Genomic DNA, 71,762 nt, shown 5'->3' with positions numbered 1-71,762 from the left:
GGCACGCTGCTATTTCAATGATGTCATGTGCGAGCTGCTGTATCGTCTGGAGCTGCCTGAAGAGTTTATTTTCCTTACGTTGGGCAACCTGTCATCCGCCTATGGTACGGTCCCTTCCCTCTTTTCTTTCAAGGTTATTGTTTTTCATTTAAGGACAGGGGATTATCTCTCTACCTAAAAATGTTACCGCTAAACAGAGCTCTGTTTGAGTGTGTGTGTGTGTGTGTGTGTGTGTGTGTGTGTGTGTGTGTGTAGAAACACAAGATTAACCGCTGTTGCTAGTTCTGGCCTCCAGACCATGAGCCATCCAGCCGGAGGTGCAAGCTCTAACTTATGCCCCTGAGTGAAGTACCTTAAGGATGGGAATGAGTGGAAGATCAGGTCTAGTGGAGCTCTTCTCCACCCCACTTCCCATCCCGCCCCAGTGCTCTCTCCCCTTACTCTGGGAGTGAGTTGGGCATGGGGCCCAGCTGTACACTTGTGGAGGATTCCCCTCTTCAGGGTGAACCCCCCACTGGCTTTCAATGGCTGCTTTAAAGCCATTCTGCTCTGCTTACGCAGTGCCAATGGCCTCAGAACCCATAGCATCCTGCCCCACGGTGTTTCTAAGTGTGTTGTCAGAAGGCAGAGAGCCGCTGATTGTCTGTCTTCCTTCTCTTCTGGCCTTTCTCTGCAGCTCTTGAGTGTATCCCTTTTGTGGGAATGATCCTGAACATCATGATCTCCATGCTGGAGTTAGTCAAGGACAGCAGGATGAGACAAGCATTTTGTGGTGGTAAGTGCCAGCACTTCCTGTAGGTGCCCCAACTGGATATTTAGGGGGTCTTGGTACAGATTTAAGTGACTGACCAAGTTTGCAAACAGGCCCTGAACTGTGCTTCCTTCCCTGGATTGCACCAGGTGCTGCGTTCCTTGGCCCCCGTGGCACTCAGTGAAGTTGAGAGTGCTCCTTACTTTGCAGGAGGTGCTGAGCATTTGTAAGTTCCGGCCCTTTATGACTCACGCATATCGTTTAAAATAAACACACACAAAGGCTGAAGCTGCCCCTCTGCCAGGAGGCTTCTGGGGGAGGAGGTGAAGGGAGCAGATTTCATTACTGTACATTTAAAAATCCCCTGTTTCCCACTCCTCCACCCATTCTCTCTCCTTAGTTTCTTCATTATCATCATCTCCTTTCACCCTTTTTCTCTGTCTTCTCTTCTTCTCCACTTCTCTCTTCCTTTGCTTTTCAGGTGATGCTCAGTAAGGGGTTAATCCTATGCCCTTGTGGGAAATGGAAATTTTGCCATCCACTTCATGGAGAAAAGGATTTGACCCTAATTCGTCTTAGCAAGGACACTAGATACACCTACTTTTAGGGCAAAGTGCTCCCCACTACCTTCAAATCCCAGGAAAGACAATGGCAGTTAGGGACACTGAACATCTTTCTTGTAGTGAGATTTGAGATGTCACCTTGCGAACCCGCCACCACAGGGAAGATGGTGCCTCTGTGTGTGTGTGCGAGTTTCACCTCTTCTTACCTTCAGGCCATGGCTCCACCACACATTGAAGCCGACCTAACTTTAATGGGCAGACAGCCGCCACAGCGATTCTATCCCTGGTGTGTGTCCGCACTTTGCTGCTCGTGTCGGCAGTGCCCGTCCTCACCAGAAGGGCTTGTCTTGATTGTAGGGTCAGGGTGGGGCATTGTGGGAAGGCTCCTGAAAGCCAGTTGAGGAAAGCGACGTGGTGTCTGCACGGACGCTGCATCGACCTGACTGCATCGACCTGGACTCTCTGCCACGTGTGGAAGTGGAGTGACGAATTTGGCACCGAGGGGCAGTTCTGACGACGGGAAGGAAATTCCATCCTTAGGGGGATGCAGAGTGAGTGGCCTTGCGTTGACCTCACTCTGGAGTGTAGACCAGGCCTTAGTGTGTCCTCGCCACTTCCAATCAAAGCAAAGAGGGGTCAGTAAAGTTTCCCCCAGGTCAAAGTTACACATCTGAGGTGGTTTATCTGCTGGTACCCTGGCTCAGTTGTCTTCTGCTCCAGATGGCCCTTTAGTGAGCAGGTGCAGTTCAGGTGTCTCTTGGAAGTCTCCAGCTTTCTGGCTCTGTAAACTGTGGCTAGAAATCTTCCCAACATGGCATCCTGAGAAGTCCAGTACTTTTGACTGGGCCAGAAACACTGGGCCTAGGAGAACGGATCTCCTCAGGATGGTTTCAGCCCTTCCAGTCATGGCTGGAAAGCCAAAGCACAGGCTCTGCACCAGAAAGAGAAATAATGGGGAATAACGTCATCCAGACTCTTCTCATCTTTCCATCCTGCTTCCGTTCCAGGAATGGGGGAAGGTTCAGGAGCCTCCAAATGTCCCCACCCCTCTCAGAAGCCAATACTGTTTTGTAATACGCTGGAGAGGAAAGGAGACATGACAAAGGGACAATAGCGAATGGCAATGGGGGCAGGTGGCAGATTAGGAGAGCTGAGTGAAATTCTTTCCCCCCTCCAGGCAATGAAGACCATTTATGAGCTCCTTTTCCTACGGGGATACCGAGAAGCCATCCTGCAAATGTATCCCCAGCTGCTCATTCTCTGCGTCAGGCAAGTGCAGTACGTGATGGATCTGCACTTGCCAGGGACCTACATGGCCAGGCAGACATCCAGCCCCGAGGAGGGATGCAGCTGCCTCAGTCTCCTAAGGTAATGACTGAAAGGAAAAGGAAGAACAGATTTGTTGGGCTAAACACATTGGGGCTGTTCACGGCCATCAGTTGTTCGGGTGCTGTTGTTAGCCCAGGCTCAGTTGGGAGCAGGTCTCTCTTGAGGGAAAAGGGTTGAGAGCCGTGCATTCTTGTGAGTCACACTCGCTCATCTGACGCCGTCCACAGGCCAGCTGCTTTCCCGACACACTCAGGCAGCAGCCATGTTTGTGCATCCATCCACGTCTGCCACCCGCCAAAGGGTCAGTGCTTTCATCAGTGCCTGCTGAGCAAATCCGTGGGCCTCTCTCCCCGAACGCGGACAGAGCCACACCGGCAGCACATGGGGACAGGCACCGCAGGACGTCAGCCTCACAGGCAGACAGGAGGAAGAGGGACCAGTTCATCTGGTTCTGTGGGCACAGTTAGGGGCTTCCATCTGCACGGGAAAGAGAGAGCGCCAGAAGACACCTCAGGTGGCGTAAACTGATGGAGCTTTGCTCGATTCCACCAACAAAGGATCTGCACCCACATGCCCGCTTGAGTCCTGTTACTTGTCACAGTAAAGAATCAAGTATTCAACCATTGTGAGTGATGACACCAACCATCTGAAGAAGCTACAGTGTCCCTAACTGGTTCCAAAGTCAGTGAAACTGCAGTGTAGACAGGGTATCACACTGGATCGATCCTTGGGGAGGCTAGCTACTTCTGAGCATGCTGGGTGTCTCAGGACTTGTGCAGATTTGCCATGCTCGGGGCTGATCTCATTGCTTGACACTCTTTTTTGTTTGTCTGTTTTTGTCTTTAGCACCTCAGTGGAGGCTGTGAAGACGCTTTTCTCCATGCCCGGCTACTGGAAGGAATTTGCCAGCATCCAGTTTCATCGGGGTTGGGACATGATAGCCTCCCGATATCACTACTCACAGGGGGTTGGCCTGATTGCAAGGTAGGAGCTCAACGTTTCCTCTTCTTTGGGTCTCTCTTGGGAATGGGATTTCCGTGTAAAATAGTCCTCAGTTCCAGGCTGCCAGCTCAGCCCAGCAACTGGAGCTGAACGCTCTCTCCCCCTTGAGAATCAAAAGGGACTTTCTGTTCCATGTTCCAGAGCCATGATCGAGTTTGAGAACCCTCAGCTCCCTGCAGTTTTCAGAGAGGCAATCACCATTGTCCAGAGTGGGAAGGAGGAGGAGCAGAGAACTATCGCCTTGGCTTTCTGCACTGAGGTGAGATTCATGAGTTGACAGGCGTAATTGGGCTTTCTGGAGAGCAGCTCAGGACAGTAAGCTCTAGGCTACATTGTCAGCAGCTTAGCAGCCCGACCGCCAGCTAGCTCCTCTCCGCACATGGATGGATGCGGGGCATGGCAAAGAGAGGGAGGGAGAGACAGGGTGAGATTGCTCCTGGCTGGATGTGCCCAGATAGGGTTATGGGACAAGAAGCCATGTTTCTCCAGGGCCCCAAGGCCATGCTTCTCTCCTCACCTTTTCCTGGGCTTCTGCTTTTCTTCTGCCCCACGGCTCTCTCCATGGCACTCAATGAGGTCTGGAGATTCCCCTTTCCCTGGGGGCTTATGTGTGACTTCTGCATTAGTCTAAATTTGGGGAAGGAACCAACTGAAACAGCAACAATTGGCTCCCTACTCACCAGAGACTTTGCATAGGAGGAAGTGGCCCTTTGGTAAAGACGACTGTCCAGGGAACAGACCCCACAATAAGACCTCTGCTCCTCAACCTGATCTTCATTTGGCTCTTGCCAGTTTCTCCAGAGTCCTTCCATTGACACCATCCTGACAAGATCAGCCCTCCAGGCACAGCTCATGGACTGGACCAAAGATGCAAATTCCATCATACGGAGGCTCAGTCTGCGAGGCCTTGGCAGTATTGTGTTCCAGCCAGAAAAGGTGAGAGCCGGGGATTGCCCAGGGGACCCAGGAAGCCAATGTCCATCAAATAGCTCAGAAATGAGAGGGAGAGCCACACACAAGCCTTCTTGTTTAAAACACAGCCCTCAAATGGTGGAGGTGCTTTTGGAACAAATCAAGGCATGCCATGCTCCCTGCTCCCGTGAGCTGAGCCCTGATTGCAGATGGGATGCAATGGGGGAGGCGGGGTGAGCAAAGACAAAGGTGACAGTGAGCAACTGGCACAGAGTGACAGGAGAATGACTTTCTGCCCCGTTGGGGGGCTGTGCCCTCCGTGGTTTATCGTCGGTGGCAGTGGTCCATCATGTGCTCCAGGTTGTCATCTGGGATAGTAATGAGCTGCCTTCTTCATTCCGGCAGGTGCAATTCTTACGGGCCCAGCTGCCAGCAATCCTGGCCATGTTTTGTGACAGGGATGGAAGGCGTGTCATGGAGGCCATGCATAAAGCTGCAGACATCATCTACCTCCTCAACAGGGAAGGGCTTGGCTCCATCTCCCAGGACATTGCTGTCAGCCTTCGCCCCTTCATTGATGACGTAAGTCGGCTTGGAACCCCCAGAAGAAGCCCATTCCCCCGCTCCAGCTGTCTGTGATGCCCTTGTCTCTCTCTCCCCATCCCCTTCCTCCCGCCCCTCAGGCCTGCCACGGAGCCTCCAAGGAGTGCCCCCGCCATGGGTGGGGAATCTCCTGCTGAGCCACCTCCCTGTCAGAGCTCTTCTCTCCAAAGCTCAGCCTCAGTGCCATGCTCCAAGCCCCTACTGCAGCCTGGCCTGGGGGAGAGGGGGCCTGGCACTGGGCAGATGACCAGCTGTCTGGAGAACAAAGGCCCCCAAAGAGGTGGAGATTCTCAGCAGGAAAGAGGTGGGTTGGGAATGGCCCGGCTCTCAGGGGCACCCAAGAGTCAAAGAAATGCTGTCTTTTGGAGCAGCCAGTCCCTGCCAGGCTCCAGCAGCTGCTTCTCCCCTTCCCCACACCAGTCTCCAGCAGCCTGCCTGCCCTCTCCCCTCATCTTCTCGGGTTCTAGGATTCTGTGCTCTCCAGACAGAAACTGCCTCTGGGACACCCTGGGCTGCACTGTCCCACACAGGGTCTCAGGCCCTGCACAAGATGTCGATGGCGCTGGCCTGGTGGCCTCCCTGCTCCCGCCAGCCCAGGTAGTTCACACAGGGGAACTGGAGCAGCGTGCGCATCACCACCCATGAAGGGAAAGCAGTGGATGTATTGTTTCTTGACTTTAGCAAAGCTTTTGACACGGTCTCCCATAGTATTCTTGTCAGCAAGTTAAGGAAGTATGGGCTGGATGAATGCACTATAAGGTGGGTAGAAAGCTGGCTAGATTGTCGGGCTCAACGGGTAGTGATCAATGGCTCCATGTCTAGTTGGCAGCCGGTATCAAGTGGAGTGCCCCAAGGGTCGGTCCTGGGGCCGGTTTTATTCAATATCTTCATAAATGATCTGGAGGATGGTGTGGATTGCACTCTCAGCAAATTTGCGGATGATACTAAACTGGGAGGAGTGGTAGATACACTGGAGGGGAGGGATAGGATACAGAAGGACCTAGACCAATTGGAAGATTGGGCCAAAAGGAATCTGATGAGGTTCAATAAGGATAAGTGCAGGGTCCTGCACTTAGGACGGAAGAACCCAATGCACAGCTACAGACTAGGGACCGAATGGCTAGGCAGCAGTTCTGCGGAAAAGGACCTAGGGGTGACAGTGGACGAGAAGCTGGATATGAGTCAGCAGTGTGCCCTTGTTGCCAAGAAGGCCAATGGCATTTTGGGATGGATAAGTAGGGGCATAGCGAGCAGATCGAGGGACGTGATCGTTCCCCTCTATTCGACATTGGTGAGGCCTCATCTGGAGTACTGTGTCCAGTTTTGGGCCCCACACTTCAAGAAGGATGTGGATAAATTGGAGAGAGTCCAGCGAAGGGCAACAAAAATGATTAGGGGACTGGAACACATGAGTTATGAGGAGAGGCTGAGGGAGCTGGGATTGTTTACTCTGCAGAAGAGAAGAATGAGGGGGGATTTGATAGCTGCTTTCAACTACCTGAAAGGGGGTTCCAAAGAGGATGGCTCTAGACTGTTCTCAATGGTAGCAGATGACAGAACGAGGAGTAATGGTCTCAAGTTGCAGTGGGGGAGGTTTAGATTGGATATTAGGAAAAACTTTTTCACTAAGATGGTGGTGAAACACTGGAATGCGTTACCTAGGGAGGTGGTAGAATCTCCTTCCTTAGAGGTTTTTAAGGTCAGGCTTGACAAAGCCCTGGCTGGGATGATTTAACTGGGAATTGGTCCTGCTTTGAGCAGGGGGTTGGACTAAATGACCTTCTGGGGTCCCTTCCAACCCTGATATTCTATGATTCTATGATTCCTGGGGCCCCCACTCCAGTCATCGCCAGAGCCCCTTGCCCAAGCAGAGTCTTCTCCTCCCTGCTTCACTCCATGCTGGAGCCAAGTGCCTCATCCATCCTCACAGCACACAGCACAATCGGGAAGAAAAGCCTTCTTCTGGGAAAGAGGTGGGGCATAGCGTAGCGGATCCGGGAGTACTGCTGCTGGCCACGGCACAGCCCAGGGCCTGCGTCCCCCTGAAGTGCAGGGCCCCCCAAAGCAAGGGGCCCTGGGCAACCACCCCAAGCCATCCAAAGGACAGGACGACTCTGGCTCTCTCCAGCCAACTCTCCCTTTCCTCTCCTTAGCACACTCCTGTGGAGAACAAATGACAGGAATCTCCACTGGCAGGAAAAGCAGGAGAACAAGGGACTGGGAAGGTTCCATGTCCCCCAGACTATCCCTCTCTCAGGGAGAACCCTCTTGGTCTCCTCTTCTCTTGCAGTCATGTAAACTGACGCTCTTCTGCTGCGCAGTGTTCCTCAGGTGGGCTCCTTTGAAGACACTCTCCCACAGCTTGGCCTGGGATGGCTCCTCACAGCTCTGGAAGTGTGCCTGGATCTGCTTGGTAGGTGAATTCCTTGCGCCTTGAGAGTGGTGAATGGGGACTTGAGGAAGACCTTTCTAACTCCACACCCTGAGTACCCATCCGCTTCGGTCGGGCTGTAGGACTCCGTTCCAGGCTCTCTGCTGGCTCATTTCAGCAGGAGTTACAATCCGTTCACATTGTTGACATTTTTCTCCACAATTCTCAAACCTTCAAACTTTGTCTTTTCAAAGGAAAGCTGAGGTTCTGGAGAACACAATAGGAACTTCAGAGAGGTGCTGCTCTGGTGTATGGGTTCATATTGGCGGTTGCCAGGGCCTGGCTATATGCATTGGCTTTCCTGGACTATTTGCTGTGGGAAGAACATGTCATTTGTATATTGTGCATTTCTTCCTTCTTTCTTCCTAGATGCAGAACAACGAGAGCCACATCCCCAAATTCCTGTTCCAGGCCTTACAGTACCTGGAAAGCTCACAGACAACAATAAGACATTCAGCAGCCCAATTCATTGGTAAGCAGAGCAAATCCACTTGATCTTTTCTCAATGCTTCCTTCAGAGCCCTTTTCTGGATGGCTGCTCTGTACCCTCCAACAGCACCAGAATCCTAAAACGGGGTGTGTGTGTGAGTGTGTGTGTGTGTGTATGTGTCTGAATGAACATGTATTCCAAGATGAAGGGAGCAACTTAGCTGAATCGACTGCACCAACTTCCCCCGCCCACAACAATTCTTTGGCTGCACCTAGGGGAAACCAGCAGGATGTGAATTCAGTCTCCTTTGGAAATCAGCCTCTCAGTAACTTCTGGGCACCTGATGCTTTCTCGAACATGCTTGAAAATATGCATGAGAGCCATTGTATTCATTGTTTGTCTAGGAAATACTATCCACCATTACTGTGATTTGTTGTCTGAAACAGTGAATGAAGATGGCATCTCCCGCCTGTATGAAGGTAAGGAAATACCTCTGTGTGTTTGGGCCTCTGTGGGAAGCACAGGGGTGCAGCACAGGGCCTGAACACAGCTTTGAATGTGTCCCTCTCAGTCTAAGGACAGCGTTGAAGGAAGAAGGATGGTCACGTGAGCTTTCATCGTGGTCCCACAATCTGTGCACGGGAGCAGGGGAATTCCATCCCGAGTTCCTAGTGTAGACATAGCCTTAGAGCTGTGTGGGGAGACTGTCTTCATGAAGGTCAGAAAGTCTCTAAAGGAAGGCCTGACCGAATTGAAAAGGGCTGTTGGTATTAAGGATGATGATGATGATGATGACGATTCCCCTCTGTAGGGAAAGATTCATCACCTGCCCTCCCTGGAATGGAGTGATTGCAGGCCAGGGACCTTCACTCCGAGATTGGTTATCAGCTCCTAGGAAATCCCATGGGGGCACATGGGTAACACTTTTCCCTGTTATTCTCTGTGTATATATAAAGCGTGCTGCAGTTTCCACGATATGCATCTGAGGAAGTGAGCTGTAGCTCACAAAAGCTTATGCTCTAATAAATTGGTTAGTCTCTAAGGTGCCACAAGTACTCCTTTACTTTTCCCTGTGTGCTCTTCAGGAATGAAGGCACAGGGCCAAAAAGGATTTCAGGAGACGTTAGGAGCCTAAATCCCTTTGTGGATCTCGGCCTAAATGTTGTATGGTTTCAGATTTGCTGAAACCATACAACATGCTTTCCTGTTCCATCCAAAGAACAAGTGCCCCCAGCCGTCTGTGTGTGCGGGTGTGTGGAGGAGTGTCTTGCAGCAGAGGGGGAAGTTATGCAGGAATGGGGTCTCCTCTCTGTCCAGGGCTATTTTGGGAGGAGCGGAGTTGTTGTTCTTGTGCCCTTAGACTCTTGGAGAGCTAATAGCAGGGGGCAATGGCCATCGGAAGTGGAGGTTTCCTAGGTACCAGTCACATCAGCATCACGGGGTTTTCAACCCATTTCCTCTTGGTTTCAGCTTTTCACGAAGTGCCTTTGAAATCAGACAGGACCACGTGGTACATCCTCAACAGATATTATAAATGGTTGCAGAAGCTTGGAAATCTCGTGTCGGGTTCTGCATTTGACTAGGGAACCGGGACCGACACAGACGAGCTCTTTGTCCTGCTATGGTAAATACAACAGACGCTTCTCAACTTTTTGGTGTCCCTGGCCTCTGTTTGCCAGAAGCTGGGAATGGGGGACAGGGTTCTGATCACTAGATGATTGCCTGTCCCTTCATTCCCTCTGGGGCACCTGGCATTGGCCACTGTTGGAAGACAGGGTACTGGGCTAGATGGACCTTTGTTGTGGCCTTTCTTATGTCCTTATGTTTGAAACCGGGGCTGAACAACGAGGTGGATATCAGCAGATGACCCAAAATTTTGTCGATTAGTCGGGACTAGAGAAGACTTGGAAGAAGCTCAAAGGGATCTAAGAAAGCCATGTCACTGGGCAGCACCATGGCAGATGAAAACCAGCGCTGACCAAGGCAGGGCCATCCACATGGAAAGCAGTGAGGTGAACGACTCCTCCATATCGCTGGTGACAGAGGCCAAAGCACGGCTGGTTGGGCCCAGTGGTTGGAGCAGTGGCTCTGGGGCCTCGTGCTCAGAGTGGTGGAGGCCGAGCCGAGGGGAGCCAAGGGTTGGAGCCGGAGTCAGGAGTCAAGAGCAGGATTGGAACAGGCTGGGGAATAGGGCAAGGGCCGGATTAACAATCCCCGGCCAATGGGAGCTGCGGGGAGGCAGAGCCTACAGGCAGGATCAGCCCCCGGGACAGAGGTTCCCGGTGTGGTGCTCGTTGTGGTGACGTGGCTGGCGGGGATGAGGAACGGCAGCGTGCGGAGCCTTCTCACCCCCACCCCAGCCAGGCAGAGCCGGCCCGGCCGCAACGCAGCACGCAGGGGTTTAGTGGCTGCAGCCTGGGCCCCCCTTAGCCCTACTCCTTTCCTGAGTGCACCATTGCCCCACTTCTGCCCCATTCCTACACACTGGTACAGGGCAGAACCCTGGAGCTGATCTCTGAAATCTCTCTCACTAGAAGGAAGTCACTGCAAAGGCAGGACAACCCCACCTTTGGGCACCATGGAGGACATCTCATCCCACTGCACAGAGCCCTACATTCACACAGCTTCTCGCATGTGGTTCCCTCACTCATCAGAGCCAGGTGGAGAGAGGAGAAATTCTCCCAGACTCCCTTTTACCATTGCCAGCCCACAGGGTAGCAGAGGTTGCAGGGGGTTGGGTGCTCTCTTTAAGAAATGCCAGCTCTCATGGAAGTTGCCAATGAGCATCAGCAAAGTGGGGTGGGGTTGTGCTGTGGAAAACTACCCTGCTTGAAGGTTTTGTTCTTCTCATTTGGGTTCCTGCCCTTTCTCCCTCTTCCAGACATCGAGAGGCCAAGAGGAGCCAATTGAGCCCACCACTGATCCCATCTCTTGTGAGATGGCAAAGCAGCTTTGCATGGGAAGGAGGAGACAGAAGAGGCCGAGCAGCATGTGCCGGGTTGAACCAGACACACAGAACCCCATAGTCTAGGTGGAGAAAGCCAAGCCCCTCCCCAGGCCTGCCGGACATGCTCCAACTGGAGGACCAGAGTGTAAGGGAGCAGCTCAGCTCACGCTAGGCAGACCGCTGAAAATGGAGGATGCACACTGTAGGCTCCAGACCAGAAAGAGCTCAAGCCCCTGACTGCAGAGCTCTGAAGCGCCGAGACCCAGCCACGTCCCTGGGGGCCTGCAGACATGCAAGGGAGATCGGAGACTCTGGGAGTTTCCCACGCCGGGAACCCAGAGACCCCCAGCACATGGCCTAGAGACATCTCCAAGGAAGTAACCTGGGTGAACTAACCATTGTCATCCGCAGTGCTGGATCCCCACTGACTCAATGGCAAACCCATTGGCCACGGACGAGGCCCTGGGCGAGGAGCTGGTGGAGTAACGAGGGCCTGGGTCCACCTGCCCTGGCTGCCATCCATCCTTTGGTGGCTGCCCACGTCCCCATTGACCCACTAGACTGCACAGCCCCAAGAGGAGGGGCAACCATCTTGCCTCTGAACTCTCAGCCAAACAGCCCTGCAGTGAAGGGCAGCTACACTGACTCCGGCCATTGGGCCACACAGCATTGAGGGAGAGAGTAGCCATATTGTCCGTTGCTATCGGGCCACACGGGCGTAAGAGACAGGATAGACATATGGACTCTAAGCGTTGAGCCACACAGCCCCGACGGAGAGGGCAGCTGCACGGACCCTGGTCGCTGGGCCACACAGCCCCTACGGAGAGGGCGGCCGCACGGACTCTGGTCGCTGGGCCACACAGACCCGACGGAGAGGGCGGCCGCACAGACTCTGGTCGCTGGGCCACACAGCCCTGGACAGAGAGGGCGACCGCATGGTCTCTGGTTGCTGGGCCACACAGCCCCGATGGAGCGGGCGGCCGCACGGACTCTGGTCGCTGGGCCACGCAGCCCTGACGGAGAGGAAGGCCGCACGGACTCTGGTCGCTGGGCCACACAGCCACGACGGAGAGGAAGGCCGCACGGACTCTGGGTGTTGGGACACACAGCCCCGACGGAGCGGGCGGCTGCACGGACTCTGGTCGCTGGGCCACACAGCCCCAACGGAGAGGGCGGCCGCACGGACTCTGGGTGTTGGGACACACACACTGCGTGGGAGGGCAGCCATTTTGACACTGGGCATTTGGCCAAACTACCCTGAGGCTTAGGGAAGTTATTTGATGTCAGCCATGGGACCTCGCCCCTTCACTCCTCAGACATCGCTCATCTGTCACCATGAGACCGACCCCATGACAGAAGACTTTTGGGGGCAAGATGCAAACGGGAGTCGAAACAAGGAGTGGCATGTGACCCCTCTAAGAGATCCTCCCACTCCTTTACCAATCTGGGGGTGTTTTATCTCCATGCACCTGCCTCAGGAATGGATTTGAGCAATTGGGGAATGTTCTGGGGCAGAGTGACCCATCTGGAAGTGGGTCACGTGACCCTCCAAGAGCTCCTCCCACTTGGGGTGGCCTCAGCCCCTTAGGACCCACCAGAGAGGGGATTTCACCAAACAGGGTAAGTGCCATGGTGGGGTGACCTGCCCGCAAGAGGGGTCCATCACCCCTCCATGAAATCCCCGCACCGTCCTCTGCTAATCAGTCAGGGTTTCGCACACATGCTTTAGGCCATCCCAGAAGGGAAACGTAATGACCAGAATAGGCAGTGCCCGAAGGTCTAGGCCAGAAGCCGCCGATCTCTGGAGCTCCATGTTTGCGAGGCTGGCAGCATCGTGCTGGAAGTCGCAACACAACACTGCGAGGAAGAGCCCGTCTCGTTCCAAGGATGTCTTTTGAAGAAACCGTGGCCTAGACCTTCGGGCTATACCTGTTCTGGATTGGTACACGTTTCCCTTCTGAGATGGCCTAAGGTGGGAGTGAAACCCTCGCCAATTGCTAGAGGGTGGCGTGGGGACGTTTTAGAGGGACAACGGGATCCTGTTGCGGGCAGGTCACTCCACTGCAGCACTTCCCTTCTTTGGTCAAATCCCCTCTCGGGGTGGTCCTACGGGGCTGACGCCCACTTCACTTGGTAGAGGACACAGGGAGGAGTTCTCAGAGGGGATATACAACCCCCTTCTGCGTGGGTTACCCTGCCCCGCAACGTCCCCTGATTGGTCAAATCCAGTCTCCGGCTGTGTAAAATGCTGCTTGCCCCTGCCAAATTTTCCTAAAAGAAGGGAAGAAAGGCATGTACCTTTTGGGTTATCTGTCAGGTGGCCATCTTGGACTTGGGAAAAGAAGCTGGTGACCTTTAGCCATTTCCTCTATCAGTTTGGGTTGGGGAGCACACTCCCACGCACGGATTGAATCCGCTTAGACAGGGTCTAACATCCAGGCAGAGACGACGCAAAGAGGGATAGGGAGGGTTTTTAGTTAGGTCTACTCACCCGTTCCTGTGTCCATCATGGAGTCCCTCCCTGACGTCCAATGTCGAGAGCAGCAGCCGTCCATCGCTGTCTCTGTAAGAGAAGGGAGGGAGAACATCAACCTGACCTCCTGGGTGTAATTGTTTGGGAGACTGGAGCACTTCCAGAGTTCAAGTTTTGTTAATCCCCCCCTTCTCTAGCCTAGCCTAGTCCTTTTCCCTCTCGTAAATAAAGTCTTGTTTGTGTGCTTACCACTGCCTGGCATTATTTTCTTGTGCTAAGGCAAGCTCTGACAGACTGGCTTTACAAAGGGGACCATGTGGGAAGAATTTACTGTAAGATTCCCTGCATCTTCTGAATGGGGTTTGGGTTCTGCCCTTTAGAAAGGAAGGAAAAATCCTTCCAGGTGATCCTACGCGGCTGAAATCCACTGGGATTACTTAGTAATCTGTCCTCTTCACTACCATGTTTGTGACCCTCTGTGTCATAGGGAAGTAGCCCATGGCTCATTATGCATCTTTGGATTTCAAATGGACACGTGTGGTGTACAGATGAAGAAGGACAACTTTTCAAGTCCAGTGTGCACAGAAATGGGATGGACACTTCAAGGATTGAATACAATGCTTTGATCTTCCATCTGTTCATTAAAGAAAGACAAAGGTGCAGATTTGGGAGGCTCGGCACTGACTTCCGCAGGATCATTCCTCTCCGCGTAATTCCCATGATAAATCTCCTCTCAAGGAAGAGCCTGAGGAAGTGTGATCAGGGGAACTACCCAGAGCACCAGACAAATCAGGGCCCTGAGCTGAGAATAACCAAGCCTTGGAAAGAGGCCCAAGCAGCTCAGCCGTCTTGTCCTCTGCCGTCTTGTGTGTGTGTCGCGTGTTGGTGTCGCGTGTGATTTCGGTGTCGTGTTGTCTGCCATCTTGTGTGTCGTGTGACGTGTCCTATGTCGTGTCATGGGCGTGTGAGTCGTCGTGTGTCTCGGTGTCGGTGTCGTGGGCGTGTGAGACGTCGTGTGTCGTGTGTGTGGGGGAGTGTGTGTTGTGTTTCTTGGCGTGTGTGAGAGATGTCGTGTCCCGTGCGCGAACGCGTGGGTGTGTGTCGGCACGTATGAGAGCCTTCGTGTGTCGTGCCTGTGTGTGTCGGCGTGTGTGAGAGACGTGTTTCTGTGTGTGAGGCGTTGTGTGTCATGTGGTATTGTGTGTGTGTGAGACGTGGTTGTGTGTTTGCTTTCTTGAGGGTTTTGTTGGTGTGTGACGTGTTGTGTGTCAGTGTTGTGTGTGATTTTTGTGTGTGTGACGGGTTGTGTGTCGCGTTGTGCGTGTGCGACGTGCAGTGTATGCGTGACGTGCGGTTTACGTGCGACACACAATGCACAACGTGCCTGCAACACGCACTGTGTTGTGTGTGCGACGTGTGACGCACTGTCTACAATGTGCGACGTGCTGTGTGTGTGACGTGCTGTGTGTTCCACGTGCAACGTGTCAGTGTCGTGTGTGTGTGTCTCAATGTCATGTGTGCTATTTTGTGTCATGTGCCATTTTGTGTCATGTGTCATGTGGTGTGCGTCATGTGTGTCTGACATGTAGTGTGTGCGTGCGTGTGACGTGTTGTGCGTGTGCATGTGCGTAGTGTGACATCTGCGTGACATGATACGTGAGACATGCAACAAACTGTGTGTGCGACATTGTGTGTGTGTGACATACGTGCAACGTGCTGTCTGTCATTCGGTGTGTGTGAGACGTGTTGTGGGTCGTGTTGTGGGTCATGTTGAGTGTGTGAGTGTGACGTGTTGTGGGTCGTGTTGTGTTGAGTGTGACATGTTGCGGGTCGTGTTGTGTTGAGTGTGTATGACATGTTGTGCGTCGTGTGTGTGATGTTTTGTGTGTGATGCTTTCCATGTCGTCTTGTGTGTGTGTCTGTGTGGTGTGTTATTTTTGTGTGTCATGCTGTGTGCCGTTTTGTGTCATCGTGTGTGTGTGACGTGTGTGCGTCCGCGCGTTGGACGTATTGTGCGTGTCCGTGTGGGAAGTGCGAAGTGGGATGGGTCAACTTGCCACCCCCTTCCCCAACACTTTAGCCCCCTGTCGTAAACATGACCCTACCCCCTCCCCAGGGTGCTCCTGACACTAAAACGACCTAAAAGACCCCCGACTTATCACTATTGGCTGCACCCCATTGCCACCCGCACTTCTATGCTGCTGCTGGCCAAACCCTCCCCCGAAAATCTAAACCCCACCCCCTACCCGGAACCCAACTGGAACCCTGACCCCATAACCTGCCCCCCAACTCGAAACCCCTGAACCAAAACTGTAGCCCAACCCTCACCCCAACCCGAACCTCCAGCTCTGAACACAGCCCCTCGAAGCCTGACACCACTTTAAGCCAGAGCCCAGTTCCCCATTCCCACCCTGGGCAACAACAGTGCAAACCACCCTCCTGCCCCCCGCCCAGGGATCCTGCTTCTTACCACCCCTTCTTTGGAAATGAACCTTTTCTTCACTTGCATCCCACACACCTTCATTCTCCTTTGAGGGGTTATTTAGTGACAGGGGTCAACACAAGGCAACTCTTTGCTATCACAGCGTAACAGGACACAGAGACGTGAAAACAGTGCAAACAACATTCCACGAGTTTTCAGGAGGTTTAAACACCCAATACAGTTGAACATTTAACAGTCGCTTTGATCTCCGCTAACACACACATCCATTGGCCTGAATACACTCTGACACAAGCTGCTCTTTCACCGTCACACCTTGTACAAACATTACTGCAACAGCGTGTAGGGCAGCGTGACCCCCGGGGGTCTGTGAGCTGGTTTCAGGGCGTCCGCAGGACCCCGCAGCTTCGCCTCCCCGCCTGTTCCACCCACCGCCTGTGCTTCCCCGGAGGGATCTCCAGACTGTCAATGCTGCCCGGAGCTTCCCTTCCCTGCCAGGCCTGAGCAACCAGCGCTTGTAACCAGGCCACTCACAGCCTCCCCGCGGGGAGCGTATGGACACAAACCGGCTGGAGAGCAGTTAGGGCAGGAATCCCTGGAGACTCGGGGAGCATCTTCAGCGGATGAGGGTGACACACCCCACAGGAGCTGAATTTCCCACTCGGGTCTAAGTCGTGCAGCGTGGATGGGGCAGCACGGTTGGGAGGCTCTGTTTGCTGCGGTGGATCCACTGGGGGTTGATGTCCTGGGGGTCGAGTGAAGACCCACTAAATTGACAGCAGAGCGCTCTCCGGTCGCCGTTGGGACTGCGCCGGGAACGGCAGGAGGAAGGGAAGTCGACCGAAGAGCGTCTCCCGTCGACCCAGCCCAGTGTAGACACAGCAGGAAGTCGACCGAAGCGACGTCAAATCCAGCTCTGTTATTCACGCAGCGGGAGCAGCGTAACTTAGGACGACTTCCTGCGGTAGGAGAGAGTCATAAATAGAAAGGGAAGGCTAACCACCTTTAAATCTCTCCTGGCCAGAGGAAAAATCCTCTCACCTGTAAAGGGTTAAGAAGCTAGGAGAACCTCGCTGGCACCTGACCAAAATGACCAATGAGGAAACAAGATTCTTTCAAAAGCTGGGGGGAGGGAGAAACAAAGGGTCTGGGTCTGTCTGTGTGATGCTTTTGCCGGGGACAGAACAGGAATGGTGTCTTAGAACTTAGTAAGTAATCTAGCTAGATATGCGTTAGATTCTGATTCCTTTAAATGGGTGAGAAAATAAGCTGTGCTGAATGGAATGGATATTCCTGTTTTTGTGTCTTTTTGTAACTTAAGGTTTTGCCTAGAGGGATTCTCGATGTTTTGAATCTAATTACCCTGTAAGGTATCTACCATCCTGATTTTACAGAGGTGATTCTTTTTACTTTTTTCTTCTATTAAAATTCTTTTTTTAAGAAACTGAATGTTTTTTTATTGTTCTTAAGATCCAAGGGTGTGGGTCTGTGGTCACTTTTGCAAATTGGTGAGGATTTTTACCAAACCTTCCCCAGGACGGGGGGTGCAATGTTTTGGTGATAATTTTTTGGGGAAAGACGTTTCCAAACGGCTCTTTCCTAATAAAAAACCCGGTTAGAATTTTGGTGGTAGCAGCGAAAGTCCAAGGGCAAAAGGTAAAATAGTTTGTACCTTGGGGACGTTTTAACCTAAGCTGGTAAAAGTAAGCTGAGGAGGTTTTCATGCAGGTCCCCACATCTGTACCCTAGCGTTCAGAGTGGGGAAGGAACCTTGACACACAGACACAGTGTGAGGCCTGAGTTTCCCCTGCAGTCTGGATGCTCAAACACTGGCTTGGCAACACAAGTCAGCAAGCCCAGGCCACATAGAGACAGGCTCAGTGTGCAGTGTGGACAGACCCGCAGACAGCCCCAGTATTGTCAAATGAGGAAATCCTTCCTGTGTTTTGACTTGCTGGTAGAAGAGCCGAGTGACCTTGGAGCTCACCGAGCTTCACTGACTAACGCAGCGCTCCAGCACCTGAGCTCTCGGGCTCCCTGCTGAAAGAAAAGCTGAATGAGCGACCAAGGTCAAAGAGAGGTGCTCGTCTTTGGCCCAGGGCAGGGAGTCCCACCCTCAAAGCGAGAACATTTCTCTCTTTGTCCGTCTGAGTTGGGGCAGGAGTGATAACACGTCCTCCTGCATTGGCTGTTTCAGAGAGTAGTTTCTGACTCTTCTCAAAGACAGGGTGCGAAACAGGCCTCAAACCTGACTGAGTGGAAACAAGAACGATGCAGCTCGACTGAGCCAGCTGAGAATTGAGATGTACCCCTTTGCTCGAGTGAGGGAATGACCTGTGAGGGGACCGGAAACCTGACCGGCCAATCCTTAACTTGCATCTCTCCGCATCTTTCCTCTGAGTGCCGTCACGGTAGCTTCAATGCTCCAGCACCGGGCGCCCTGCCAGCTCTGGGCCCGACAAGCTTTCCTTGGGATTGGATTCTGGAGAGCAGCGGGCAGGGAAGCAACAGGTGCATGTGGCTCCGTGGTGAGGTTTTCCTTGCAAGATGTGTGTGTGAGTCTGTGTGTGTCGGAAGCACTGAGTGCGGCTCTCCCTGAACCCACAGAGGGCGAGGGTGGCGGGAGCGAGACAGTAGAAGTATAAAGGGGCAAGGACGGGCGTAACGATGATGACTGTGTTGTGTTTCATTCCTTAGATGTGGGGCCACCACCTTTCTCTTTAGCCTTGTCGTATCCTGGGGTAAAACTCGCCATCTGTCCAGCTACAAGGGCGTGTTTGTGTTCATTCCTGCGAGCCACACAGGGGTCTGATGTTGCTGCTTCCAATCCTCTGGCTCTGCCGGGAGAAGGGGCAATTCAGGCCATCACTGAGCTGAGGGAGGGAGATGATTTTCTGACAGGGAGGGACGCCTCCTCCTAAAGGTGCTTGGCAGGCAGCCCTCCTTCCCAGGTGCGTCCCGACAACACCCAGTTGAAAAGGGGCCCTCCCCAGCCCTCCTCAGCGCGGTGACAATGAGCGAGTGAGGGAGCGTGGGGGAGAGGGAGCGACGGAGGGGAGGGAGATGGCGTGAGCGGGCCGGGACATCGGCGAAGGGGGGCACAAGGGTGTTCAGTTTTGTTGGGTGCGGAAGTTGGCAACCCGAGATCCAGGGGCAACAACTCCAACCTCCAAAGAGGCTGGGCAGGGGCAGGACATCAGCTTGGAGGGGAGGGGTGGGTGGGGCAGTGACATCACCAAGGCCTTTTGCAGGAACTCAGCCCATTGGGCAAAGGTGGTGGGGAGGGGGTGACCTCACCGAGAGACCCCGACATCAGCCGGGCAGGGCCGAGGTGCAGGGCCAGGGCAGTCTCGGAGACCCCCCCCGGCTTTGCAGCCGCACGTCTCCTTCTCCAGGTCTCCCCTCGAGGACGGGGAGAGAATTAGGATTCCCGTCTGTGAGCGTGAGGCGGAGCCTCTGTGGAGTTTTCTCCTTTCCTACCCCTGGTTGTGCCAGAAAATGAACGTCCCTTGGACAAGGGCAGAGGCTCCGAGAGGTTTGGAACCTGTTGGGTCTGATGCACCTGCTGCAGGCAGAATTCTCGGCACAGAAAACACTGGCTTAAGGGGGCAGAATTTGATTTCCTACCTCGGACTGTGACCCTTGGAATCACTGGGGACCTGGGGGTTTATCCTTTTTGGTTTCCCTTTTCCTCTTTCCTCCCTCCTTTCTCCTCTTCTCTTGCTTCTTTTCCCCCTTTTCCCTGCTTCCCTCCCTCTACCAAGGAGGGGGGTGTGTGGAGTGTGGGTGAGGGAGGTTGTGGATCTGAGAGTGATCCCCTCTGGAGATGGTGATGGGGATGAGGGGTTTGGGGTGCAGGTTGCCCCAGGCAGAGAGGACTCCCCCCCCCACCCGAGCCCTCTCTTACCACAGCAGCTCAGGGCCAGGGGCGAGGCACCTCTCTCCTGGCCGCAGCACCTCCTGTGGGGCTGGTTTGGGGCGGCGTGAGGGGACAGGATTTATTTTTCCTAAGTCAGATGGGGGAAGGGAAGGAGTTACGCTTCATTTTTTACCGTGGAAACTGAGGTCCCGTCTAATCTACAAGACGCTATGGAAATAAGACACCACATCACGTGGGGACCTCCCAAGAGCAGAGGGTGCGAGAACTCCAGCAACTGAGAGGGCAAGGGATTTACCCTCAGATTGTTTCAAATGCTGCATTCGTCGGCTGACATTTAACAGCAACGCTCAGCTAACATCGTGGAGAAAGGAATTCTCTGCTAAGGATTCAAGGTGCCCCTTTGGCCAACTCCACCCCTTCCCTGAACGGAGTGTGCTCAGAACAACCCCCCCCCACACACACACACTCACACACAAAGCAAGGGAGGGGTTTGCTTGGCTTGTTTTACTTTATATTTGGCAGCAGGGTTTTCAAAAAGCATTTCCTGCCCCTGTTCCCCATGGGAAGGAAGCGCATGGTTGTGGGGAAGGGAGCCTCAGCATGGTAGAGCTGGGATTTGGGGAGAGGCAGAGGGAGGGGAGTGGGTGAGGGGGTGAAGGGGCAGTTGCAGGGGAGGGAGGCTAAAGGGGGTCAGGTGGGGCAGCTGGGCGACGGGTTCGGGGGGAAGGCTGAAGGAGGGCAGTTGGTTGTAGGGGGGAAAGACTGAAAGGGCAGCTAGGGAGGAGCCTGGGAAGGGGGGGAAGGTTGAGGGGATGATGAGGGGAGGGAGACTGGGGCAGTTAGGGGAGGCTGAAGGAAGTGATGGGGGGCTGAAGAGGTGATGGGAAGAAGGGGATATTTGGAGAGAGGCTGAAGGGGTGATGAGAGAAGGAGACCTGGGGCAGAGAGACAGTTGTGGGGGCTGCTCATCCCCATGGGTGGGGAGGAGGAAGAGGAGCTCCCCTGGTATCAGAAGCTGTGTCTTTATTAGAACTTGGTACTTCCCTGTTCCTGAGCAGGGTCCTGGGATCAAAAGGTTCGACAGGGAACTAGAGAGATTCCTGGTGGCTCGGTCCATCAATGGCGATTAGCCAGGATGGGCAGGGATGGTGTCCCTAACCTCTCTTTGTCAGAAGCTGGGAATGGGGCGACAAGGGATGGATCCCGGCATGATTCCTGTCTGTTCATTCCCTCTGGGGCACCTGGCACTGGCCACTGTCGGCAGATAGACACTGGGCTAGATGGACCTTTGGTCTGACCCCGTCTGGCCGTTCTTTGCTCTTCTGTTCTTATCACCTGCTCAGTGACATCAGCAAGTTGCTGCCCTCACTCACCACCAGCATCTGCTCCCTGCAACCAAAGGCAGGGAAAATCCCCCTGAAGGGGGGAAATTGGAGGGGAGGGATGGGCAGAGGGACAAAACTGGGAGCAGATCAGGCGTTCAGACAGGGGAGCTGCCCTGCCAGATAGGCGCAGAAGAGAAAACCCCGAGATAGAGGGTGGCAGAGGGGATAACAGTTCCCACAGATGGGGTGAGCCATCAGCAGCCGTTCCAAAAGGGGGTGTGGTGGATGGTCGAAGGACTTGTGTTCCTCACTGGATGGTCCCTCTCAGCACCCCCTCCCCAGGGCTGTGGTGTTAAAGACCCCAGGGGGCCCATTGCCCAGGGACCGCAGCTCTTCTCTCGCTGACATGGTGGACTGAGCTGCCAGTGGAAACTCGATTCAGGGAAACAGATACTTTGATAAGTGTTAACCCAGTTTCCAAGAATTCTTGGCCAGTTTCCGTCTCTATAACGTCTGCTTGGAGCCTCATAGGAGCTCAAAATGTGTCCTATCTGCTGTTCTGATTGCCTGAATTGGGCTTCCTGTCCTGAAACCCCCTGGATTTCTGTCATTCCGCATCTTTTCATGATTGATTTCTAACAATGTTATTTGGATGACACTGTCCAGTGGAGCAGGAACTCACCCGAGAGGTCAGAATTAGGAAACCCCGGTGATCCAATCCCCCTGGCCCGAGCTCTTTCCTTATTTAGCCACGGGGAACCAACTTCCACAGGAACGCGGGAGAGAGCCCCACCACAGCACCGTGCTTCACACACTGACCTGAAACATGGGGACCCTGGTTCAATCCTTCCTCCCCTGCAGACAGTGGGGGGTGATGCTGGCAGCACCAGGTCCTGCTCAGGCCTCCCTGAGCCACAGATCGAGCCCAAAGGCAGGCTTGCCTCGGTGGCAGGACAGAGCAGAGGGCCCAAGGGGAGTGTCTGGGACTCCCTCTTCAGGCTGTTGCCCTGCCTGGGGAGTTGGCTCTTGGTGGGGGAAATCAAACTATCGAGCCCCCAGTCCCCATGGGGTGTGTGCCCTGGTGTGTAACACTCTGCCCTGAGGTTGGTACTCACGCCCCGAGCTACGCGAGGCAGCTGGACGCAGCCCAGGTGAGTGCTGTGAGAGAAGGGTCGGGCTAGGACACCTCCCCCTCCTCAGTCTCTCCCATTCAAGGGCTTGGCTGGCTCCCTGCCCTGTGAGCTGGCTTTCGGGAGTTGTATTGTAAGGTCCCTGTGTGGCCCACGCGCTGTACGGGGAGTTTCGGCACCTAACTCCGCTGTGTGGATCCGTGTTGTTCCTGTGATTTTCTAACTGTCTAAACCCATGGCCTGTGATGCTCAGCATTGCCACACCTCCGTCCCGTCCTGGGCTGCGCCCTGTGTCACCAGTCAGCTCTCTGCAGAGCACAGCTGAGCGATTCCTGATTGACAGGGGTGTGTCCAGGAGAAGAGACAGAGCACAGACGGGAAAGTGACACCTCTCAGCAAAGCCCAAACGCTGCTCCTCGAGGCTCGCTATTGCCTGTGGGTGCTGTGATGGGATCCCCCTGAGGTGCAGCCTGGGACCAAGGGACCACTGTGCCCCCTGAACCCTCTCCAGCCTGGGCTGTCTCTCCCAATGCCCTGCTAGTGACCAGCAGCACCCCCACCAGGTGCTGTTATCACTCAGCTTGATCACATGAATGCTCCTGGAGCCACTCCTGAGTCACACAGGGAGGCAGCAGCCGGATCCCCCCAGCTCCCAGCCCTGTATCTCAGGAGTAGGCTCTCTATTCTATGAATTGCTTCCCCACTTCAGCAGTGGAAAGTGGCTCGACACCAGCCTTTGATGACTGAGGAATTTACCATCCACTTCAGGGAAACTCACTGCTCAAGTTGAACAGGTCAACACGTTTATTGGCGACAAAATAGAGATTTTAAGTGGTATGAAGTGAACAGCAAAAAATCCAAGTTAGTCACCAAAGGAAATAAACACCTAAGTGCACAGTCTGAACTCTCAACCATCCTAGACTGGGCAACAACGAGACGAAGCTGTTTTTCTCCCCCTCCTGGATTTTGCAGTCCCTAGCACCCAGATTTCTCCCTTGGAATCTGGGCCAGTCCCCTCAGTTGGAGTCTCAAGTCTTCAGTGTCCTTCTTGCTTGCAGTGTCGGTGGGGGAAGGAGAAAGGCCAAGCATGGGCCCCTGGGTTTGGGTTTGGTTTTTGTACCCTCAGCCCGTGTGCTTGGGAAGCCCCAGTCCAGGCATGTCTGGGGTGGGGGCGGGCATTGCTCAATCTCCCAGCAAGGTGGAGCAATTCCCTTTCTCTGGCCTCATGCAGGTGAATCATTGAATGGGAGCTTCCTTGCTGGGCAATGGCTCTTGATGGGTTGTATCACACCCCACCCAGGGATTGCTGACCTTCCTTGCTGGTACCTCTGGGGAAGCTCATTTGGGGCTGATTCCACAACTTACAGCATATTTCAGTGAAAACCATGCAATTCTTGTCATTTCAAAGGCATTGAGGAGACACAGATCTAGACAGAGAGAAGAGTGACTTTTGGCAGCTCCTCACCTTTCCCCTGATCCCCTGCATGGCATGGTTTACGTGTAACATCCCAATTCAATCCAAGATGAGGAATATGGGGGTTACAGGGCACCTAGAGGAGTAGGATTCGATGTTTGCATTTTGCATAATGAAAGAGAAGGGATAATCATGTATTAAATGGATTGATGTAGGATAGGATTTGACCATATTCTGCCCGCCACCCTTTCTGAGAGCAGGAAGGAACGGCCTCGTGTGCCATTGGTAAAGAGGCATCAGCCAGATTCTGATGTCTGAAGCTGATTTCAGGCGGGAATAGACCAGAACAGTCCTGGTCACCTTTTGTTTTAGGATAAGGTTTCATTATGGTATTTGCTCCAAGGTCTTGTTTCTTATCTGCATTACAAATTAAGTTTTAAAAAGAAAAGGAGTACTTGTGGCACCTTAGAGACTAACCAATTTATTTGAGCATAAGCTTTCGTGAGCTGTGAGCTGTAGCTCACGAAAGCTTATGCTCAAATAAATTGGTTAGTCTCTAAGGTGGCACAAGTCCTCCTTTTCTTTTTGCGAATACAGACTAACATGGCTGTTACTCTGGAACCTGAAATTAAGTTCTGTTTCTTCTCTACATTGCAAACTAAGTGGCATAAGGTTCTTTTGTAATCCCTTTTGAAACCATATCATCCTTTCTAAAATGTTATCCTGTCTGAAAGTCTCCATCAGATTGTTTGGTGTGAGTGAGAAATGTGTGCATAGTTCAAAATAAAGGTGAAAAACCATCACAAATGTCCAGATGGTCAAGAAGAAGTGAGAGACTTGGAAATAGCAGGAGACAATCAGAAAACAGCCACTGTATCCGATGCTAAACATGTTAGCAGCACTGATGACCTCAGAGGCGAGGCAGGCACCCTGAATGCAAGACAACAAAGAAGAGCGAAGGATGGGAAGCCAACAAAACCACCAAATGATAATAGCAGAAAACCCGGAGATTAACCCCACTTAAGGACTAACGATTACAGAATGACATTGCAAAATCCATCGACGAAAGTGGGAATTTACAAGTCTAAAGCTGGGGTGTTTTGCCATCAGACTCTGGGTTCAGTGCTGCAAAGCCTCGGAGCATGGGATCGTGACCGACGGAGCCCAGCTCCTCGCTTGTGTTCAATCTAACTGGCCATTAGATTGACAAGAGCTACAGCAAACTGGTAACTGTAAGACCATCTGCAGGACGTGTGTGTGTGTGTGTGTGTGATTAAATGCATATGCTAAGAGTTGTATTTTCAACAAACGCGGTGTATTGCCTTTTCCCCTGAAAAGATCCCATGTGCTTCTTATCAGCATAGCACACTCCCTCAAGGTGTAGAGTGTCACAAACACATCTCATTACTCTTCCCCAGACAACTGGAACTAGGACATGAATTTGGAAGAAACAAGAAGAATTGTGTTAATGGTTTATTTACAGTAAGTGGAAAGCAGGAAAGTAAAAGGAGCTGAGAAGAAGCTTTCATAACCACAGCGTAGGGCAAGGGGACCCAGAGATTATGAGAACAGTTTTCTCAATGGCACTAAAGCAACACAAATGGCCAGGAAGTAACCCAGGGAATTAAGGAATTACCATCTCACTTGAAGAAAAGGAGTACTTGTGGCACCTTAGAGACTAGCAAATTTCTTTGAGCATAAGATTTCGTGAGCTACAGCTCACTTCATTGGATGCATTCAGTGGAAAACACAGTGGGGAGATTTATATACAGAGAGAACACGAAACAATGGGTGTTACCATACACATGGTAATGAGAGTGATCACTTAAGGTGAGCTATTACCAGCCGGAGAACGGGGGGCGGGGGAACCTTTTGTAGTGATAATCAAGGTGGGCCATTTCTAGCAGTTGACAAGAAAGTCTGAGGAACAGTGGGGGGTGGGGGTGGGGAGGAATAAACATGGGGAAATAGTTTTACTTTGTGAAATGACCCATCCACTCCCAGCCTCTATTCAAGCATCAGTTAATTGTGTCCAGTTTGCAAATTAATTCCAATTCAGCAGTCTCTGGTTGGAGTTTGTTTTTGAAGTTTTTTAGTTGAAGAATTGCAAATTTTAGGTCTGTAATCGAGTGACCAAAGAGATGGAAGTGTTCTCCAACTGGTTTTTGAATGTTATAATTCTTGACGTCTGATTTGTGTCCACTGATTCTTTTACATAGAGACTGTCCAGTTTGACCAATGTACATTGCAGAGGGGCATTGCTGGCACATGATGGCATATATCACATTGGTGGATGTGTAGGTGAACGAGCCTCTGATAGTGTGGCGGATGTGATTAGGCTCTATGATGATGTCCCCTGAATAGATATGTGGACAGAGTTGGCAACGGGCTTTGTTGGAAGGGTAGGTTCCTGGGTTAGTGGTTCTGTTGTGTGGTGTGTGGTTGCAGGTGAGTATTTGGTTCAGATTGGTGGGGCTGTCTGTAAGCAAGGGCTGGCCTGTCTCGCAAGATCTGTGAGAGTGATGGGCCGTCGTTCAGGATAGGTTGTAGATCCTTGATGATGCGTGGGAGAGGTTTTAGTTGGGGGCTGAAGGTGACGGCTACTGGCGTTCTGTTATTTTCTTTGTTGGGCCTGTCCTGTAGTAGGTGACTTCTGGGTACTCTTCTGGCTCTGTCAATCTGTTTCTTCACTTCAGCAGGTGGGTAGTGTAGTTGTCAGAACGCTTGATAGAGATCTTGTAGGTGTTTGTCCGTGTCTGAGGGGTTGGAGCAAATGTGGTTGTATCACAGAGCTCGGCTGTACACGATGGATCGTGTGGTGAGCCTCCAGCTTTCATCCAGACCACACCACACGATCCCTTGTCTACAGCCAAGCTCTATGGTACAACCTCATTTGCTCCAACCCCTTGGACAGAGACAAACACCTACAGGATCTCTATCAAGCGATCTTAAAACTACCTGCTGAAGGGAAGAATACCCAGAAGTCACCTACTCCAGGACAGGCCCAACAAAGAAAGGAACAGAACGCCACCAGCCATCACCTTCAGCCCCCAACTGAAACCTCTCCAGCACAGCATCAAGGATCTGCAACCTATTCTGAAGGATGATCCCTCACTCTCACAGATCTTGGGAAACAGGCCAGTCCTTGCTTACAGACAGCCCCCCAACCTGAAGCAAATACTCACCAGCAACCACACAACAAAAACACTAACCCACGAACCGATCCTTCCAACAAACCCATTGCCAACTCTGTCCACATATCTATTCTGGAGATCTGGAGTACTGTGTCCAGTATTGGGCCCCACACTACAAGAAGGAGGTGGAAAAATTGGAAAGAGTCCAGCAGAGGGCAACAAAAATGATTAGGGGACTGGAACACATGACTTATGAGGAGAGGCTGAGGGAACTGGGATTGTTTAGTCTGTAGAAGAGAAGACTGAGGGGGATTTGATAGCTGCTTTCAACTACCTGAAAGGTGGTTCCAAAGAGGATGGATCTAGACTGTTCTCAGTGGTAGCTGATGACAGAACAAGGAGTAATGGTCTCAAGTTGCAGTGGGGGAGGTTTAGGTTGGATATTAGGAAAATCTTTTTCACTAGGAGGGTGGTGAAACACTGGAAAGCGTTACCAAGGGAGGTAGTGGAATCTCCTTCCTTAGAAGTTTTTAAGGTCAGGCTTGACAAAGCCCTGGCTGGGATGATTTAGTTGGGGATTGGTCCTACTTTGAGCAGGGGAGTTGTTGGGGACACTGGGGCATGGCCACTAGGTAACTCGAGGGGATGGAAGACCACGAGTGTCAATGAAGCCCCCTAGCACTAGGCCCAGGTGTCCTTGCCCCCCCGCCCCGCCTGGCAGTTATGCTGAGGATCTACAACAATATGTTTTAGAGTCAGTCTGCCTGAAACTAAACAAGGACGAACAGGGCAGATATGGAAGAACAATGCTGAAGAAAGCAGCTTTATGTATAGGTTAACAAATGATACAGAGAACAAGGGAACTAGCTGGGAACTGGATTGGCTGGCTATATGGATACTTAGGGCAGCTTGCTATTGGATAGGTATGCTGGGAAAAAGGATGTATAAAAGCCTGTGTAACTTCCTGCTCTGGGTGCAGGATATGAGATCTTATTCTCCCTGTACCTTTTTGCAGCTGCAAATAAACTTTTCTGCTTCTCCACCCCGTTTTGATTATTGGGTGTAGCACACCGGGTAGCGAACCAACCCCAGCTGTTGTTTAGCCTCTCGGCACTGGGTGCCGGCAACAGGTTGGACTACATGACCTCCTGAGGTCCCTTCCAACCCTGATATTCTATGATTCTATGATTCTAGGCACACCATGCTAGGACCTAATCACATCAGCCACACCATCATGGGCTCATTCTCCTGCACGTCTACCAATGTGATGTTTGCCATCATTTGCCAGCAATGCCCCTCTGCCATGTACATTGGCCAAACCGGATAATCTCTATGCAAAAGAATAAATGGACACAAATCAGACGACAAGAATTATAATATTCATAAATCAGTCGGAGAACGCTTCAACCTCCCTGGTCACTCAATTTCAGATCTAAAATTAGCAATTCTCCAATAAAAATACTTCAAAAGCAGACTCCAGCCAGAAACTGCAGAATTGGAATTAATTTGCAAACTGGACACTGTTAAATTAGGCTTGAATAAAGACTGGGAGTGGGTGGGTTATTACACAAAGTAAAAACTATTTCCCCATGCTAAGTTCCCCACTACTGTTACTCACATCTTCCTCTCAACTCTTTGAAATGGGCCATCCTGATTTTCACTACAAAAGGTTTTTTTCCTCCTGCTGAGAATAGCCCACCTTAATTGATTTGTCTGTTAGAGTTGGTATGGCAACGCCCATTTTCTCATGTTCTCTGTGTATATATATCTTCCGACTGTATTTTCCAGTGGATGCATCCGATGAAGTGGGTTTTAGCCCACGAAAGCTTATGACCAAATACATTTGTTAGTCTCTAAGGTGCCACAAGTACTCCTCGTTTTGTTTTGTTTTTTGCTGATACAGACTAACACGGCTCCCACTCTGAACTAAATCATTACATCTCTCCCCAAAATCGATCTGTAGCACAAAGAACACCCTGGAGGCCAGGCCTTTAAACGTTAGGAAACATCAAAGTTAAGGTGACGTGTACATACTTCGTGCAGTGCTGTTGTGCATGTGTGTTATGATACAGACTCACAAGTGTGGCCTTGGGGTCAATTCCCTGCCCCCCACAGCATCAATTTCCTCCAGACTGCCAAGGGAAGTGGTTCTTCCTCCATCCCTTGATGAGATGCCTTTCTGGAGTCTGCTTTGGTCCAAAACTCGCTACTGCGCCATGCAGGAGGCTTGTGATGTGTAGGGGGCCAGATGAGATGATCTAAGAGTCTCTTCTGGCCTTCAAGTCTCCAAACCTCTGCAAAACCGAGTGCGGCCCATTGAGCATCCTCTGATGGTTCCACGTGTGGCCTGCGTGAACCCTTGCACGACCACTGAGTGTGTGGGGGTGACCCAGGGGGAGCAGCTCAAACACGCACAGGAGCCGGCTCGGGGCAGGACATGAGCCCTGCAGGGCAGGGGTGGGGGTGGCAGTGACATCACAAGGGCCTTTTGCAGCACTCAGCTGATTGGTGAAAGGCGGTTGGGAGGCGGTGACCTCACAGAGAGTCCACGACAACGGCCAGGGAGGACAGGCTGCAGGGCAGGGGGATCTCAGAGACCCCCGGGGCTTTGCTGCAGGGAGTCTCCTTCTGGAGGTGTCTCCTTGAGGACTGAGAGAGAATTCAGGGTCTCGTATGTGAGCGCGAGGTGGAGCCTCTCTGGAGTTTTCTCCTTTCCCACTGCTCATTGAGCGAGAAGACAGACGTCCCTGTGGAGAAGGGAAGAGCCCCAGAGAAGTTTAGTACCGAGGCAGCCTGATCCGCCCGGTGCTGGCCAAATTCTCAGCACGGAAAACAGGAGGTTAAGGTGGGACAATTTTCCCCCAGCTAGGCCTTTGTCCCTACGAGTCCTTGGGGTTTGACTTTTTTGGTTTCCCTTTTCCTGCTTCCCTCCGTCCACTGGTGAGGAGGGTGCTGCTCTGTAGCCCTCATGGTGGGAGGCCTCCCAAAGAGATGGGACAGGGAGCGTGCTCTGAGAGTGATCCTCACCGGTGACCTGAGCCATCCCTGGGCCATCTGGGGAACCCTCAGCCCACTGCCAGAGTCTCCACGCTGATTGGCTGAGCAGGGGGTCTCGTGGCAGGGAGGAGATTCAGGACTTTGTTGTTCTCCTTTAAGGCCCAGCAAATAAGCCAGAACCAATCATCTGCTTGGTAAATTGTTCTCCTTCTCGCTGCTGATTGTCTCTGAGCCGTTCCTGGTTCTCGCTGGTGTTCTCATGCTTCTAAAACACTTGCTGAAGAATCAGTGTGAATGGTTGTTGGTCTGTAGCTCATTGCAGGTCCCTTTATTCTGATCCTTCACTGTGTGAAACTCCAGACTCATGGTTCGTTTGAAAGTCAGGACACCCGGGTCCTGTTCCCAACTCTATCCCGACAGGTTGTGTGATGGAAGACAAGGCCCTTCGCCTTTCTCAGCCTTCGTTTCTCCCTCTGTCAGTTGGGGAGAACAATCCTCTCACACCTGCCTCCCGGAGGGGGGAGGCTGGGGAGCTGTGGGGACCTGTTTGAGAGCGTCACTCGGAGCAGTGTATCGCAGGAGGTGTCCTGTCGGGTTGAGTCATTCCAGAGGATGATGTCGTGCAGCAGAACCCCGTTTTCCCAACCTGGCGTGACACAGCTTTGCATGGGAACCGAACCAAGGGCACACACAGGTCCAGAAACCGGCGATTTCTCCTTTGGCCGCTAGATGGTGCTTCAGGCTCCCACTTCCCCCTTCTCCTGGTCAGCGCAATGGGGGTTAGTCTCCCCAAAAAGAACGCCCGTCTCGCTTTGAACGTTCCTTGATGTGCACCCTGTGGACTGTCGGGATACGTGTCCAAAAGTTGCAGGGCTTGTTTCATGGTCTACACAACGACAATCTTTCTTCCTTTTTAGACGTGACGACCTTTTTGGTCAAGATTCTTGATTATTCAGGGACTTATCCCGGAAGACCCAAAGTATTTGGGACATAAGACTTGTCTGGAAGGGCGCACAGGGCTAAATTGATTTTGGCCATAGCAGGTTCCTTTTCGCAAGAATGACGTCAATCCCCCTTCCAAACAAGCTCCAAATGAGCTGTTACCAGAATTGCCCTTTACCTTGGGGTACGCCCATTTGTTAGGGTTACTCTTCTGTGGGGGGGGATTCTGCAATTCTGTCAATGTGCTGCTTTTGTCACTTGTGTTTTCCTATGGATCGCTACTCCTTCCTTCTGCAAGTTCCCTCCCAATGGAGCTACCCTGCAGGACCTCGGTTCCCCAGGGCTGGGGTCTTCCAGCCCCCAAATGTGATGAACATGAACAGACACACAGGCACACACACATGAACATAGCATGTCCGAGAGGACTGGGTCATCAGCACTCGCAAGCTGACCCCTGATGTGTCCTGGGACTCAGTCGGCTGGATCGAACTGCAATTTAATGCTGGTCCCCTCATACGTCCTTGGACTCAGCGGGCTGGGCTGAGCAACACCTTCATCTGCCACCCTCCTCTGCCCCCAGGTTCAGCACCTCCCTATCCCCAGCTTCACTCCACAAACATTCTGCTAGTAACCCACTTGCTGAGCAAACCCCCGAGGATTTTTGGGGCTGCAGGGATCTTTAGCTTTGGGACAAGGAGCGTTGCTGCCGAGTGAATGGAGAAGCCAAAAACACCCATGGAGGTGGGGTGGGGGGCTAGCAAACTATAACTGATCACATGAGGCAGGGTCAGGAGGCCATACCTAGAGAGAGACAGAGGCACAGAAAGAGACAGATGGATCTCAGCACTCCTTGAAGCTGGAATCGATCAGGGTTCCCAGGTGGCCTTGGTCGCTGAGGGACCGGAGCGCTGGAGCCAGGCAGAGCCCCCAGCACAGTCAGTCAGGAAAAGCGAATGAGGAGGACTTGTGGCACCTTAGAGACGAACCAATTTATCTGAGCATAAGCTTTCATGGGCTAAAGCCCACTTCATCAGATGCATGCAGGGGAAAATACAGCAGGAAGATATAGATATACATGCTATTTTATATAAATGTTTGTTTAAGAAGTTTGCTCTTGTGACTTCGCAGGAGTTACTAACGCCGCGTACGTGAGTAAAGTAGTTGAAGCCTTCGGCCGAGGTCGAGCTGACCTGTGAGGAAGGCTGGAGAAGCAGCTGCCAAACCAATCGGGGCCGCCCGTTATCCCTGGAGCTAAGGGAGAAAGGCAAAAAGAAGAACTCATCGTCCGCAGGAGGCGTCTGGCACCCGCAACGGCCTGTCCACTCAGCCACAGAACTGCCCAGTCGGGAAGAGCAAAGACCCCGACTCAGATGAGGGGGTCGGACTTTGGAGGTGGGCGAGGGCGGTGTTACCAACCGTCGAGGGTACACACGCTTGCAGTGTCTGGGGGGCGGGGTCCCTCTCCGGAGGCACCCAGCTCGGGCTGTATTTCGGTGGCCTAATACAGGACGCTGGTGGAAACTGGACTCAGAGTTGAGAAGTTCGTGGGAGAGTCGAATCTGACACCTAAATTGGTGAGAGACCGGCTAACGCATTTTTCCTTTGACAGTCGTGTTGTCTGTGTTTGTGTGTGTGAGCTGTTTTGTGTCTCGTCTTGTGTGCGTCGTGATATGTGTGTGTGTGACAGGTTGTGTGAGTGTGTGATGTCTTGTGTGTGTGTTGTGTGTCGTCTAGAGTGTTGTGTGGATTGCGTGTGTGGTGGTATGTTTGTGGTGACATTTGAAGTGGTGTGTGTGTGTGTGAGACATGTCTTGTGTAGTGTTGTGTGTGTGTGTGACGTGTTGTGTGTCGTGTTTCTTTGTGTCTATCTGTGTGTCATGTTGTGTGATGTGTTGAGTGTTTGTGTGGTGTTGTGTTTTTGGTGTCATGTGATGTGTTGTGTGTGACATAGTGTGTGTGTGTGTGTGTGAGATGTGGTGTGTGTCATGTGCGTGTTTGTGTCTATCTGGGTGACATGTGTGTTTTATTGTGTGTGTGACGTGTGTAGTGTTTTGTGTCTGTGCGACATGCGGTGTGCTGTGTGTGTGACATGTTGTGTGTGTGTCTTTGTGGTGTGGTGTGTGTGTGATGTGTTGTGTGTGTGTAATGTAGGCCGTTTTGTGTGTCATATTCAGTGTGTGTGTGGTGTTGTGCATGTGCTGTCATGTTACAAGTTTTCTGTGACATGGTGTGTGCAGTGTGTGTGTATTTGTTGTGTTGTGTATCGTCTTGTGTTTGTGTGTGTGACGTATGTGTGTGTGTGACGCATTGTGTGACGTGTTGTATGTGTTGGGTGTCATCTAGAATGTTGTGTTGAGTGTATGTGATGTTTTGTGTGTCATGTTGTGTGTGTGTCTGTATGGGTGTCTGTGATGTGTTGATTATAAGGTTGTGTGCCTGTGTTGTGTTGTGTGCCGTTTTGTGTGTTGTGTTGTCTGTGTGACGTGGTGTGTGTCGTATTGTGCGTGTGTGAGACGTGTTTGTGAGTGTGACGTGCGACGTGCTGTGCGTGCTTGCGACGCGCAACGTGTTGTATGTCTGAAGTGCGATGTGCTGTGTGTATAACGTTCGATGTGACGTGTTGTGAGTGCAACGTGCGAAGTGTTGTGTGTTTCCATGCAATTATGTGATGTGCATCGTGCGACAGCTAACGTGTTGTGTGTGTGCGTGTGAGGTGCGATGTTTTGTGTGTGTGATGTGCACGCGTGTTGTGTTGCGTATTTGATGTGCGATGTGTTGTGTGTGCGTGCTACACACGACGTGCTGTGCATGTGACATGCGATGTGTTGTGTCTGTGCGTGCGACACACACCACGTCACACACAATACGTCTCATGACACCACAACCACACAACACACACTCAACATGACACACAAAACGGCACACAACTCAACACACACAACACACCACACAACACGTCACACAACACTACACACACACACCACACACAAACACATACACAACACAAAACACAACACACCGCACACACACTGAGCACAAGACTCTGCACGACACACAGCACACACACAAGACATCGCACACACACAGACGTGTCTCACACACACACTTGGGCAAACGTGGCTGGTTGCTGTCAGGGTCTGCGTCTCCCTGCGGGTCCAGGGGCCTGGCTGCAGCTCCTGCCCCAGCCCTCCCCCCGGGGGCGTTGGCTGCTGCCCCTTCCCGTGTCCCGGCCCCTCCGGCCTGGGTGTGTGGCTGGTGGCTGGTCTGTGGAAACGCCTGTGGGATGCGGCTTCCTTCGAGTTCCCAAAGGGTTGGTTGGGGTCGGGCACGAGTCTCCTTTCCCGTGCGAGAGATCCCGGCGTCACCTTTCCACCACGTCCTTGCCAAGGCTCCCTGCGCAGCTGAGCCGGGAGGGTTTTTTCACCTGTGTTTTTCTCCACCATCCTGCCTGCAGAGGGAGAGCTGCATTCGGGTCTCACTGTGGTGTGTTGGTCAAGGGGTCGGATTCTCACTCGGGGCGGGAGAGAGTGCGGAGAAGACCTTGGAAAGGTGAAGTCGGGGGCAGGACTTTTTCAGGTGCCTGTTTTTGTGGGGGTTTGTTGAATGTTGTTTTTTGCTGAAATGGAGAGAAAGGTTGTTGGCTTTTCAGCCTGAAGGCTTGTTCTGTCCAGCAGCCCAAACTGCCAGCCTTGTTTCACCTCTTTAATGTTGGACAGGGACAGGGTCACGTGAGCACCTTTGACTCTTTTGGAGCCCCTTGACTCGACTGAAATGACCACAAAAGTTCCCACCCCCTGTGTGAGTAGCATGTGGGACTGAGCCTCTTTTTTCCTTTCTCCCCTCTCGGATGTCAGAAGCCCCCTAGACAGGTGCATGGCTCCTTCCCCTTCACATGGCATGATAGTGGGCACAGGCTGAGAGAAAACAACTATCCCAGGGCCAAGTGCAAAGTGGGGAAGGTGACTGGTGGGGTCGGACTCTCCTTTGCGTTATTACAAACCCGGGGTTCCTGCATTTCCTCCAAAACAAAACCTGTTTTCTAAATTGTTTCTCTGCTAAGGCTGCGTCTACACTCCCCCTTGTGTCGGTAGAACGTATGTCGCTCAGGGGTGTGAAGAAGCCACCCCCCGAGCAAGACAAGTTACACCGACCTAAGTGCTGGTGTGGACAGTGCTCTGTCATTGATTTCCCTGCAGTAATAGGCTTCATCTCTCGCTCTGCAGAGCCAAGCCTCTCAAAGCCTTTCAAGGAATCCTCGGGTGCTTCAGGGGTGTCTGTGCTGAGGACAGCTGAATTAATGTGAACTGGCTGAGGCTTGTTTTTTCTCAGCTCAGGGCCCTGATTTATCTGGTGCTCTGGGTACTTCCCCTGATCACACTTCCTCAGGCTCTTCCTTGAGAGGAGATTTATCATGGGAATTACGCGGAGAGGAATGATCCTGGGGAAGTCAGTGCCGAGCCTCCCAAATCTGCAGCTTTGTCTTTCTTTAATGAACAGATGGAAGATCAAAGCATTGTATTCAATCCTTGAAGTGTCCATCCCATTTCTGTGCACACTGGACTTGAAAAGTTGTCCTTCTTCATCTGTACACCACACGTGTCCATTTTAAATCCAAAGATGCATAATGAGCCATGGGCTACTTCCCTATGACACAGAGGGTCACAAACATGGTAGTGAAGAGGACAGATTACTAAGTAATCCCAGTGGGTTTCAGCCCCGTAGGATCACCTGGAAGGATTTTTCCTTCCTTTCAAAAGGGCAGAACCCAAACCCCATTCAGAAGATGCAGGGAATCTTACAGTAAATTCTTCCCACATGGTCCCCTCTGTAAAGCCAGTCTGTCAGAGCTTGCCTTAGCACAAGAAAATAACGCCAGGCAGTGGTAAGCACACAAACAAGACTTTATTTACGAGAGGGAAAAGGACTAGGCTAGGCTAGAGAAGGGGTGGATTAACAAAACTTGAAGTCTGGAAATGCTCCAGTCTCCCAAACAATTACACCCAGGAGGTCATGTTGATGTTCTCTCTCCCTTCTCTTGCAGGGACAGCGATGGACGGCTGCCGCTCTCTTGACATTGGACGTCAGGGAGGGACTCCATGATGGACACAGGAATGGGTGAGTAGACCTAACTAAAAACCCTCCCTATCCCTCTTTGCGTCGTCTCTGCCTGGATGTTAGACCCTATCTACGCGGATTCAATCCGTGCGTGGGAGTGTGCTCCCCAACCCAAACTTATATACGAAATGGCTAAAGGTCACCAGCTTCTTTTCCCAAGTCCAAGATGGCCACCTGACAGATAACCCAAAAGATACATGCCTTTCTTCCCTTCTTTTAGGAAAATTTGGCAGGGGCAAGCAGCATTTTACACACCCGGAGACTGGATTTGACCACTCAGGGGACGTTGCGGGGCAGGGTGACCCACGCTAAAGGGGGTTGTATATCCCCTCTGAGAACTCCTCCCTGTGTCCTCTACCAATTGAAGTGGGCGTCAGCCCCGTAGGACCACCCCGAGAGGGGATTTGACCAAAGAAGTGAAGTGCTGCAGTGGAGTGACCTGCCCGCAACAGGATCCCGTGGTCCCTCTAAAACGTCCCCACACCACCCTCTAGCAATTGGCAAGGGTTTCACTCCCACCTTAGGCCATCTCAGAAGGGAAATGTGTACCAATCCAGAACAGGTATAGCCCGAAGGTCTAGCCACGGTTTCTTCAAAAGACATCCTTGGAACGAGACAGGCTCTTCCCCGCAGTGTTGTGTTGCGACTTCCAGGACGATGCTGCCAGCCCCGCAAACATGGAGCTCCAGAGATCGGCGGCTTCTGGCCTAGGCCTTCGGGCACTGCCTATTCTGGTCGTTACGTTTCCCTTCTGGGATGGCCTAAAGCGTGTGTGTGAAACCCTGACTGATTAGCAGAGGACGGTGCGGGGATTTCATGGAGCGGTGATGGACCCCTCTTGCGGGCAGGTCACCCCACCATGGCACTTACCCTGTTTGGTGAAATCCCCTCTCTGGTGGGTCCTAAGGGGCTGAGGCCACCCCAAGTGGGAGGAGCTCTTGGAGGGTCACGTGACCCACTTCCGGATGGGTCACTCTGCCCCAGAACATTCCCCAATTGCTCAAATCCATTCCTGAGGCAGGTGCATGGAAATAAAACACCCCCAGATTGGTAAAGGAGTGGGAGGATCTCTTAGAGGGGTCACATGCCACTCCTTGCTTCGACTCCTGTTTGCATCTTGACCCCCAAAGTCTTCTGTCATGGGGTCGGTCTCATGGTGACAGATGAGCGATGTCTGAGGAGTGAAGGGGCGAGGTCCCATGGCTGACATCAAATAACTTCCCTAAGCCTCAGGGTAGTTTGGCCAAATGCCCAGTGTCAAAATGGCTGCCCTCCCACGCAGTGTGTGTGTCCCAACACGCAGAGTCCGTGCGGCCGCCCGCTCCGTCGGGGCTGTGTGGCCCAGCGACCAGAGTCCGTGCGGCCGCCCGCTCCGTCGGGGCTGTGTGGCCCAGCGACCAGAGTCCGTGCGGCCGCCCGCTCCGTCGGGGCTGTGTGGCCCAGCGACCAGAGTCCGTGCGGCCGCCCGCTCCGTCGGGGCTGTGTGGCCCAGCGACCAGAGTCCGTGCGGCCGCCCGCTCCGTCGGGGCTGTGTGGCCCAGCGACCAGAGTCCGTGCGGCCGCCCGCTCCGTCGGGGCTGTGTGGCCCAGCGACCAGAGTCCGTGCGGCCGCCCTCTCCGTCGGGGCTGTGTGGCCCAGCGACCAGAGTCCGTGCGGCCGCCCTCTCCGTCGGGGCTGTGTGGCCCAGCGACCAGAGTCCGTGCGGCCGCCCTCTCCGTCGGGGCTGTGTGGCCCAGCGACCAGAGTCCGTGCGGCCGCCCTCTCCGTCGGGGCTGTGTGGCCCAGCGACCAGAGTCCGTGCGGCCGCCCTCTCCGTCGGGGCTGTGTGGCCCAGCGACCAGAGTCCGTGCGGCCGCCCTCTCCGTCGGGGCTGTGTGGCCCAGCGACCAGAGTCCGTGCGGCCGCCCGCTCCGTCGGGGCTGTGTGGCCCAGCGACCAGAGTCCGTGCGGCCGTCCTCTCCGTCTCCCTTGCATGTCTGCAGGCCCCCAGGGACGTGGCTGGGTCTCGGCGCCTCAGAGCTCTGCAGTCAGGGGCTTGAGCAGCTTCTGGACTGGAGCCGACAGTGTGCATCCTCCATTTTCAGCGGTCTGAGCTGCTCGCTTACACACTGGTGCTCCAGTTGGAGCATGTCCGGCAGGGCTGGCGGGGGGCTTGGCTTTCTCCACCTAGACTATGGGGTTCTGTGTGGCTGGTTCAGCCCAGCACATGCTGCTCGGCCTCTTCTGTCTCCTCCATCCCATGCAAAGCTGCTTTTCCATCTCACAAGAGATGGGATCAGTGGTGGGCTCAATTGGCTCCTGTTGGCCTCTCGATGTCTGGAAGAGGGAGAAAGGGCAGGAACCCAAATGAGAAGAACAAAACCTTCAAGCAGGGTAGTTTTCCACAGCACAACCCCACCCCACTTTGCTGATGCTCATTGGCAACTTCCCTGAGAGCTGGCATTTCTTAAAGAGAGCACCCAACCCCCCGCAACCTCTGCTACCCTGTGGGCTGGCAATGGTAAAAGGGAGTCTGGGAGAATTTTTCCTCTCTCCACCTGGCTCTGATGAGTGAGGGAACCACATGCGAGAAGCTGTGTGAATGTAGGGCTCTGTGCAGTGGGATGAGATGTCCTCCATGGTGCCCAAAGGTGGGGTTGTCCTGCCTTTGCAGTGACTTCCTTCTAGTGAGAGAGATTTCAGAGATCAGCTCCAGGGTTCTGCCCTGTAACAGTGTGTGGGAATGGGGCAGAAGTGGGGCAATGGTGCACTCAGGAAAGGAGTAGGGCTAAGGGGGGCCCAGGCTGCAGCCACTAAACCCCTGCGTGCTGCGTTGCGGCCGGGCCGGCTCTGCCTGGCTGGGTGGGGGTGAGGAGGCTCCGCACGCTGCCGTTCCTCATCCCCGCCAGCCACGTCACCACGACGAGCACCACACCGGGAACCTCTGTCCCGGGGGCTGATCTTGCCTGTAGGCTCTGCCTCCCCGCAGCTCCCATTGGCTGGGGATCGTTAATCCGGCCCTTGCCCTATTCCCCAGCCTGTTCCAATCCTGCTTTTGACTCCTGACTCCGGCTCCAACCCTTGGCTCCCCTCGGCTCAGCCTCCACCACTCTGAGCACGAGGCCCCAGAGCCCCTGCTCCAACCACTGGGCCCAACCAGCCGTGCTTTGGCCTCTGTCACCAGCGCTATGGAGGAGTCGTTCACCTCACTGCTTTCCATGTGTATGGCCCTGCCTTGGTCAGCGCTGGTTTTCATCTGCCATGGTGCTGCCCAGTGAAATGGCTTTCTTCGATCCCTTTCAACTTCTTCCAAGTCTTCTCTAGGCCCGACTAATCGACATAATTTTGGGTCATCTGCTGATATCCACCTCGTTGTTCAGCCCCGGTTCCAAACATAAGGATATAAGAAAGGCCACAACAAAGGTCCATCTAGCCCAGTACCCTGTCTTCCGACAGTGGCCAATGCCAGGTGCCCCAGAGGGAATGAAGGGACAGGCAATCATGTAGTCATCAGTCCCCTGTCCCGCATTCCCAGCGTCTGGCAAACAGAGGCCAGGGACACCAAAAAGTTGAGAAGCGTCTGTTGTATTTACCATAGCAGGACAAAGAGCTCGTCTGTGTCGGTCCCGGTTCCCTAGTCAAATGCAGAACCCGACACGAGATTTCCAAGCTTCTGCAACCATTTATAATATCTGTTGAGGATGTACCACGTGGTCCTGTCTGATTTCAAAGGCACTTTGTGAAAAGCTGAAACCAAGAGGAAATGGGTTGAAAACCCCGTGATGCTGATGTGACTGGTACCTAGGAAACCTCCACTTCCGATGGCCATTGCCCCCTGCTGTTAGCTCCCCAAGAGTCTAAGGGCACAAGAACAACAACTCCGCTCCTCCCAAAATAGCCCTGGACAGAGAGGAGACCCCATTCTTGCCTAACTTCCCCCTCTGCTGGCAGACACTCCTCCACACACCCGTACACACAGACGGTTGGGGGCACTTGTTCTTTGGCTGGAACAGGAAAGTGACAGCGGCAGCCACATTAAACCATACAACATTTAGGCCGAGATCCACAAAGGGATTTCGGCTCCTAACGTCTCCTGAAATCCTTTGTGGCCCTGTGCCTTCATTCCTGAAGAGCTCACAGGGAAAAGTGTTACCCATGTGCCCTCATGGGATTTCCTAGGAGCTGATAACCAATCTCGGAGTGAAGGTCCCTGGCCTGCAATCACTCCATTCCAGGGAGGGCAGGTGATGAATCTTTCCCGACAGAGGGGAATCGTCATCATCATCATCATCATCCTTAATACCAACAGCCCTTTTCAGTTGGGTCAGGCCTTCCTTTAGAGACTTTCTGACCTTGATGAAGACAGTCTCCCCACACAGCTCTAAGGCTCTGTCTACACTAGGAGCTCGGGATGGAATTCCCCTGCTCCCATGCACAGATTGTGGGACCACGATGAAAGCTCACGTGACCATCCTTCTTCCTTCAACGCTGTCCTTAGACTGAGAGGGACACATTCAAAGCTGTGTTCAGGCCCTGTGCTGCACCCCTGTGCTTCCCACAGAGGCCCAAACACACAGAGGTATTTCCTTACCTTCATACAGGCGGGAGATGCCATCTTCATTCACGGTTTCAGACAACAAATCACAGTAATGGTGGATAGTATTTCCTAGACAAACAGTGAATACAATGGCTCTCATGGCTTTTCAGATCCTTTCCTGAAAACTGCTCATGATGCAGCCATTCTCCCAAGACACCTTTGGGAAATTCCAGACATTCCTTACATCTGTTCACAAAGCATATTCCAGAAAGCATCAGAGGCCCAGAAGTTACTGAGAGGCTGATTTCCAAAGGAGACTGAATTCACATCCTGCTGGTTTCCCCTAGGCGCAGCCAAAGAATTGTTGTGGGCGAGGGAAGTTGGTGCAGTCGATTCAGCTAAGTTGCTCCCTTCATCTTGGAATACATGTTAATTCACAGACACATACACACACAGACACTCACACAAACACCCCGTTTTAGGATTCTGGTGCTGTTGGAGGGAACAGAGCAGCCGTCCAGAAAAGGGCTCTGAAGGAAGCATTGAGAAAAGATCAAGTGAATTTGCTCTGCTTACCAATGAATCGGGCTGCTGAATGTCTTATTGTTGTCTGTGAGCTTTCCAGGTACTGTAAGACCTGGAACAGGAATTTGGGGATGTGGCTCTCGTTGTTCTGCATCTAGGAAGAAAGAAGGAAGAAATGCACAATATACAAATGACATGTTCTTCCCACAGTGAATAGTCCAGAAAAGCCAAAGCATATAGCCAGGCCCTGGCAACCGCCAATATGAACCCATACACCAGAGCAGCACCCCTCTGAAGTTCCTATTGTGTTCTCCAGAACCTCAGCTTTCCTTTGAAAAGACAAAAGTTTGAAGGTCGGAGAATTGTGGAGAAAAATGTCAACAATGTGAATGGATTGTAGGTCCTGCCGAAATGAGCCGCAGAGACCCTGGAACGGAGTCCTGCAGCCCGACCGAAGCGGGTGGGTACTCAGGGTGTGGAGTTAGAAAGTTCTTCCTCAAGTCCCCATTCAGCACTCTCAAGGCACAAGGAATTCACCTACCAAGCAGATCCAGACACACTTCAAGAGCTGTGAGGAGCCATCCCAGGCCAAGCTGCGGCAGAGTGTCTTCAAAGGAGCCCACCTGAGGAACACTGCGCAGCGGAAGAGCGTCAGTTTACATGACTGCAAGAGAAGAGGAGACCAAGAGGGTTGTCCCTGAGAGAGGGATAGTCTGGGGGACATGGAACCTTCCCCGTCCCTTGTTCTCCTGCTTTTCCTGCCAGTGGAGATTCCTGTCATTTGTTCTCCACAGGAGTGTGCTGAGGAGAGGAAAGGGAGAGTTGGCTGGAGAGAGCCAGAGCCGTCCTGTCCTTTGGATGGTTTGGGGTGGTTGCCCAGGGCCCTGTGCTTTGGGGGGCCCTGCACTTCAGGGGGACGCAGGCCCTGGGCCGTGCCGGGGCCAGCAGCAGGACTCCCGGCTTCGCTACGCTATGCCCCACCTCTTTCCTCGAAGAAGGCTTTTCTTCCCAATTGTGCTGTGTGCTGTGAGGATGGATGAGGCACTTGGCTCCAGCATGGAGTGAATCAGGGAGGAGAAGACTCTGCTTGGGCAAGGGGCTCTGGCGATGAGTGGAGTGGGGGCCCCAGGAGATACTGGCTCTTTGCTCTTCAGGCAATAATGACCGTGGCACTTACCAGTTTCACACTCTCCTCCTGGTCTTCAAGATGCAGCAGCAGGGGGAGCAAGCAGTGGATGATTTCCTGCTGCACGAAGGGTTTGTCGCGGTCCTGCACCCTGCTCACCACGTTGCCAAGCAGTACAATGGCAGCTGAGCGCACACTGCCCTTCTCCTGGCAATGACACACAGGGGTTGGGACCCCCGGTTAAAGCCAGGCAGCATCAGAGCAGAACGCCACTGAGTGGTGATGCACACGCTGCTCCGGTCCCCCTGTCTGAACTACCTGGGCTGGCGGGAGCAGGGAGGCCACCAGGCCAGCGCCATGGACATCTTGTGCAGGCCTGAGACCCTGTGCGGGACAGTGCAGCCCAGGGTGTCCCAGAGGCAATTTCTGTCTGGAAAGCACAGAATCCTAGAACCCGAGAAGATGAGGGGAGAGGGCAGGCAGGCTGCTGGAGACTGGTGTGGGGAAGGGGAGAAGCAGCTGCTGGAGCCTGGCAGGGAGTGGCTGCTCCAAAAGACAGCATTTCTTTGGCTCTTGGGTGCCCCTGAGAGCCGGGCCATTCCCGACCCACCTCTTTCCTGCTGAGAATCTCCACCTCTTTGGGGGCCTGTGTTCTCCAGACAGCTGGTCATCTGCCCAGTGTCAGGCCCCCTCTCCCCCAGGCCAGGCTGCAGCAGGGGCTGGGAGCATGGCACTGAGGCTGAGCTTTGGAAAGAAGAGCTCTGAGAGGGAGGTGGCTCAGCAGGAGATTCTCCACCCATGGCGGGGGCACTCCTTGGAGGCTCCATGGCAGGCCTGAGGGGCACAAGGAAGGGGATGGGGAGAGAGAGACAAGGGCATCACAGACAGCTGGAGCGGGGGAATGGGCTTCTTCTGCGGGTTCCAAGCCTTACGTCATCAATGAAGGGGCAAAGGCTGACAGCAATGTCCTGGGAGATGGAGCCAAGCCCTTCCCTGTTGAGGAGGTAGATGATGTCTGCAGCTTTATGCATGGCCTCCTTGACACGCCTTCCATCCCTCTCACAAAACTTGGCCAGGATTGCTGGCAGTTGGGCCCATAAGAATTGCACCTGCCAGAATGAAGAAGGCATCTCATTACTTTGTTCAATATCTTCATAAATGATCTGGAGGATGGTGTGGATTGCACTCTCAGCAAATTTGTGGATGATACTAAACTGGGAGGAGTGGTAGATACGCTGGAGGGGAGGGATAGGATACAGAAGGACCTAGACAAATTGGAGGATTGGGCCAAAAGAAATCGGATGAGGTTCAATAAGGATAAGTGCAGGGTCCTGCACTTAGGACAGAAGAACCCAATGCACAGCTACAGACTAGGGACCGAATGGCTAGGCAGCAGTTCTGCGGAAAAGGACCTAGGGGTGACAGTGGACAAGAAGCTGGATATGAGTCAGCAGTGTGCCCTTGTTGCCAAGAAGGCCAATGGCATTTTGGGATGTATAAGTAGGGGCATAGCGAGCAGATCGAGGGACGTGATCGTTCCCCTCTATTCGACATTGGTGAGGCCTCATCTGGAGTACTGTGTCCAGTTTTGGGCCCCACACTTCAAGAAGGATGTGGATAAATTGGAGAGAGTCCAGCGAAGGGCAACAAAAATGATTAGGGGACTGGAACACATGAGTTATGAGGAGAGGCTGAGGGAGCTGGGATTGTTTAGCCTGTAGAAGAGAAGAATGAGGGGGGATTTGATAGCTGCTTTCAACTACCTGAAAGGGGGTTCCAAAGAGGATGGCTCTAGACTGTTCTCAATGGTAGCAGATGACAGAACGAGGAGTAATGGTCTCAAGTTGCAGTGGGGGAGGTTTAGATTGGATATTAGGAAAAACTTTTTCACTAAGAGGGTGGTGAAGCACTGGAATGCGTTACCTAGGGAGGTGGTAGAATCTCCTTCCTTGGAGGTTTTTAAGGTCAGGCTTGACAAAGCCCTGGCTGGGACGATTTAACTGGGAATTGGTCCTGCTTCGAGCAGGGGGTTGGACTAGATGACCTTCTGGGGTCCCTTCCAACCCTGATATTCTATGATTCTATGATGATTTCAAATGGACTCAATTTGTGTCTCTGGGATGGGGATGACCGAATATCCATAAGGGCCAGTGGTAAAGCAGCTGGCCAATTTGACCCTGCGGAAGTTTCCCCTGCAGTCTGGATGCTCAAACTCCGGCTTGGCAACACAAGTCAGCAAGCCCAGGCCACATAGAGACAGGCTCAGTGTGCAGTGTGGACAGACCCTCAGACAACCCCAGTATTGTCAAATGAGGAAATCCTGCCTGTGTTTTGACTTGCTGGTAGAAGAGCCGAGTGACATTGGAGCTCACCGAGCTTCACTGACCAACGCAGCGCTCCAGCACCTGAGCTCTCGGGCTCCCTGCTGAAAGAAAAGCTGAAGGAGCGACCAAGGTCAAAGAGAGGTGCTCGTCTTTGGCCCAGGGCAGGGAGTCCCACCCTCAAAGCGAGAACATTTCTCTCTTTGTCCGTCTGAGTTGGGGCAGGAGTGATAACACGTCCTCCTGCATTGGCTGTTTCAGAGAGTAGTTTCCGACTGTCTTCTCAAAGACAGGGTGCGAAACAGGCTTCAAACCTGATTGAGTGGAAACAAGAACGATGCAGCTCGACTGAGCCAGCTGAGAATTGAGATGTGCCCCTTTGCTCGAGTGAGGGAATGACCTGTGAGGGGACCGGAAACCTGACCGGCCAATTCTTAACTTGCATCTCTCCGCATCTTTCCTCTGAGTGCCATCACGGTAGCTTCAATGCTCCAGCACCGGGCGCCCTGCCAGCTCTGGGCCCAACAAGCTTTCCTTGGGATTGGATTCTGGAGAGCAGGGGTCAGAGAAGCAACAGGTGCATGTGGCTCCGTGGGGAGGTTTCCTTGCAAGATGTGTGTGTGAGTCTGTGTGTGTCGGAAGCACTGAGTGTGGCAATGAGTGAGGCTTCCCATCCTCTGGCTCTGCCGGGAGAAGGGGCAATTCAGGCCATCACTGAGCTGAGGGAGGGAGATGATTTTCTGACAGGGAGGGAGGCTCCTCCTAAAGGTGCTTGGCAGGCAGCCCTCCTCCCCAGGTGCGTCCCGACAACACCCAGTTGAAAAGGGGCCCTCCCCAGCCCTCCTCAGCGCGGTACAATGAGCGAGTGAGGGAGCATGTGGGAGAGGGAGCGACGGAGGGGAGGGAGATGGCGATGCCGTGAGCGGGCCGGGACCTCGGCGAAGGGGGGCACAAGGGTGTTCAGTTTTGTTGGGTGCGAAAGTTGGCAACCCTAGATCCAGGGGCAACAAATCCAACCTCCAAAGAGGCTGGGCAGGGGCAGGACATCAGCTTGGAGGGGCAGGGTGGGTGGGGCAGTGACATCACCAAGGCCTTTTGGAGGAACTCAGCCCATTGGGCAAAGGCGGTGGGGAGGGGGTGACCTCACCAAGAGACCCCAACATCAGCCGGGCAGGGCCGAGGTGCAGGGCCAGGGCAGTCTCGGAGACCACCCCCCCCCCGGCTTTGCAGCCTCACGTCTCCTTCTCCAGGTCTCCCCTCGAGGACGGGGAGAGAATTAGGATTCCCGTCTGTGAGCGTGAGGAGGAGCCTCTATGGAGTTTTCTCCTTTCCTACCCCTGGAAGGGGGGGTTGCTCACATTTTGGGAGGTCCTCCCAAAGGGGTGGGTCCGGATCTGAGAGTGATCCCCTCTGATGGTGACCAGGGCCATCCTTTGAGACATCTGGTGAGACCTCTCAGCCTCCCTCCCCTCAGCGTCTCAATGCTGACTGGCCGAGCAGGGGGCTGTCCACAGTGAGGAGACTCAGGTCCTTTTGGTCTCTTTTCAAATCAGGGAAATAAGACACAACCAATCCAAAGTATGGGATTCCTCTTGCTGCTTTTCTCCATTAATTGTCTCTTAGCAGTTGATGATTTCCTCCAATGTTCCAGGTCATCTAAGATACTTGCTGAGTAATTCCTATGAACAACTGTTGGTCTGTAGGTCACCTGAGAGCCGTTCATTCTCATCGGTCAATGTGTGAAATCCAAGATGTGACAGACAGGTTGAAAGTCAGGAGTGTTAGAGAGCTTATTCCTTCACTCTCCCACTTCCCTGGTCCTTCTCGCATGAACAGAGAGCAACAATACCCGAAGTCCGAAGGTGCAAACAATTCGATGTTTATTGGGGTGAACTTCCAGCAAGCTTAAATACAAGTTCCTTTTTCCTCATTTTCGAATCCCAACTTACTTCCTGTTTGCCCCTAATTTATACAGTAATATTCTTAGCTATACCTTAACCAATCATTCTACTGAAATTTAACTAACCAATCCTAACATATTGTAACATGATTAGCTAACCAATTATACCCCACCACAATAATTAGATTACACCCAGCAAAATTAATTATACAGCAGACAGAAACAATCACAGAACCAGGCAGAGATTATACAGACAAACAACAGCAAAGTGGGAACTATAATGACAAAACAATACAGAAGTGAGGATTTCACATCCCAGCTATTGATAAGTGAGTTCTTGCCAGACAGGATGCTATCAAACTAAGTTTCCTTTTACATTTTCTAGGCACTTCCCTTTCTCTGGAGGTGATAGGAATACAATCCTGTCCTGATAGTGCCTAACAGCCCAATAGCACCTTATTTCAATGTGACTAGTTTGGAATGTGAGGATGTGACTGTTCACTTCCCAGCTTATGGCTGCCTCTGCTGCTTAGCCAAAGGCCTGAGCCTAAGAACAGGGCCTCAGACTGTCACAGTAAGAGAAGGACCTTACACCGGCAGAGAGTGATTTTGATTCTTTCTTTTATACCTCTAACTAGCCAAGTGATAAGAATACACCTAAATTCTTAAAGTACAGGCCTTTGCAGACAGGCCTGAATATCTATATCCCAACAATGCAGGGCACCTACTGGAAGAAAAATTGCTGGTGGGAAATTTGGGGTAGCAGAAAGTGGCTACAATTTCTCCTCACCTGAGGAGCCCACAGAGAGCCAATAAAGCCCAAAGAGTGGATAGCACTGGCTGCGGAGCGGGCCTTGCCAGGATAACCAGGAGATGCACGGACTCACATCACACCCTCTGCAGCCGCCTCCTTCAGGGAAAATTAAAGCTGACTTTCTACTGGGCAAGAGTGAATTTGTCCTTTGCTGTGTGGCTGATGCACTTTGCACCAGTGCTTTCGGTTACTGCTGCTTGTCAGCTAAATTCCTGGCCACACCACCTTGTCAAGGAGGCAAAAGGTTCCTCCGCTTTGGCCCTATGCCCTCTTCTCCCAAGCATACCCAGGTGAGACAGGCAGGCATTGTGGCCTAAGTCTCACCTATCGGTCACCTTGTGGGATCCCTGCTTAGAACTCACTTATACCTGGCCCCAGTCCTTTGCTCAGACCACTAGACTAAGACACTAGCGTAGTATGACTGCACCATGCTTTCCCTGCAATAATCCTGAAGCACTTTATAGCAAGTCATGATTTCCTCCGACCACCACACTGGAGAGGTAGGGATATTCCCATTTATGTATGGGAAGCTGAGGCACAGAGAGATTAATGGCAGCTCAGTGCTGCACAGTGGGATTTTTTTTCTCTCTCCCTCAATGGGAATACCAAAAGGGACACTGGGCATCATCTCTCACCAGCTAACTTGGCTGCAACTGCCCGGATCTCTTCCCAGCTGCTACAGAAGTACGTGATGGTGCTTTTGTACAAGTTCTCCAGCAGCTCGGCATTCTCTTTGGCCTAGAGGAAATCAGGGACACATGAGCTCTCTCTGGCTAGAAGTGCCCTTTGACTGCCAGCACATGCTTTTACGAGCCACAGGTAAATCAGAGAAAGAACAGGTGACTGGATGGACGTGGGAAAAATGGGGATCTGTGGCAGATTTACATTTCCCGTCACCCTCAGTCATATATCCCACTCTGACCGTTATTTCCATTACCTATCACACATCCCCCCCACACCTCTACACCACCACACGCCACTCCAGTCAAGAATCTCAGACACTTCAACAGCTCACTCACAAGGTGTCTGCAAATGTCCACCTGGAGCTCTTCAGGCTTCAGCTCGGCTGTGCCATCACGGTGTTCATTCACTGCAGTTTGGAGCCTCTTCAGTCCCAAAAACGGGACACAGAGGTGAAACGTAGCTCTGCATTCCTGAAAAAAGAAAGCGTGTCACACCATTTAATTGTTCCCTAGTGAGTGCTATGGTCATTCAAAGGGAACTCATCTGCTTGACTGCTCATCTATTCCAGGATAAAAAGGGATTCATCTGGATGTAATTGGCAAAAAACATGCAGGAATGACTAATAGAGGGGAGAGCTTCCACTGCAACCTGGAGGTAGCATCAATGTCTTTTTGGAACGGATCTACCTATGAAAGCTGCTTCACCAGGTCTCTTCTGTTCTGGGGAGGCAAGGGCCTGGGGTGCAGACACAGACAGGAACAGAGACCTGTCGGGCTCAGACCCATGACCTATCCTGGATTCTGGTGAGGCAGCCATGGACCAACCTGGCGGGAACTGACTCAGCAGGAGGGCAATGAACTGAGGGGAGAATTTGGGCCTCCACAGCAGGCAGGAATAGCAGAGCTCCCCTGGCATTGGGAGGAAGATTCCTTTGGCTTAGTAAATAAGTCACTCTTGGTCTTACCACTGAAACCCTGGGGTTCGGGTCTTGCAGGTGCAGCAGAAGTGTGACCCAGCTCTGTCTAACCTGGTCGGCAAAATAGCCCTTCCATTTTTTTTTTGTCAGGCGGGCCAGGATGCCAAATAGGACAAAGGACAATAAACAAAGAGCATCGTCCTCCTACAGCCAAGAAAGCCCCACAAGTTAGTTACTAAGGGACAATCACATCACATACCTCGCACAGCCATCTCTTCTACGCTAAAGTCGAGGGATTCCAACTACAGCTAGTCGGAAACACTTTCATGAACTAATTTTTTATTCAAATTTGCTGATTCATCAAACTATTTTAGCGACAGTTCCATTTTGATGAAATTCCTCCAGAAGCCAGGCAGGGGTCCTTAGAAACCTGCCTGCTGTCTTGCCAGTGCACCCATTCAGCTCCTTGGAAGCCGATCTAGCAAGCTGACTGGGATCGTGGGCTTCCAAACCCCCAGCGTCTGGGACCCTGGCTCTCAAATTTGCAACTCCCTGGCACTTCTAGCTCCCACAGTTTCCTGGGTTCCCAGCACCGGGTAGTGTGAGAACAGACTGCCCGGACCCAAGGCTTTCAGTAGAGCTCGGTTGAGAATAGTAATTCTATTTCACAAAGAGTTTTGAAGTTTGGGGAGAGGGATTCCCACAAATAGGAACAAAAGCAAAATTTGAAATCTCAAAATTCTCTGCAAAATGGAATCATTCCAAACCTCTCACATAAAAATGGTATAGAGCAGGCCCCCCAACGCTCTCTATTGTACCTTGGAACCCCCCATGGTTATCTAGCTACCTAATCTAGTATTCAGACTTTCTTTGAGGTTCTCAGTGGCAAGAAAGAAGAACAGAAGGGGGAGACTGTGGGAGCAGGGATGTCATCCCCATCCTCCTAATTTTCTCCTCCTCCATAAAACACCTCTCTTCCCTGGGGCCGAAACATCTCTTCACTCTGACATGAGCAATGCCCAGGGAGTAAATGGAGTCTAATCAAGATCGGTTGAACTGGGGCTGGAGAGTTCTGGTCACATACGTTGTCAAAGTAGGTCCGGATCTGTTGGGTGAGGTCTCTGAAGGAAAAATCTATGTCCTTCTCTTTCAGCTCCTTCAGGACTTAGGCCACTGCTTTCATGCTCTCACCAATGACTTCAGAACTGAAAGGGTCACTTAAGGCCCTGATCAGTATGACCATAAGAAACTTCTTGTGCTTTTTCACCTGGACAAACATACGACATTAAAGAACACTTATCACTGATCACACTTCTAATACGTTTTCTTTAGCAGTTATGAAGCTGTGGGAATTTCATCTCCCCCTCCCACCCCCCAGAGACCTATAGCTATATTTCAGACCAGGCTCGAGCTACAATAAGCCAAACTTGGTGCCATAATACACCTGTGGCATCCTATTATTAGATTCCTAGTTACTTAGATTCCAAGGCCAAAAGGAACCCTTGTGATTATCCGGTCTGACCTCCTGCATAACATTGAACTTCCCTGAAATAGTCTCTGTTGGAACTAGAGTGTATCTTTTCGAAAAACGTTCAATCTTGATTTTAAAGTTGCTAGTGACAGAGAATCCACTACAACCCTTGGTAAATTGTTCCAATGGTAAATTAAAATTGCCATTAAAAATCAATGCCTTATTACCAGTCTGAATTAGTTTAGCTTCATTTTCCCCCATTGAATCTTCTTATACCTTTGTGTGCTAATGGGAAGAACCCATTCTCAAAATGTGTTCCCCATGTGAGTAGTTATAGACTGTCCTCAAGTCACTCCTTAACCCTCTCTTTGTAAAGCTAAATAGATTGAGCTCCTTGAGTCTATCACTAGAGGTATATTTTCCAATCCTTTGAGAATTCTTGTGACTCTTCTCTGAAACCTCTCTAATTTATCAGCATCCTTCTTGAATTGTGGACACCTGATCTGGACACAGCATTCCAGCAGTGCTCACATGAGCATCATATTCAGAGGGAAAAGAACTTCTTTACTCTTATTCAAGATTCCTCTCTTTATGCCTCTAAGGAACATTTCAGCCCTTTTGGCCACAACTTCGCATTGGGACACCTTATGTTCAACTGATTCTCTGCCATGACTCAAGTGGTTTTCAGCATCATTGCTTCTTGGGATAGAGTCTCTCATCCTGTAAGTATGGCCTGCATTTTTTTTTGTTCCTAGATGGAGACATTTACACATGGTCATATTAAAGTGCACAGATTGTTTGCTTAAGCCCAGCTTAGCAAAGGATCCAGCTTGCTCTGTATTGACTGCAAAGAGGTTACTCGGGTATGTGAGAGAGCAGAATTTGGCCTAGTGCATTGTGTGCAGCCTCTGTAAACTCCGAACAACTATTTCCCTTGGTTTCTCTCGTTATGCTGCATTCTCGTCAGTATTCTCTCTTACCTTCTTAGGCGCCCCATAGACTAAATTTCCCAGGCCTCTTACAGCCATCTGATGGACAATGCTGTTCCTGTCATGTGACCTTTCTTCCAAGATGTGTAAGACTGGCTTAAGGAACTTCTTCTCCCTGAGCATGGGATCACTCATTAGCTGAAAGAAAATCAACCTGTCCATTAGCCCCAATGTGATCATTAAGATTGGGAATAGAATTTGAGCAGACATCTCATACACTAAAAACAACAAGGAGTCCTCCTACAGCCCCAGTCTTGAGGATACAGACAAATATGGCTACCCCTCTGACACTTGGCACATAATACACTGTAACTTTAGTATTCCACACAAATGAGAAAGGTCTACAAAACATGGAGCTTTCCTTTTGGGCACTAGAATAGGGATCCACTCACCTCTTGAGAGCCTCTCAGTGGCTGGGTATGGTATCACAGTCCTTTTCTCACCCCTGGTGCACCCTGCCAGCCGTCCTCAGTGCGTCTTCTGTGGCTCAGGCCTCTGGCTGAGTCCCAAAGTCCAAATGAACCCTTCTGGGGTAGTCAAGAACAGTCCCATTGCCCTCACTAGGGTCTCCAGCCCCAACTCTGGGTCCTTTACATTCTGCTCTTTGTTCAAGCTCTCCATTAGCATTGTCCCCTCCATGGGGCTTATGCCACTGTTGGTGGTAGGGGAACCTGGGCCTGCCCCTAACTCTGGGTTCCAACCCATGGATCCTATAAACAGGAGCTAGCCACTGCTTGATTTCAGGTCATTGTCGCTTCTTCCTACCGGCCACTTTTAGCTTCACCCTCACCTCAGGGTTAAAGTTCTTCGGGACTCTCTTCCTGAAAACCCAGCTTAAGTAAAGGCTGCCAGAATCAAACTCTGGCTGTCCCCTGAATTTCTGTGGCCAGAGAGCAGCGCCCTTTCTTGCCCCTCCAGTTCCTGCCAGGAACTGACCTGCTAAAGCCCTTCAGCTCCTTTTAGCCGAGCCTCATGGGCTCGGATTGGCTGCTTTCATGAGGCCTCTCTAGACAGACCCAGACTGGGGGCTCTTTTCCTGGGGCAGGGTGTAGTAGGACCACGGGGCCTCTTGTAAGGAGCCTCAAAGCCCAGGTACAGCCCATCACAGGCACAGAGAGGTTGTTTTTCTTAGAACCGGATGAGCCCCAAAAGATAGTTGCTTAGCATAAGTGGGAAATATGATGCGGATGTTGGAGGAAGGCTGTGGAAAGGGAGGATGCTCCAGCAGGTATCCCCACACTAGCCTCGGACTTAGGAGACCCAGGTTCCATTTCCTGCTCCCTCAAAGACTTCCTGTGTGACCTTGGGCAAGTCACTTAGCCCTTCTCTGCATCAGTTCCCTGCCTGTAAAATAGGAAACATAGTGCTTCCCTACCTTGCAGGAGTGTGGTGGGGATACAGACATTAAAGAGTTTGGAGGTACTCAGATACTAGAGTAATGAGAACCTAAGATAGACATTAATGTAGCTGTAGGTTGCTTGGTTGGTAGTTTTAGGACACTAGGTTCATTCAGAAGATCTGCTGAGCAAAACCACCAGCACTAGGACTTGGCAGAATAGGTCCAGTCATCCAAACTCTGTCCGTATCTCTCTCCACCCGCACCAGTGGTTGCGTGGCTAGTATAGGCAATGACGACAAGAAAAACCACAGAGAGAGAAGGACTCAGAAAGGTGTTGTGAAGTTCCTGGTGAGGTTTCCATATAAAGGAAGACCTATTCTACTGTCTAAAATGACAATTACTCCTACGAACTGAACTGTACAACTCCCGAAAGAAAGGCAGACAAGAGTCTAATGGTGAAACTGCTTTTCAGAGCCCTGTGTCTTACCTGGGCAAGGAAAGCTGTGCTGGTGACTTGGTGGTTTTCTGAGGGGGAATTCACCCAGGGGAGGAGGCTCTGTATGATCTCAGGTGTTATGAGTCCAGATCTTAGCAGAAGACTGGAAGACAAAAGAAACCGCTCATGGGATAGATTGCACACTTCAAAAACTCAGCTGCTCTGAGCATACAGCTCGGATATCTAGGAGTGGGAGCTGTGTGTTTCCACCCAGGACACCACCACCCCCACCCACAAAGCTATAAACGGGAGGTTCCCTCTCAGCCACTCTATTGGCTACTGATTCCCAAGGATAAAATGATGCCTCCTAGATCTCTTACCTCACCAGCAGACACACTCCCTCATGGTGAGTCTTGGGGTTTTCCAGAAGAATCCAAGTCCTCTGCTTCCTGAGCGCTCTCACCAGTCTCTCATTCCCACCCTTGGAAAGCACAGACTCTAATGCTTTGATAGAAAGCCTGGGGAAAGAGAGGCACAGAACTGCAGCAATCAGGAGGAAGGTGCAGCTTGAACAGAGAGTCGGGAAGCCCCGATTACTTCTCAGGTCTGCTGTTCAATCAGCAGTTCACCCATTGGCAATGTCCTGGACACCAGTGTCCCTGGAAGGACTTGATCCTGGGAGGTAAGTTTCAGTCTCATACATCTCATAGGACTAGTTTTGCTAGGGACAAAATTTTGCAGTCCTTTTTCTCTTTCTGCAAGGAGTATGGGCACTAGCAGGGTACAGTGATATGGAAAAGATACATGATCAGGACCCAAAAAACAGGGTGCATAGAGTGTGGTGATCACTAATGGACATTTTGGGGTCATATCTCCAGATATGAGGTGACAGAGTGCTGAGGGTTTGCACTTGAGTCAGCACTCTGGTCACTATTCGTACTAATTCGGTTCCTCACAGAAGGCCTAATTGGACAGAGGTGTACCTGATTCCGAGGTCAGACTGGGGCTAGTGAGTCAAGGAACCAATCATTCCATTAACAGGGAAACTGTATAAAAGGACATGGGCAGGAGCCCTTTGAGGGGAACAGACAGAGAAAGAAACTGGGGTGACCAGATGTCCCGATATTTGGGGCTTTATCTTATACAGGTGCCTCTTCCCTCCCCCGCCACCCCCATCCCCGTCCTGATTTTTCACACTTGCTGTCTGGTCACCGTGAGAGAAACAGAAAGACAAAAAGCTAGGAGAGCCTGACAAAGTGAGGTCTCTGAGTGGAAACACCTTACCCCCCACCTGACTTTTGAAGAAGAGTTTAGAAAGTTGAGATACAATGTAAAGGTACTATGTATTGGTAGGGGGATTAAATAGACTATATGTTGGTGTTTACAAGCAAAAAAGTCTCAACACGGTCTGTGTTTGTGGAAGATGTGGGGGTGCAACACCCCTCTCTGTCACAGCTGGGGGCTCATCAGGGATTTCCCTGTTATCTGTGCAAATGGAGAGCCTGTTGGAGAAGCCGGTGTAGAGGTTTGGCAGTCCGGGTGATGGAGGGAACACTGAAACGGGTGATGAAGGAGCAAAGAGAAGTGTAGAACAGGGGTTCTCAACCTTTCTGTTTCTGAGCCTCCCCCCACCCTCAACATGCTAGAAATACTCGATGGCCCAGTTCCAGGCCTCTGCCCTGCCACACATCAGAGTTTGGGGCTCCTGGCTCCGGATTTTAACCCCACAGGGTGCAGGGGCTCAGGGCTTTAGTGCAGGTGCTGGGCCTCAGGGCTCCAGCCCGGCTGGGCTCAAAGCTTCAGCTTTCTGCCCTGAGCCCCAGCTAGTCTAAAGCCAACCCTGCTTGGCAGACCCCCTAAAACCGGCCCAGTTGAGAACTGCTGGTGTAGAACAGTGATCTCCAAACGTTCTGGCTCTCGCACCCCCAGGGTGACCTGCCGCAGACGCGCCACCGATGGAAGACCTGCCTCAGGCGGGCCGCCAGAGGGGAGCACCAGCCGTGGGTGTGCAGAGCTGCCGCCGAAGGAAAAAAACGGCGGAGTGCCGTCCAGCGACGTTACTTCTGCCGCGCACCCCCCGGGATCATCCCGCGCACCCCAGTCTGGAGACCGCTGGTGTAGAAGACCCGACAGACCTTCCAACAATCCCACCAGGCAGAAAAACAGCCTTTTCTTGCCTGGTAGGTTTAACAGCAAAAGAGCGTCAGGAATTTATACGGGAGCAAGCCCAGGTCTGGCAACAACTCCTCCAAAGTTTGGTGAGTCCCGTGACAGGAAATGGAAACCAGGCACAGGAGATCAGACTGTAAAATGGGACCTGCGAACAACCCTGATGTGTTTTTGGTGAATCTTCAAGGAGGAGCAGCGAGACCTACTAGGGACAGAACAATGTGGGCCCTTCAACTGACACCCTATTTAACCGGGGAAGCACATCTAGGGCTTTTAGTGATGAGCAGGCAAGAGATTATGACATGATTAAGGCAGCCATGCTGGACGAGGTGGGGCCTGTCCACAGAAAAGTACTGCCAGAAATGTAGAGTTGAAAGATGGATTGAGGGATTATGCCTCTGTGCATTTGGACAGGAATTAAAAGATTGGGCCACTCATTGGTAAGGCCAGATACTCAGACTGTGGGGGAGATCATGGACTGCATGATTCTGGAAGTTTCTTCAGAGTCTCCCTGAGCATACCCAAGTATGGGTTCTGTGGTGCCAGCCAGTTCATCTGGACCCCACAGTTAAAGTGAGAGGAATTTGCAGAGGCGGACATTCCCCGAGTGAGTCAGTGGTTTAAGGGACTAGATTTGAGAAGGACCAGAGTGCCTACAGATGGGAAGGGCAGCAAGAAGAAGAGGGAGGAGCCTCAAGGAACTGTAGTGGGAGCTTGGCCTACGGTGTGCTTCCGTCATGGACGTGAAGGACATCTAAAAAGAGACTGTCCGAAAATGGACTGTGGGTTTGCCCAGTTTTGTGGTTGGGATAAGACTCCCAGGCAGGGAAGAAAAAATTAAGTACCTACCATATCGGTCTGGATAGGGAGGAGCCACCAAAGGGACTAATGGACACAGCTTCATCCTGTTTGCTAATCAGGCAGGAGTTAGTGAAACCCCACTGGATACTTCCCAGAGGTAGGATCAAAACTGAATACCAGGTCCATGGGGACAATAAATTCTGCCCAATGGCAGAGGTGACTCTGAAAATTAAGGGGAAGTTTAGGCAGAAACATGTAGGGGTAGTGGACGGATTGCCCCACTGCCTTCTACTGGGCATGGACAGGAATCCCTTTCTAATAGGGACACCAAGGCAGGTATGGAGGCCCAGGAGGGTGGAAATAAAACCTGAAGGGCCAGGTAAAGAGGAAATATATGTAAAGGGGCTGGAGGAACCTAGACACGAAGTATAGACAAGAGGGAGGAGAAAGAAAACAAAGGTCAAGCGTAAAGGTGACTTAAGATCATCCATTGGGGTCAAACAGTCATCAGAGCCCTTACCACCAGGATCTCAGGAGCAGGCATCCCTAGAACACTTTGGAGGGACTCGGAGCAGTCTGTGTCCATGGAAGAGGCCGGGGCACAGCCTACCACCCCCTCACATATAGGTACCTAAAAGGGGCCTGCACATGGGCCAACAGCATGAGCAGAATATATACTCGTGTCTGCAGCGCCTGCAATCACATAGCTAGGTACCCATCCATCTGAACAAATTCAAGTTTTGTGGACAAAACTGAGGCACCCATCTTGAAAACCTGACCCACTGCGGCCACTACATAAGATCAGCCTTACTGGGTCAGTCCAATGGTCTATCTAGTCCAGTACACTGTCTTCCAACAGTGGTCAATGCCATCTTCTTCAGCAGGAATGAACAGAACAGAGCAATCATGAAATGATCCAATCCCTGTTGTCCAGTCTCAGTTTCTGGACAGGCGGTCAGAGGCTTAGGAACACCCAGAGTTTGGGGTTGCATCCCTGACCATCTTGCCTAATAGCCATTGATGGACCTGTCCTCCATGAACTTATCTAATTCTTTTTTTTTTAAAACCCAGTTATACTTTTGGCCTTCACAACATCCCTTGGCAATGAGTTCCACAGGTTGACCGTGTGTTGGGTGAAGTAGTACTTCCTTATGTTTATTTGATACCTGCTGCCCATCCGTGAACAGAGCTGAGATCCTGGTTTCCTAGGAAAATTCAGAGACATTATAAAACCATGAAGTCTGTAATTTGAGCACCTTGTTGGCACAGAATAAAGAAACACAACAAGAAGAGAAACTAATAATGTTGTGAGAGTGGTGGGAAATGTACATTAATGTGCTACCAGAGCTGAAGTCAACTGCGGACTCAGGAATCTTAGTGTTAACTGGCGAGGGGCACAGAGTGGGTGCCGAGGGGCCTGGTACGTACATTCTAGTTCAATAAAAGATTGCCCCATGAATCTCAAATAAAAGCCCAGGTCACCAATATCATTGTGAAACGCATGTACAGATGCTATGTAAAGAGTCATGGATATGCATTGAAAATTACATTCTTAGGATCTGTGTCTCAGGGCTAGTCACCAGGAAAGGTGACAAAAGGGTTTTCTTTCAGGCAAGAAATGTTTATCCATCTGTTTGTTTACATGTACATTAAGCATGTAGGGTTCACATTCAGTTGAGAAGGACTGTGAGAACTTCAAAGAAAGAAAAGTAGCAGGAAGTAGACAGGGAGTGGGGACCCAATTTTGGGGTACACATCAAAGGTTTGCTCTAGTCTATTTGGGGGGCATCTTTCACTTAGGAAGTAGATGGACAGTGAGTTTGCTTGATGAAAGAGGGGTCGCGATCAGGCTTGGTTGAGAACTTTGGGTGAGAAACATCTTTAGACAGGAGGTTAACCTGCTTAGTTAAGTTTAGTTTCTAGGAGCAGGTTATGATTTCATTTGAAATGTAACCATTTTTTGCTTGCATTCTTACTCACGGTCACTGGAATCTCTGTTCTTTGATAATCTCGGTGCTTGTTTTCACTAGAAATGTATCTCAGTGCTGTGTGTTTTGCAGTACAGAGTGTAAGGAATAAAGTATCGAGTACAGAGTCTAAAGTAGAAGTAATAAACGGGTGTGTACTGTTCCATTGGGAACAGCAGGCCTGATCATCCTGTGGGAGTTCAGTGGATAAAGGGCTGGACACGATACGGAATGGTCAGAGGACTCGGGGGTTGGTGTGTGCCTGTCATTAACCTGTACAAAGAGACTGAGGTGTGAGGAGGCCTGGGTAGCAGGGTTTGTTTTGCCAGAGCCTGGTCGTTTCAGGGAACTGACCCACAGCAGGCCCAGACAAGACTTCCTCACTCGAAGGGCACGTGATGGTAAGGTGCCTCGTAACCCTGGGAACTCCTCGGGAGCGTCACACAGCTCGACTGGAATTCTCTTTGTTTCTCTCCCTTCCTTCTAATGACCGGCAAGGGTTGCCCTCAGGAAGTTGTAGCCCTTTTCGGAATTGGCTCGGGCTGCTTCTCTTTGGCAAAGGCAGCTTTTGTCCGAGGGTTTGGCTGACCTGCTGCAGGAGAACAGGAAACAACTCCGGGAGCAGCTCCCGCACAGCTTTGATCGACTGCAGGGCTGACACCACCTCCAAGATGGCACATGTTGCCTGAAAGGAGAGCATGGTGAAAAAGGAGACCTCTTCCCAACACCATCACACCCTCTCTCCCCTTCTGATATCGGCTGTACTAAATTCTCCCTTCTGCCGGTAACTTGAATGACAGCAAGCAACTTGCTTAACTTGTGGCTCAGTTTCCCACATCTGTACAAATGCGTATGGCCTCCCAAGGCATGCTGCGAGTCCAAAGGAAGATTTGCAAAGCACTGTGAGAAACCTGGTCCAAAGACTTTCTAATGGCCAGACAGTATTAAGTAAATCAGTCACGTATCTAAAACTGCCGTATTTGTTCCACAGACAGCAGAGCCAGACTCAGGGAAACAGTCCATCAGAGGAGAAGTGCCCACATAGCAATATTATACCACACTTCCCGCTTTCCATCAGCAGGATTGTCACAGGGCCCAGGAAAGCCTGAAAGACGTGTCTGCCATCTAACTTACTACGAGAGGTTCAGCAGCTGCCAAATGCCTGTCAATTTCTGTCTCTGAGGTGATGCTGCCTTCTGTTCTTGTTGGAGTCTTTATCTTCTCTATTACGGCTCGTAGGACTTGAGTGGCCAGCAAGGGGGGTCTCCCCCCCCCCAGAGATCTCCACAGCTCAGCGGTGTCCCTGCAGTTTAACAGAAGTTACAGGTGAGCCCTGGACACTTTTGTGGCTCACACTGAATGCGTCATATTTTAGTAAAGACCAAATGTTCTCCTTGCCTATGATGAGAGAGTTAGGAGTCCCGTCCTCCTTTAACGCTCCTCATGTTTAAATATTGAGTTTCCAGTTACAGAACTAAGTTAAGTGACCTAGTCCTCCTGCAGCCTAACCATTAATACTAGAGTTCAGAAGGACAGGACACAGAGCGCCAACCTCACTTCCTGTTTTCTCCACTTCCCAGTCAATATGGAATCATGAGCATATGGCTCCTAAAGATCTAGGGTTTGGAAGGCAAGTGGATGAAAGAAAAGCCAGATTCCTACTAGATGGACATACAACTATGAGAACGAATATTCATGGCCATCCTATGTCCCCTTCACAAATGGTGTCCCTACCCTCTGTTTGCCAGAAGCTGGGACTGGGCAACAGGGGATGGATCACTTGACAATGACCTGTTGTGTTCATTTCCTCTGGGGCATGTGGCACTGGTCACGGTCGCAAGACAGACTACTGGGCTAGATGGCCTTTTGGTCTGACCCAGTATAGCTGTTCTTATGGTCTTAGATTCCAGCACTGATAACTGATAACTCAGTTAGGGATCTTTAAACGAAATGATGGATCTGCTTCCAGTCCATTTTTAAGTACCAAGGATGGCAACTCTGCTCTAGCAGCCACACCCTCACTGATACCAAGCAGAGGTCTGATGATAATATTGGCCCTCGTCTTTGCAATCAGCCAGGGATTTGCACTTGAAGCTGTCATGCTACCAGGAACCCAACAGCCACTGCTCATTTCCAGAGTGAGCTCAATTCAGGTGTCTAGAGAGGTAGATGTTTCCAACAATACACTCCAGTTATACCAGTAAAGATAGGTCTTTAGGATGTCAAAGCAGCTATTAATGAATGGAAACAGAATGACACTTAATTTCTCTCCGCACCCCACCTTAACATGTTCTTGGACCTTCCTGCAGAAAGAGCCAGGCTATTAACCCTTAGGAATGATCCCAAACTGTCTGCTGCTTAAATGAAGCCCTACATCTCCAAGTGAAGCTGTGGGATCCATGTTTTACCAAGATGAATGCAATAGGTAGCGGTATATACCTGTCCATCAGCAGACGTTTGCTGAGGAGGCTGGAGATCACTGCCTCTTGGTGATGGTGAGCTAGAATGGATGCTGCCTCCACCAGGAACTGCCTCAAGCTGCCCTCCTGGATAGCAGGCATGTGGCGATATAGTATAGCCAGGATATCTGGCACCTGGAAGGAACAAAACCAGAAAGAAATATCCCTTTTTCTTTCTCTCCATTCAGTCTACTGAATCAAAACCTTGATTTAGCCATTTGCTGCTCTTTTAGAAATGCCTCACTTCGAGAAGCAAATGTTCAAATACGTCTGCGTAACTTGAACCCACACAAATTGCCCACACACGGCTGTAAAAATTAACCCTGACACACACACAGACATACCAGGTAATTTAATGTGGTGGTGCCCAGCTCTGCATTACAGAAACCAGTTCACATGCACAAAAGGCGGCTTTGCTTGCCCAGATTTTGCAGGTGTGATTTAAGCAGCCAAATCTGACCATTTGCCTCGAAGAATGCAGAGCTCATCAACAACCACAAGCACAAAATATGCAAGTGCTTTAAAGACAGTGTGTAAATGCCTGGGACTATGAACAGGGGACTACCTCTCATATTCATTCCTAGCCCTTCACATCTTCAGAACACTGTGCAAACATGGCAGCTCTGCTGCGAGGGTTCCCTGTCCTGAGGCCTTTCACCAGCCTTGTTGGAAGATTTGTGGAGTGCTCCTTTCATCTAGCCCTAATGCACTGGGCTCCAGAGTAAGGCATATAAATAGTGGATCCCAAAGACACTAGAGTTTTCTCCCTCCCTCCTTCTCTTCTTAAAGGGTAGGTCTACACAGCAAAAAAATCCCACGGCAGTGAGTTTCAGAGCTCAGGTCAACCTGGGCCTGTGGGGCTTTCACCATGGGGCTAAAAGTGGAGCTTCCTGCTCGGGCTGGAGGCCAGGTTCAGAAACCTGGCAGGAGGCTGGCAATAGCCCAGTGCTCTTTTTAATCCATGTAGCCCTTAGCCATAGGCCTCCTAATACCTGGAGGCCTCCAAGTGCCAGTCATTCTGTCTTCTTGTATTTTCCCCAGAGTCTGTTTTCTCAAGCCTTTCTTGGCTGAATACTGTGGCAACAAGCTAGACCAATAAATAACCAACCATCTTCCTTTTCCCTTGGATTATCTCAGTCTACTGCTATTGATTCTGCCATTGCCTATCTTAGGGTAGGAACAGAGATGGAATCGACTCTATGTCCGAGGGGGAGAAACAGCAAGATTTTTGTTCCTTACACATGAGGGCAAAGATCAAAAAGCCTAGAGTTTAGGCAGAAAAGCTCTCAGGTTCCCAGTTTTACCTTGTCTAGCATGGCATCTCCACACTCCTTCAGGATGATCTTCATCCACAGTCCAGCTGCCTTGGCACAGGTGGGGCTAGCAGACAGCAGACCACCCAATGTGGCCTCAATAAAGTCTTTGGCCTGTTCTGAGGGCAAGTACTCACTAACAACCTGGGAACAAATCAAAAACAGGAGAGACCGCAATGATGTTTGGCTCCAGCACTTTTAAAAATGGAAAAAAAGATACCTGCATCAGCAAATGGTGAATTAGCCTCCTGTCTAGCTCACCATTTGGGATTACAATTCTCTCTCTAGTCTATAGACTACTTTTTTTGTATTCTACACTAATGATATCAGGTTAGAGGCAAAGACTCTGTCGCACGGTTAGCACAACATTGTACTGGATATGCAGGAGGTAAGTTTCCCATTTGTAGTCTCTTACATACACTGCATCTTTTTACAGCATATAGAAGTCAGTCAAGAAAGGCGTGCACACAAATATCGGCGAAGGCAAACCCACAAGGTGACAGAATGAATCCTGGGTGATTTCTCAGCTTGATGTTCCACTAACACAGTTTTTCTCCTGCACGGCTGGATGGCAGGGCCGGCTCCAGGCACCCGCCGAGGAAGCTCGTGCTTGGGGTGGCAGATTGCAAGGGGCGGTGTTCCGGCCAATCTTAGGGCGGCATGGCAGCTCTTTTATTTCATTATTTTTTGTGCTTCACTGCTCCGGATCAGTGAAAAAGCAAGAGCCGGCCCTGCTGGATAGGTACATGTGTGTGCATCCGTGTGCGCATTTTCATGGGCTTGCAACGTTCTGTGGAATCTGGTTTTTACGTGGCATTCAGAGCACACATCTATGAAAAGCATCTTGCCGGTTACTAGCAGCCAACGCCCCGCTCCCACAGCTCACTCCGAGTACGGAAAAGCATCATGAAAGAGCAAATGTCAAATGAACGGTGCCCGGTCACTCGCACATCCGCACAAGCTTTTTGAGTCAGTTACCCTGGCCATTTTGGAAGATGCCTGAAACAGAGCCTCGGGGTCTGGAGCTGTTAATGCTTCACGGAGACATCTCAGCTCCTCCTCTGCTGACCCAGGTTTATGGACTGGCCTGGAGTGGAGAAAAGGAGAGAAAGTACTGTAACGATTAAGGAAACTCAACCCCTACTGCATGGATCTTCATACGGGAGGATCCATGTGCTATGTTGTCATCAGCATTGTGTAAAATCTTGGCCCCATTGAAGTCAATGGCAAAACTCCTGTTGACTGTAATGGAGCCGGGATTACGCCCTAAAATGTCTGAACGTTAACAGTAGTGGTATGTTATTGTGAACGATCCAGGATTGAACAAGCACTGTATTCAGCTTGGAGCAGCTTTCTGTGTGTGTCTGGTTTCAGTAGTCTCTCTGCTCTCACTATTAACATCTAAGCTCCTTTTCAAGTACAACTCATGCAGGTAGATCAGAGGTTCCAGTTTAGAGGTGAATCCCTCCACCAAACTCTCCTTGTAAAAGAGACGGGGATAGACAAAAAACTTCGGCAAGAAACCCAGGCTCATCAGTCACTTCTAAACAATGCTGGGATTACTATGTTGTACATTCAAAGGCTGGAGTCCCTTATTCTGTTTCTGAATCACCAACACTGTTTTTAGGACTGATTATTAATAATAATTGGAAATAGGGTGACCAGGGGTCCCAATTTTATAGGGACAGTCCCCATTTTGGGGTCTTTTTCTTATATAGACTCCTATAACCCCCCACCCCCTGTCCCGAGGTTTCACATTTGCTGTCTGGTCACCCTAATTGGAAATGGCCTTAAAGGATAACCAAGCTCTATCCCTTAACATCTAACCATTAGGTGAAAAGAATATCCTACTCTTTCACAAAGGGGAAAAATGGCCTCTACTTACTCAAATAGCTCTGAATGCTCATGACAGAGGGCTGCTGGAAGAACTTTTTGTTTACAGAATTATTCCAGGAAACCCCTCCAATCCAGCCAGTGGCAGGGTCAAGAGAATGAAAATGTTTAGTACCAAGGGCTTGTCTCCATGGAGATATTCAAGAAAGCTAATCCACATTCATTTTCAAAATGCATTAGTTAAACTTCATTAAACACCTATGGGGGCGCACTTATTTAGAATTAAAATGGCCTTCATTCAGGTTAGTTTCATTCATGGAATTCACTACAATTAATAAGGCCCATTTTAATTCAGAATCAGAGCATCCACACATTTGTTTAATGCCATTTACCTCATGCACTTTAAATGTACACCTTTAGTTCATTTGGATTAACTTTCCTTAGTGTCCCTGTGTAGACAAGCCCTAAGGAATTTAGCGCTTATCTACCTGTATGCAGACCATTTATTAGTTGTACAGTTCCCAAAAGTGTGCTAGGCTCTTTACACATCAGAATCTTCTCTTCTAATGAGGTATTTACAAGATGCCCACCATTCTGTTATCTAAGCGACAACAGACAGGACAGAAAGAACTAGATAGGCAGACAAATGGACATTACAATAGTGAAAGAAGGTGAAGAATTCCTTATACCTGCTAATGGTCTCCTCACCTTGTATACAGAGAAGGCAGCTGATACAGTCAACCACCCACTGACGGGACGTGGCCAGCGAATCACAGCTGTATGGTGCTATTAGTCCAATCAGAGATCCAAACCGATCAAAAGTTCCCTGAGTCTAATGAAAAAAGAATGAAGAATGAATGTTCTCCAGTTGGACTAGACTTCACTTGCCATCCTTATTGTTGAGACCAGTCAGCTCTGTGTTTTTGGGGAACCAGGGCGCAGTATCTAGCCTGTCTGACTCATGAAAGACACCCCCGCCCTCACCAGTCTCTGTTTGAACCAAAACCCGTCAGAGAAAAGGCTTGCAGAGAACAATGAAGGGTGTTGGGAGACACCCCTAGACCCCTCCTGAGAAGGGTGACAAGATTAAGACATCTCCATTTGCATACAGAATGAAGAACAGAGACAACTCCCCTCGCCTCATCTGCATGAAAGATGGGATAGGAATTAGCATGAAGAATGAGGAACAGAGAACCGCACTGAACTCTGGGACCAGAAAAGCAGGGACGCACTGCATCATGGGAATCCCTGCTCCAGATGCTAATGAACCTACGCCTGCACACACCTAGCTCAGCAATTATCAGACCAATTCTAGTAATAAATCTTTATTCTCCTAAAATACTGAAGCAGCCTAGTTGCCTTGTGAGCTCCCTGGAACAAACCACCACCCATAGCCAAGAGTGATCAGCTCCTATTGTCTAGCCTAAAGAAAACCCTTGTGTCATCAGTTTACCCATAAACAAATCTAGAGTTCTCCCTTGAACCATTGTATTTTCTCTACAAAACCCCCTACCTATGCCCAAGGAAGGGTTCTGATGTATAGACCCAAACTCTGCATCAGTTCCACTGGGATTCCATCTCCTGACTGACCGTGCGGGGGGCTCTGCCTGTCTCCAGCACTCAGGACCCTGAACTACCACCATCACCTGGGAACCCCGACCAGTTCAAGCCTCATGGAGTGGGTGAGATTCCCCCCCCCCCTCGCCCCTCTGTTTTCTTTTCTTCCTCAGGTATTAACCTTTCAAATGTAACCATTATGTTTGTTTAGCCCTCCTTGTGTAGTTATCACTATTATTCAATAAATAACTTTTATGGTTCAGCTGGTTGCTTCTCTCTCTCTCTCTCTCCAAATTTTACTCTGTATTTTCCGCTTCCCCCATTTATTCTGCAGCAACCCTTCTTTTACCAAAGCTAAAGGTCCCGGTAGTGCCCAAAAATACTGTGGGGTTTGCTCATGAAGTGGGTTATTACCAGTACTATTGTAACGTGAAAGTGGGATAGGGACGTGTTAAACTTGGGGCACATAAGAGGGGAGCAGCTGAAAGTGCTGCTTAACCCAGCCCATTGAGTCCAGAGACATATGAGAGGATCAGCTGGAGAGGGCCGATGGACCTGGTCCGCTCAGACTCGCTCTGCTAGTGCGTGCATGCGCGTGTGTTCGTCTAGTTCTAGGCTGGAGGGACCCAGCCCTGGGGCACCGAGGTCCTGCAGGGTAGCTCCACTGGGAGGGGACTTGCAGAAGGAAGGAGGAGAGCTCCACACAAGTGACATAAGCAGCACATTGACAGAATTGCAGAATCTCCCCCCCACCCCCCAAGAAGAGTAACCCTAATCAATGAGCCTACCCCAAAGTAACAGGCACATCTGGTAACATTGTGCCCCTGATTCCTGTATTGTACTGGGTAATGCACATTGGAAAACATAATCCCAATTGTACATAGAAATGGATGGGGTCTAAATTAGCTGTTATCACTCAAGAAAGAGACCTCAGTCATTGTGTACAGTTCTCTGAAAGCATCCACTCAACATGCAGTCAAAAAAGCTAACAACATGTTAGAAACCCTTAGGAAAGGGATCGATAAGAAGACAGCAACTATCATTATGCCACGATATGAATCTACAGGACCCCCACACCTTGAATACTGCGTGCAGTTTTGGTCATCTCATCTCAAAAAAAGATGTGTTAGAATGGGAAGAAATACGGAGAAGAGCAACAAAAATTAGGCCTATGAGATAACTTCTCACCCAAGGGAGATTAAAAAAAGAGCGATGTTTCAGCTTGGAAAAGAGACGACTAAGAGGGAATATGTTAGAGGTCTATAAAATCATGACTGGTGTAGAGAAAGTCAATAAGGAAGTGTTATTTAGCCCTTCACCTAACACAAGACCAAGGGGTCCCCCTATGAAATTAATTGGCAGCAGGTTTAAAACAAACCAATTTCTTCACACAATGCAGTCAGAAGACAGGATACTGGGCTAAATGAACCATTCTTTTGCGGGAGGCAGGTTAGCCATTCTTATGTTTTATGTTCTTAGCTGGTTAAATAGAAATTTTCCTTTACCACCCTGGGAGCATAAGAACCAAGAATGCATTTGTGACACTGGCAGACCAGGCAACCTGTGTATGACCCATAATAACTTAACAAGAGGCACTTCCACTGTATCAAGACAGTTCACTTGCATGTGAATTTCAAAGAGATGGATTAGACTAGCAATCATCAACTCATTCAAAAATGAACAAATAGATGCTAAGTGTATTTGTCTGTGTTGATCTATACGGGCTTAGAAGTTTCACTATGTAACCAAATTAGTTTGTAGATGCTCATTCCCTTTCAGGTCTTCATTATGTATGCAAGGTGTTCAGTTAACCTTAAAATCAAAGATGTAAGATACTGCAGGAAACTTATAATTTCTACATTGTCTTCAGCTTAACTATCTGTGTTATAATGGAAGAACGGCTAATCACCTTATGCGAATGAGTAACTAGTTTATTGTGTATGCACAGGAAATAGAAGATTAGCTTCAAAGCAAAGTACAGGAGGCGATCTGCATTGCCTACTCTTTCTCAGGGGAAGGTCCTGCTGTAACCATTTTTGTGAGGTAGGCTTGTCAGCCTGCTAGAATAGCTAGAAAAGAGAAGGCTCGGGCCTCATCCTGTCATCTCTGGTCTGCTGAAACTTTGAACAGGGAAAGTGTAAGCCATAGGACAGAGAGCTTCCAAATCATCATTTGAAAGAACCTGGAAAATGCATGGAAAAACTAACAGACTTTACATCTAAGCTGCCTTTGGAGTCTGATCTGGTGGGATGATTCCAGAGAGACTTGTACAAGCCAGCAGTTTATTCCATCACTATTGTGATCCTGAACTATGAACATTGACAGTCACTTGTATGGATATTGATCTTTTAACCATTTGTAACTCTCTTCTTTCTTTTAAGAAGAAATATTCCATTTAGTTATTAAGGATTGGCTGACAGCATGCTATTTGGGAAAGACCTGAGATTCACATTGACCTGGGGATAAGCATCTGGTCCTTTATGATGGGTGAACCTCACATATGGTGAATCAGGTTTTCAGTAACCCCTCACTATATTAGACTGGGCTGTTTAGATGGGAGCCCAGGTCTGGAATGCCAAAAGGGGACCGTGTTTGGCATTTTGTTAACTAGGATGGAAGCTCTTTTGCTGTTGACTTGGTGAATGTAATTCTAGAATAAGCCATCAGTTGGGGGATTGTCTGCCCTCTACTTCTTGCAATCTGCCCGGAGTGAGGTCACAGCATTGTTGTGTAAACCTCTCTCTTATGGAAGCAGAAGGATCTTAGTCACTTTGAGATCCCAGCTGCTGCCCTGGAAGCGTTTTTCATGCCTTTGCGTTAAGTGTCAGATCGGATATAAGCAGGGAAGTCAGCTCAAGGAAGAGGAAGGCTATGCTCACTGTGCTATGAACTGTCTCTTGATAGGTAGTCAGCAGCTGGATGGTGGCCTGCAAGGCCCTTTCTCTCTCCCACTCCTTCTCTGAACGGAGCCATGTCTCTAGTAGCTGTTGGTAGAGCAGGGGAATGGACAGAGTTAGTACCAGAAAATCCCTCCCAAAAGTTCCTCTTAAACAGGTTTAATTGACACTAAAATCCCTCTCCAAAGCATCCGACCTCCATGGAGCGAAGAAATTACATGTTTAATGGAAGTCCGAGGAACCAGATTCACCTCTGAGTGATTGAAGCCAAAGGAGTTACATGAGAGATGAATCTGGGCCCGTGTATGTGATGTCTCCTGTAGACTGTCTGATGGGAGCTGTCTACCACATTGCATGCTGTTTGATGTCTGCTGCTGTGTTCTGTTTCCTGGGCAACTTCTCCCACGTTGAGTGGCCAAATGACAGAGAGGAGCATTTCTTTTTATTAATTTGAAGAAGAGCAGAGAAGTCCCCCCCAGCCCAGCTCCTTTTAGAACTTCATTTTTATACTGAAGGTGCATCAAACTCCCCACCCCTCAGCTCTTCAAGATATTCTGTTCATGTCTGAGGAACAGGAAGTCTCCTCTGGATGAGTTTCCATACACAGGGCTTAACTAAATATGAATGAATTCCTCTTTGAAGAAGTGATCAGTTTCAACTGGTTCTCTTGGATTTGGCTACTACAGTGGTGATTTTCTTGCCGGTCCAAGTAGTGTCAACTACATTGTAAGAAGTTGGTCCCAATCCAGCCCTGGCATATAATGGCATAGCTTCTGTGGATTTCAGCGGGGCACATGCCTGCTTATCCCAGGAAGAATTTGGTGCTTTTTCCCTGACAATTCACTCCATTGTGGAAAATTCCTCCACAACTTGAAGCTTGACCCCCTAAATCTCTGACTCTTCCCTGCAGTAACACAACAAACAAACAAACAAACAAACAATCTCCACCATGGTTCAATGGTCAACTCACTTGAAACATTTCCTGGAACCAGTGTGCGGTTGGTTCTTCCTCCAGCAAAGTCTTCATTAGCTTGCCAAGGGCTTCCAAGGACTCGACGTATAGTGACTGAAACCAGAAGAGAAGGAGTGAGGCTCAGCACAGATAATTTGTGTGTGTGGGGGGGAACTGGGGGCTGGGGAAAGCTAACCATAACCTTGCCAGGGAGGCCATGTGTGACTGCCATCACCCAGTGCCTGCTGGGCTGAACTACAGTGGATGATGCCTGAGGAGAATTGTTGTCATGTACCTGTATAGGCAGAGCATCCTTTGCTGTCTCACCTTCCTCTTTCATCATCTTCTCTAAGGGAGGGAGGGAAAACAAACTTTTGAGACACTGATGAAGGAGCTCATGGTTTGCCTCCGAGGTCAAAGACGGTTTGAGTTTGCTGACAGAAGAAAGAGAGAGAGAGAAAAGTCATGCATTAGACTCAGTACCACCTCCAAGTAAAAGAAATGTGTCCAATGACTGGAGATTGTCCCAATCTAAAACCCCAAATGCAAACAACCCCTCACTTTGCAGCTGAGCACCTCTTTGCACCTCTATTAAGTATTGCCTCATCTAGAAGTAAAGCTAAAGCTTCAAGTCCCCTTTTTAGAGAAACCCACAAGCTTTCTTCCCCCTGCCAGCTAGCCAGACACCTCCCTCCCCATCTGAACTCTCCTGCATTGTACTGCATGCCCCACAACCGCCAAGTTTGTGTCTTTCAAGCACAAACCTCCAAATGGACACGTTCAAACCCTCAAGAACTAAAGTTCTGCTGGTGAGCAGCATGTGAGCCAAACCCTGCAGGCATCAAACTGCTCCCAACCTGACACTCATGAATTAACAAAGAAGATGTCACAGTGCCAGGAAATATGGCAGAAAATAGCCTACCTCAGATGTCTAATGGCAAGAATTGCCTTGTAGCAAACTGGAGATGCCAGGGAATCCAGTGGTTCCTTTTTAATGAAGTCTGAAATGCATGAATAGGGAAATAAAAAAAATGGGAAATGGATTTGAAAGGCAGAGAGGCCTTCCTCTCACACCCTGAAACAGGGCCATATGCCAGGTCTGTAATAAACAGACCCCGTGCTCGGCAGGCTCTCTGCCTCAGAAATGGACCGTAGGGCCATCTGCAGGCTATACAGAGGACAGAAGATAACTCGCCAGACACAAGCCATTCCTGCCCCTTACAGCCCACAAGAGGTCGGCATCCTTGCCGAGCTCAGAGTGGACCCAGCAGCATTCTGGCTGCCGTGCAGGTAGCTCATGAGACTGCGGTGGTACCGTCACAGCCAATGGATGAAACAACGTCCACCTGGAAACCAGCCTTACGACCTTACAACAGACTCCTCTGTACTTCAGTCCTCAAAGCTCCTCCTCACGCACCAGCACGCAGCCACGGAGCTCCGGTTTGTAAGAGAATTCCAACTCCTGGGAGTCTCTGGTCTCCCAAATGGCACAGCTAATCTCTGTGACAGCCTGGATGAGGGTTAATTTTAGGTGCATGTCCTACATATTCCAGAAGGAGAAACACGAGGATGTGGATGAGAAACGGAGAGAAGAACCAGAGCCCAGAAGATAAAGATCAGGAATTAAATCTAGCCTCAGGAGAGGAGAGAGGTGTCCACAGACCCAGAAGGCAGAGGACCCTGGCTCTGCACCCACCTCAGAAGAAGAGAAAACCCAGGTTCATGAAAGAAATCCAGGGCCACTTACACCAGAGCAGCCAGGACTCCTGCTTGACGTAGCAAGGAAATCAAGCTCTGTGCAATTTAAACAAGCAACTTGTGGATAGAAAAGGCAAGAGCTGAGGGCAGATTATTTAGAATTTACCTTGTTTGTAACAGTGATGCCCAGCACCTGAAAAACAAAATGCAAAACAGCTATTAGCAATGTCTATAGTCCCACATAACACACATCCTCAAAATGGCCTGGCTGGTGAATATGGAGCAGAGAGAAATCATGATTGTTAAATTTTCCAAAAGGCAGGAAACGTATCCAGAGGGGGTGTTTTGCAGAGGTCAAGATCAGGGGCCATCCTATGGAATATTTGCATTTGTGAACTTCTGGAAGAGGTCCGTTTGGTTCAACTGTGATCAACTTTTTTGACAAAGGCTAAATGAGATTCTCACTTAGACAGGGCAGAATTGAATGGCAAAGTGAGGTGGCGAGGTTGCACTGAGAGGAGAGTCAGTACCAGCAGTCAGACACCTAGGGAACAGAAATAATGAGCACACAGACAAACAAGACAACAGAGAAGAGGTAAGGGAAGTAGTGAGTCCAAGAAACAGAGTGACAGCAAAGAAACTAAATACAAGTTAGCACCATTCTCTCTTGGGTAGCAAAAAGATAGAGCTAGATACACGTACGTATTAGGGGAGTTAGAGTGTTATTCTGAGCTGAGCAGCGGGGACAGCAGAGCAGCACACAGCAGGAGTTTGCCTGGGACTGGTAAGTATCCGAGTCTGTGTTTGTTTGCTTGCTGAGGAAGTATCCGAGCGTGTGTTTGCTGGGGGGGCAGTGTGAGAGCCTGAGTGAGTGTCTGATTGGCTGCTAGCCTGCAGGGGGCGGGCAGTAGGGTGTCTGTTTGCGACAGGGAAGCCTGGCTGTTTAAAACTAGCCAGAGCTTCGCGAACCAGCTGAGCGGCGGAGAACCAGCTGAGCAGCGGGGACAGCAGAGCAGCACACAGCAGGAGTTTGCCTGGGAGTTTGCCTGGAGTGAGCCCAGTGAGGCTTACGTCTTGCAAACTGCTCTGAGGAAGCTCATAGTAGGAAGGTGATATGGAAGGGGGGGGTTCAGCTGTTGTGACCTGCACTGGATGTGCCATGTTTGTCTTTCTTCCACAGGACAGAAGCGACTTTGTCTGTACAAAGTGCAAGCTGGTCTCCATATTGGAAGAGAAGATTGAAGGTCTGGAGCAACAGAT

The sequence above is a fragment of the Lepidochelys kempii genome, chromosome 4 (assembly GCF_965140265.1).
Source record: "Lepidochelys kempii isolate rLepKem1 chromosome 4, rLepKem1.hap2, whole genome shotgun sequence".
NCBI classification, from domain to species: Eukaryota; Metazoa; Chordata; order Testudines; family Cheloniidae; genus Lepidochelys; species Lepidochelys kempii.
Note: the sequence above shows the minus strand (reverse complement) of the source record.